Raw genomic sequence first — 72,089 nt, forward strand, 5'->3', positions numbered from 1 at the left:
ATAAACGTAATTATGTAGACTGTACGAAAATTTACAACAAATTCGCGAGAAACTTTTATACAATATACTGTAAATCTTATAAACATCTCTAACTAATCGATAACTTGTCTATTGGAGCAACTAATCTGTAAATGTATAAAAACTCTCAAAACAAAATTTATTTAGTAAAAGTCTAGATTGCAGATGCTAATTCGAATGTATAGTTGTAAGCATAAAATGTACATAGAAAAATTCAAATTGTACATCATTTTATTTTCTATACTAAGAGTTTTAATGTTTTAATAATAAATATTAAGTCAACTATACAGTTGTTAATAATTAATTTACTATTAATCTTTACCTCACTTTATTTTACATAAAAATCTGCAGTCTAATAATTACAGATTAATAATTTAGATTCTCACATTCTAAAATTGCTTATGAACAAAGCATTTTCTATCTTTTATTTAATAGGAGATTCCATAGAACTGTGTGTCATCATGGATGTATCGATATAGTGCATGCATCGATTATCTCGCAATTCTACGTATTACAAAAAGTTGCTTTCAATTTCCTCCATTAATCCATGAAGGACATTGGTTTTATTTTCGTTACACCTAATTATCTCGATAGTACAAATACCACAGTAAAATAATAAGTAAACTTTTTATTCAGACACTTACATAAAAATCATTTCAATTGAATTGAGTAATATATAAAACATTTAAAAAACATTGAGATAGTATTTAAGAACGATGCAGTTGTGAAATTATAAGCAGATGTATACATCATATATCACAATAATACGTAATGATTGCAATAAAATTGTATGTCGATTCAGTACACCTCCAGATAGAATGATAAAGGGTTAATATTAATACATGTATTGCAAATAAACAACAAATTCAAAGAAGCTATGTGTCAATACCAATACCTTCCTTATACATTTTTATAAGGACCAAAAAAAAAACAAAGTATATTGTATATTAGTGTAAGTAACCGAATTGAATGAAATACTCGGAATAAGTATCCTAAATCTATCTAACACTAGAACTACCAAAGCAGCTAAAATGATAGTTTGGTAATTTCTTAGAAAAGCTATTCTCAGCTGTAATAGTGCAATTTTCGATATTTTTAGGGATATTCTTCTCGAGACATTAATTTGTATCTTCAAAAACCGCATCACTTGTACAGCTCTAATGAAGACAGATACAGTTATTCGTTGGTAGTTCTACCGTTAATAGAAAAAAAAAGAAACAACTATAGTACCGGACAAAACTATAACAACTTGAGCGTAATAATTCTTTAAAGTTCAATTCTTCTTTACCATTTTCGATATTAATAATCTTAATAAAATCCATACCTTTCCTTTATTAATACAGAAAATGCTCATGAAATTAATCGTCAAAGAATCGGTAAGTAAGATTTCCCGGTAGCCTGTATTAAACAAGAATTACCGCGTTGAAAATTATTCCAAAGGGTATTGAACCATTACCGAATGTCGAAAGTCGATGCGTTGCGACAGAATTACCAAATCTACAATACAGAAAGTAACATTGTTGAATTCAGCAATCGAAGGAGAGCATTTGTAGTCGAGGCAACGCATCGAGTAGCTCGTACGACTGCGGATTCGAGACAATGATGTTACCTGGAGATCGTCGTTCGTTTTAACCGTGACATCCCTACTCTGGTACCGGCTACCAGAGTATCAGAACAGACGCAGTTAGTTACCTACGTGGGACCAGCTGTTTTCTATGCTCGGGAGCCTCGACAGTTGTCGCTCAGTGACTCTTACGGAGCGTTCGCCTCTCCTGGAGCTGCCATCGTCAAGCTCGTGAGCAGGATCACCGCCTGGAAAAATCGTGAAAAATCACTGAAACTTCTAGATTCCTCTAATTAATCATTAAGTCATCGTCAAGGTAAGTCGTTCTATTTTTCATCATTTACCAGATTCCCTTCTTTGAAACATTTTTTCGCCACGTTCCATTGTTACCTTCGCTTTTGTCTAATATTTATGAATGGTAAAGGTTCATAGTTGCCCTTAAATTACATCCACTATTACCAATAAACTCGTATACATCGATAATTGAAATTTTTGCAAAGTCGTGTGGGTGTTACTTTGATTTTAACGAACGAAAAGAGTGCGATTTTCGAGCTATTTGCGTGCCGAATTTCATATATTATCAGAGATAATTCGGAAGGTGTTTATGCAACGTACACAACGTGTTGTGCAGAGATCTTAGTAATCAGTTGAAGATTATTCATTCGAGGATACCGAAATTTTTACGTAACTAATTGTTTAATTGTTCTTTACTCGACGCTAGGATGAACGTAGGATTGTGATTAGAAATTGTTGGCTACTAAACGGAATCTTGTGTTCTCGGAATAGTTTAATGAAAGACAAATGGGTTAACTAAACAGTGGCGATCATTTCGCCGTGGTGTCATCCAAAAATTTCGAAATCACAGTTCGGTGACGGATTCGCGGTGTGACAGTAGAATGAGCCTCTATTAGCTCTCCTGAAAAGTAGAACGAGTGGATTACCGGTCGGACCGGGAGTGGCGTCTGGAACTGTTACTGTGTCGTGGTCAAGATTTACTTACTCTAAGTTCTGATAAAAGAAACGATCGAAGCTGTAGGAAACAATAGAAAATTGAAATAACAATTCATTGCTTGATTTAAAACTTGTTGGACGAGAGAAATGACAAACTATAAAGTATCTGACATTGTATAGTACAAATATTACAAATTGAAGAGTAGGGGATGATGGCAATACAAACGTTTTAATAAATGCTAAGAAAATGTAGATAAAGGTGTAGTTTAAAATACAGGAACAAGTTTTTTTTAAATATAATAACGAGTATTGAACAGCAATGGGCGAGACATAGGACAGTATTTAGAACTGAAAATGATAGTGCAATTCGGTAAAAGATTATTGCTTGTACAAAAAAATGAATGGAAAATCTGAAGTTTACTACACTATGCTCGATTATATGTAGATGATATCGAATTGGGATATTTGGTGGATATGCGTGTTACTGAATACTTTTTAGCTTACGTGTCTGTGTATTGCATACTGTTTCTACTTATATAAGCAATAACGACCGCCTAGATGTGTAATGTGTATGACATACGTTTTCAAAGTAGTTTCCTAACTATGGCCACGCCCTGTGGAAACATAAAGTTGTTAATTATTATTAGAATTTAATATGCTATTATTATTTTCGATACATTTTTTAAGATCACTAATTAAAAAACAGAGTCGCTTAGGTACATTTTGCTAAGTAGAATATACTTCAAAGAAAGAAATATCGATTCGCGTTATCTTCTATGAAGTTACTTACAAAACTGGAAGAAATTTTTTAATTAACATCCACAATCCCATTTGTAAGGACAAAACTCGTGCTGACTAAAATATTACCGAATAAGGTCCTTGAAAAGGCATTCTTTACGTAAAACTGAAGGTTATGAGCAAAAAAAATCGCCCCTTACAAAATACAAGTGTTTAAAAGTAGTTCAGTTAACCTCTTAGCTACGAATGACGAGTATACTCGTCATATGACGAAATGGACATTTGTTATATAATGACGAGTACACTCGTCATGTGAGAAAAGTAATTACCATTTGTAATTTAAATTAAAATTTCTGTGAAAACTAAAAGATATTTGTAAATTTTAGAGATTTTAGTATATTTTGAGACTTCTTGATTACACTAGTTCTCTTGACATCGTTTTTTAAATAATTTTTTTTAATAAATGAATGTTTAAGTTTGGTAAATAATATAAATAAATTTAAACAGTAAAGTTATTGATTTTTCCAAAAAACCAATGCTATTTCCTTATAATTTAATTGAAATTTTACAACAGCTGCGTATACTCTGTGTTTGACGAGTATACTCGTCAGCGCGTCGTTCCAGCGACACATGGTAGATACGCACTTTTTAATAACGGCACCACAGCTAAGAGGTTAAAATTATTGAACTTAGACGAAATAGCATCATCGACAACTTTTTAAAATTCAAATTCACAAAGAATTAAATTAACATTAGATAGAATGAATTCTGTTCGTTGAAACTTCGTCGCATAACTCAAAACAGTAAAGATTTTCCTGATTTCGACATTAGCTGTGTATCCCGTACCCTAATCCAGTACTTTCACAAATATCCACTATATTTCTTTCAGACTATCTAAACATAACGCAATTATGCAACAGGTTCTGAAATTCGATGATTGCGACACATACTATTTCGAATAGAAGAGAGGTCACTGAAATTTCTCACAGTTCATAAATTCACTGTCGCTGAAGATCAAATATTATAGGTACAATTCTTCAAAGTCCACAAATCAATTGCAAATACACAACATTTATTTAACTCTAAAGTTTTCTGCATCATCCCTAATGATCGGTATTACAAATCGTTAATTATTCCGAAGCAATTAAAACGAGTCTCATCTTGGTCTTTACGGCACAATAACGTGCAATGGTCAGGAGAGATTTAAATGACACTTTATACGCGATCGCAAAAACGAAGGTAAAACCGGGCAGAGATGATGAAAGATAAGGAGAGATATCGCGCACCTGTACTGCACCATATAGGGATAACAACCATCGTATCCAGAGGAGTGCGCGACGATAAATTGCAGAAGACGTAACGAGTGATTTATGTGAAATCGGGCCGGCTTTCGCCGCGAATTGATCGAAGTTCAGTAGAAACGTTATGCCTAGACGAGAGAAACGAAGGGGTTGCGTATCCTTTTTCCCGCCATTTTCACGTCCAGCTATCTGAATAATAAGCAGACAAAGAATAGAAATGCAGATATTAAAAGAAGATTGTGCAGGAATGTAGCAAAAGTCAAAGAAACATTCCAGGTAATTCAATGAGGTCATGTCGAATCTAAGGCAAGCGATCGTGTTTGCTAGGTAGAGTTCCAAGAATCGGACTGCACAGTGTTCAGCTATCGATACCTTTGGTAAGACGATGCAAGGACGAGCGTTCGTCTGATCATGAAACCATAGACAGAATTGAGTGTAAATGTGATTTCTTTGTTTCTAGTGACACACAGAAAGCAAAATTAAGGAAAAGTTTACTAGAACTTTGGTCATAGTACTCTTATCTATATTATTTGCTTTGAATTAAAGAAATATTCTTTACGTTCTTCTATAACAGTTCAATATATTCACTTCTGATAAGATACAGTTATAAAACTCAATAAGGACATTTTGTGCAAAAAATGTTTATAACTGTTGGTGGGATATTTCATAGATTTTCTTTGTTTCTAGTGACACACAGAAAGCAAAATTAAGGAAAAGTTTACTGGAACTTTGGTCATAGTACTCTTATCTATATTATTTGCTAAGAAATATTCTTTACGTTCTTCTATAACAGTTCAATATATTCACTTCTGATAAGATACAGTTATAAAACTCAATAAGGACATTTTGTGCAAAAAATATTTATAATTGTTGGTGGGATATTTCACAAATTGTTTTTGTTTCCAGTGGCACACGGAAAGCACAATTATGGAAAAATTTACTACAACGTCGCTCTAGTTTTTAAATGTTCTGTCTCCACTAGTTTCTGAACCGAGAAAACTGAGTTTAAAGTGAGTGAATAATTTCTGAGTTGAAAGTAGTGAAATAATCAAACATACTATAATATTATCTACTGAATAGCTATTTATTACTATATTTAACAAAATTTTATCTTACCATCAACATAAATTTTTAATTATTGTTAGTATTCGGAGATACAACAATTAAGAAAGTAATTTTCAAAGTTTTGCAGTTAGGACTTACAAACATACTTGTTGTTTTCTAATTTTCTTTATATTGTGGTGAATTTGTATTATTTGGGCCAATGAGACCCACGTAGATTGATTAACTAAATGTTTTTGAAAATGGAGTTAGAACAGCTAAGTCCTCGAGCGACGATACATGTACGAAACTTATTTAAAAATGTGAAAGTGATTAAAATTTGAATTTGGAAAATTAGAATTTATGATGATTTCTTCACTGGTAGAATTATATCATTCTTTCTCCTTCTACAAAATTATAAAGACTGCACCAAGAATTTTTGGGTTCTTCACGTGATTAATACATGCCGCGAAAATGTAATATTACTTGGTGGTAGTTATTATTATTTGCACGATGTTTAGTAAATTTTGCTTGACGCTACATTATTCCGTTTACTGGCAATATTTCTAAAAATAAGCATGAAGAAACCAACAATAATAGAAGGATTATTAAAACACAATTATCCAATTTATTCGTGAACGAAATAATTCCTATGATTTCTATTCTTTTTTTTTACTGCGTCTTGTGTTTTATAATTTTTGAAATTGTACTATCAATTTATATCACTACATATCGTTTCGATACAAAATGATATGTTAGCTTCAAATTATGTTTAATTATGGGTTAACAATATTAATATATTTGGTCGCTTGATGTGCAGTTCCAAAAAACCTTATCTCTTTCCAAAAAACCCATAAACTTCAACGGTGGCGCGAAATAGCTCAACCGTGATTTCCATGTCTTCGAAAACACCGAGGCTGTCACGGGAACAATGAATTTCGTGAATGTAAACTGTGATATATTACGCCGCACACGCAAAAAAAAGTACACTCGGGATATGATATCATCGGAAAAATCAAACACCCCCACACTGTGAAGACCAACCGTTAAACGACTTCTTTAATGATGCCCATTCGCGCGATCCACCTACCAGATGTCTCGTCGAAAACGAGTCAATTTAATCATTTTACGCTGATTTATTTGCAGCGGTCCTATTTTAACCAGACTAGATTTGAGAATGACACATAAATGAATAGAAATCATGTAGAGAAATGAATTTTCTAAAAGGGTTGGTATATTAAATATTTCTACAATTGTATTAGATATATGAATGAATAATTTAATAATTATTGTCAAATTCAATATGTATTTCGAAAAAATTGAAATGTTTACGTTGCTTCATTAATGACACCTTTTATTAAAACAATAGGATGAATATTGCAAGTTAAAGTATATTATATAACTGGATATTTACTGCAAATATAGAATTTTATGGATTAATTTCTCGACACTGGATGAAAAGAACAATTTTTTTTACCTTGTTAATACGCAGAATGCCACAGTTTTTATTCTCGGGACAGTATCATGATAAAATACATTTATTTAGGCCCTTGAACAATCATTACTTTCATCATTACTCTACTACTACTTATGCATATTTATAAAATGTTAGAATTTCCTATTTGGAAACTTAATGTTTCTTTGTGCAATCTAATGTCGCCGATCATCGGTGACCACCATGGCAGTCAACGTGCTAAGTGTTCAAATATGTTCCATATAAAAAGAAGAACCGAAGAAACGTTCTGAAAATTTTTACTGTACTGAATTCTAGACAATCTTATATTTTGTAAATGCGTAAAATCCACAGTCTATACAGGGTGTCTCATCTAACTTGATCACCTCGAATAATGCCTTGATATACTTTATGAAAATTTTGAGGCGTGGGACTTAAATGGCATCAAGGGGCACATCTTATAAGGTACGTGCTTTTTTTGTGGGTGGAGGCGTTTCAGAGATATCAAGGTCACCTTGTTTTTATTTAAGATAATTTTTTTATAAATTAACAGAGTATAAAATTCTGAGTAAAAATGTGTTGGCCTTTATTAGCTCTAAACCTAATAATTAACGAATAATTTCACTTCCTTTCACGCCTCAAAATTTTCATAAAGTGTACCGTTAAGTCATTATTCGAGGTGATCAAGTTAGCTGAAACGCCCTGTATATTATGAGTGTACTAAAAACTATGGCGAAATTAGTTATTGGTGTATTTAAAAATATTAGGTCAGGAAGCAATCGTCTTAAACAAGTTTCTAAGAGATACGACCGCAGATTGCGTGCAACAATGGTCCAGAAACATTTCGCTGATTTATCGGTGACGTTTTCACTTTACATGACGAAATAAGTCCGTAAACTAATCCGTGCAATTCGCGAACATCCTTCAAGCACGACTGCAGATAATGTAATTACGCATGCGGTGCGGTGTACCGTACCGTTGCGTTTATGATAGTGCAAAGACCCGTGTCTGTATCCATTATTATACCATTTACGTGTATGTGCCAACGAAATCCGCGTACCATAAACCGTTATCACCTATAATCATTTCGATGCTTTTTATAGCGTGTACACTTATTTCTCGCGTTATCGCAAAATGTCCATAGAAAGTAGTCGTTGTTTCGGGATGGTAAACAGTAAACACTACCGAGATGGGAAAATTCATTATCTAGATAAACAGTCTAGAATAATGAATAAATGATAAAAAAAAAAGTAATATTTCTAAGTAAAAGTAAATATTTCTTCTTGAACGAGTACACACTTCGCAAACAATTATTTGAACCCATTAACTGTTTAAAGATCAAGATGACGATCTTAGATATCTACTGATGATTTCGCTATATATTATTCGAATAAAATTGTGCCCAACTCTGATACACTACCGTCCATAAGTGTCAGGGCACAGTATATTATCGATATTAGATACTCTTTTTCAATAAATAAGACTAATAATTATTTTTCAAATACTATCATTTCTGCTAGTATTTACCGAATTGAATCTTTCGTTGGGTAATTTTACAACAGTACCAAGTTCTGCCTTTGTTAATTTTTGTTTAGAGCTCGAGTTCACAATCTCTTGAACTACTGAAACTTAAACTAATTTTAATCAAATGCCTGGATCGTCTACTGGTATGATTTCCTGTTTTACATGATCGATATTCGTCTAAACGCATGGAGGTACAACAGAAATTAGAAAAAGACAGGTAAAACTTGTTCTTTCTGTGTTTATATATTCTATGTATATGTACCTTTTCATTCAACTTTGGTTATAGTACTCTTATCGATACTATTTGCTACGAAATATCATTTACGTTCTTTTATAACAGTTTTATATATTCACTTTTGATAAGACAAAGTTATGAAACTAAAGATAAGGACATTTTGTACAAAAAATATTTATAACAGTTGGTGGAATATTTCTCAGATTTACATCGACATATAATAAGTTCTCGAATCTTCTTGACGGTCATATAGGTACGTATGATATGACTACTTCTTACATCAATATCAAAAAGCTGTTGATTTACAACTGTTCAAACTGCATTGACTCAAAGTTAAAATCGAACCATGAAAATAATCATGCTTTTTTCAAACGTTTCACTCTCCAACTAAAAATGTCAAAGTCGCTGACACTATTACGAAGAGTATATTCACTATTTGCTATTATTCATAGTGTAACTAAAGAGAAAAATATTCTTTGCTACCTCGAGATACAGATCTCTTTTAATATGTAACTGTCGTATTATGTAAAGTAATAAGAGACACTTTGGTTTTCACACCATTCAATCTCTTCAAGGTCAAACTAAGGCTATTGAACATAACAATTAGACTGTAGATATTTATGCATTTGTAGTAAATAACGACCTGTAAAACATACTAAAGTAACATCTTTAATAATATTCTATAGTGTTTATACGCTATTGTTAACACACTGAAACATCTAGTATAGGAAATAATTTTCTGTGAAATTTTCATTTGCATAAAGTAGTATTTTGAACTGTGAATTTGCTATATGTGAATTGTTGTTTTATTTAAGAATAATAATATTAATGTGGAAAATAATCTGAGACAGTAATTATGTAATTAACTGAAACGAACGCAGAAAGATTTTCAAACAACTGCGCAATTCGTGTATAAATATCTGTGTTTGAGTGGTCACAACCCATGGAGAAAAGGAAGAGATATCGACAAGGAAAAGTACAGTCGTAAATAACAGTGCGCGCGTGATGTGTGTCACATTGTAGAAATTGCGTGATACCAGAATGGCACATACATGTATAGTCTTTCGTTCTGCACACGGATGATCTCACCCGAATTAAATCCATTATTAAATCGGCTGAAGCGTCTTCTCCGCGTGAGAAACGTAGCTCGGATACGAGAACCTTCTAAGCCTATTAATCATTTTTTAGCGGTCTATCGGTTGATTAATTGTTGAACGTTTAACTCCACTAATCTTGAATTATTGTCTATGACAGACACTTAATCGTTGACCAGTGATTCTGGAAGTACACCAGTGAACAGTGTTAGATAGTTTTTAAAGATATCAACTTTAAAATTGCCCATATGAAAATTAATCGAATTAACTTCAATTAATTTTCACATCGCCAATTTTAAAGTCTCCATATTTTTGTAAATTTTTCCATAAAGAGGGCAAAGAGGACTATAACCCTATTTATTTCCGAATTTTTAGGTAGTGCCCTGCTATTATAAAATTGCGTTTCTTTAAAATAATTGCAAAATAAATTGTTGAAAAACCACCCATAAAGTTCATTTTGATCAGTTTGTTAGTTCAACAGTTTTGATTTGTTGAAAAAACGTTGAGATTATGTTTCAAACAGCTGTGAAATCAATAATTTGTAAAATTTTCATAACTCTTCAAGATACGTTTATATAAACTCTAAAAAGTGTCCGATTTCGCGTGGAATGACCCATGGCTATTATTTTTCAAATAACTATCTCTGTACCAAACAGCATAAAAATCGGCGTGTTACACTTGAGTGATGTCCCTTGTTAGATCGCCGTGAAGATAAACTGAACGCAAAGGAAAATTTATTTAGCTTCTTAAGGGGTCTAGTAGGTTCGAAATAAAAACAAAACCTAAACGGACTTTCTAAAACTGTTTAAGGTCAATGTCCCTATTTCTAATCACATTAGAGTTCTGCTATCGCAGAAATTGATTTTTATTATTTCTTTACGCAACAATCGACAAAAGAACTTATTAGATATGAAATTTAAAAACATTTTAACTTAACAATAGTTAATTGAATGTGAAATATAAAATGTCCCTGTTTCTGCTCAGCGAAAATAGAATTGCCAAAACCAAATTTCGGCGAATAATACCAAAGATTCCTAAGTTTTTTTTTAGTAAAAACACAGAGTCCACGTGTAACTCACGATCGCAGTGGAACCGCTCAAATCATTCAATTTATTTCTATTAAAATGCTGCTATCTATTGAACAGCAGGCTGTAAAATTTTGTAATTTAAATAATTTTTTATATAACCAATTTATTATTTAACTTTTTACATTAAATAAAAAATATACATACTGAGGCGAAATCAGGACGTGATTAGAAATAGAAACATTGACCTCACCATATTGAATTTTACACGGTTTTGTAAACGCATAAAATCCGCAGTCTAGTTGCCAGAGAAGGTACGTCTCGAAATTCGGGAAAGAACGGGTGATGGCTGGCCTAGATCCCCGCGAAGATGTTCGCGTCGGATACGAAAGACGTTAAATTCGACGGCGTGGGTGACGATTAGCTTCTCGCGCGTTCTGCCGGAGAACGATCAAGTAATTCGAGACGATCGGGACCGGCTGTCGTACTGCTCGTCGAGGATATGACGATCTACATGCGTAATGCCAACCTGGATGTGTCGCTCGTTAACGTAACGTTTCGTTTCTCCGACGTACGTAATGTGTAACGGTGCGTGAACGTATGTATGTACCCGCGTCCTCGATCTAAATCTATGGCGCGATCCGGCGGAACCGTTAAACGGTGCAATAGATGCATTATCAAAGCCTCAACCCTTTGGACCGTGTTCCACGTGTCTTTTATCAGAAATTGTATTCAGAGATATTCTGACAGCCAGAAATTAAACTCCACTTCAACATGCGCGAATACCACATTGTAGTATGAATTAGGTTTTTTAATTTTTTATGATCAAGATCTTAAAGAGAATAAAATGCAAATTGAAATGACAATATATTTTTTAGGGTAAAATTTCCTTAGAAATTGTATGATAGAGGAAAGTAGACAAATATGGAATGCCATTTTATTTTTCGAATGTCATTCGTACGAAATCAATCGCAACAAATAAACGACTTTTATGGGTATTCAGTCATATATATCTTTATGCTGAATTTAAGGACAGTCTCACATTTCTAATGTTACTAACATTTCTCAAACTATCTCTGTTCATGTCCCACCTATAGGGTTATTACTTCTCATTCATAGTTACTGACCCGATTCGTTGGATAAAGTCCCTAGTAGCAATTACTGTTGGCATTTTGATGGGCCTTTGATAAACTATTGGTTGGCCAACAGTTAGAAATGTCACCCGTTTTTGTAACTGAGCCAACAATCATACCCAACGTAGGGCCTACGTCACTGTACTACGAAGAACCAACTGGAAGTTTCTTTCTGTAGGGCCAATTGTTGAGTATCTACAATAAACCAACAATAGAAAGACAGTTGGCTATACTACACTTCCATAAAATCCTTTACAAATATTTGAAGGAGTATAACATTGGAAATAATATTTATAAATTATTAATTAAATTAAAATATACATTAACAACCAAAGCGTCAACAGAGTCAAAAGATCGTTTGACGAAATCAGGATAACAGAACTGAGAGATTCTATAATCAATGTGTTCATTGCAAATTAATTTATAAGAAATTGCCGGTGGTACATACCCAGCCTCGGTCTTCTATACATAGAACGACTCTGACATGTTTTCTGTGCTAACGGGATTATTAATTCTTCTTATTGACGCTGCACAAGAAGCTTGACCTGCCCTTCGGAATTCTTTCCTTTACCAAGCGTGACTCAAGGACTATTAACGAGCAAGCAGGGATTGTAAACGACGGGAGACCATGTGAAAAACTAGACACTGCTTTTTATGGTTTTAGACGTGCACCGTTGCGAACGGTCACCGTTCCTTTTATTATATCTAATGGTGGGATCAAGTTCAATATGTACCCGGTATATCGGCCAATCCTGAAGTTCGGCTTTGTTGAAACGGACAACGTCCAAAGATGGACAATGTTTTCTGTATAACAAAGCGTTTCTTGATTTTGTTGCCTCAAGGTTATCGGTATTTTTTAAATGGAATCCTATAATTTTTTTCGAAGTCCTTACAAAGCATAAAAAAAAATAAATTCAACGTTTTTAATAACCACACCGTTTCGATCATTTGATTTCGAGATATTGCGCATGTGTTTGGGTACGGATGTGCGAATCGATGTGCCACGTGAATCTTTAGGAAACTTTAGTTATCTTCAGATGCAAACATCTCGAGATTAAATAATTGAAACGGTGTGGTTATTAAGGTCATTGAATTTTTTTTTTATATTCTATAAGGATGTCGGAAAAAAGTACAGGATTTTATATTTAAAAAATACCGGTGACGTTGAAATATTGTAAAAAAATGGCCTCGACACAAAATTTTTTCCACTGTTACATGTACTCCTTAAAACAGTTCAACTTTGTCTTGAGAAGTTTTTTCATACAATAGTAAATAAGGCGGACATTTCAGTGATCCCGTTTAGTTGGACACTATATTAAATTTTGTTTCTCATAATCGGTTTCAATTCAGATAATCAGCATTCTGTTGTGTTTTCGAAAGTACATATGGAGTTTTAATAACCTTAACTTATACCTCTCGTGCCATGCTACATCGAGAAGTCCTTAGCACAATTGCCTTAGCGCTTCGCGTCACGTCGAATTAATTGTGCGTCACTAATTAGGATGATAGAAAAATATTCTTTGTTTTTCCAAATAACCCTTTGTTAGAATAAAGAAGTATTAACGGAGATAATTAACTAAGAAGTTGACTATACGACGATTAAACTTCAACTGACGATTCCTGGGCAATAGAAAAAAACTGTAAAGGAAAGATATTCTTCTCTATTGGCTAAATTCTAATAAAAATGTAGGTGTCTGCGTTATATCTAATTAATAGTCTCGTCGTTGCAGATGTGTCACATACAAGCGAAGTAGAAAAATGGAAAGCTTCTTTGTTTGTTCTTACGCATTGTTCATGAATTCCTAGAATCAGTCTTTGGTGAAAATTAGTAGAAGGCTCCTATATAAACCCAAGCGCATACGGTTGTAATCTGTCCAAAAATTCAGGTTCGCAGGGTTTGTCGGCAATGAAACAATTTAGACCCTCGAGGTTTTGTAAACGTTACTCCGCAACACTACGTACCATTTCCATTTAAAAAGAAATTTTATATTGCAACTGCACCGATACACATATGAACAGTATCGTGTCACAGTTCTTGAACACTTACTTGTAAACGGTCAGTCTTAATTTTTTCCTTAAATGAAAGTTCAAGAGTACACTTTAGTATTTACAAACCCCGCCCCCCTCCAAAAAAAAGTCAAATGAATTGAAATCAGCAAAATTTTTACGAAAAAGATCGTGTCATAATATGGTAGATCTCGTTAAACCTTGTAAAACTTTTCTCCACGATCTATACTTCCCACATAGCACATGACGTACAATGACGCCTTCAAGACGGCTTAAAGGCGCCTTAGACCTAAAATAGCCGCAAAATAGGCGTCTATAAGACGTCATGTGCTATCTTACTATTATAGAATCCCTTGCATAGGATTTGGTCATGCACCATTTCGATACTATTTGCAACATGTTGGATCCCACCATTAATTATGCGCTAGAGTCTGGCAGTTTTGCGTGACCCTTTGACGTTGATAAATCGAATATCTTATTTCGCAGATGGGCAACTTAAAAGCAACTCTGGGCACAAACGATTTTACCGATTCGAAGGCTGGTCTCTGTCGGGCGCTGGTAGCAGAATTTCTCGGAACGATGCTGTTAAACTTCTTCGGCTGCGGATCCGTCATCACCGGAAACGTGGTCGCCATAAGTCTTGCCTTTGGCTTAACTGTGGCTGCCGCTATTCAAGGAATAGGGCACGTTTCTGGAGGTCATGTCAATCCAGCAGTGACGTTCGGTTTGATGGTTATTGGCAAGGTAAAAATATTGTTATCCTTATTATAATGTGGGCCATCTGCTCTTCAGTAATTACATATTCAGAATTAATATTAATTAAAATTAATACGTGACAAAAGTCTTACGGAGGAGAAATATACATATTAATGAAGACTTACCTTAGAAATATAACAAGAATCGTCATGAAAATATTTCGATAGTCGCATATAAAAAAACAATGATTGTGTATATGTACATATAGGGTGAATCATTTAGAAGATGTCATCTAATATCTTCGTTATATGTCGTTCTATGAAAAAACTCCTCAGGAAAAAGTTACGCTATTTGAATGGGCACAAGTAATGGTAGACATTTTTGTTAAAGGTTATTTTTTAAAGAGATTTTAAGGTCACTGGTATTTTTTAAATGGAATTCTATACTTTTTTCCATATCATCGTAGAGCATAAAAATTAAATTCAACGTCCTTAATAACCATACTGTTTTGATGATTTAATCTGGAGGTACTTTCATCCGAAGGTGTAGTAAACAGCTATGTTTAAATCTATAAAAAATAAAAATAAAAATATCTCTATATTAAATGATCGGAATGGCACGGTTATTTTAATCGTTGAACTTGTTCTTTTGATATTCTGTGAGGATATAGAAAACAATATAGGATTCCATTTAAAAAATTACCAGTGATATCGAAATCTCTTCAAAAAATGATCTTGCAAACAATTTTTTTCTATCATTACATATGCCCATTCGAATAGTGTAACTTTGTTTTAAGGAGTTTTTCACACATCAAGTAATGGAGATATTCAACTGGTCTCATTTAGGTGGTCCACCCTGTATAATTATGTAAACTGGGCCACGGTAAACTATAGAGGTTCCCTCAAGTGTGGTTAGATTGATTTTTTTAGATTATAATGTGTCACGTTAAAAGCATGTTACTGTCGTTTGTATGCCAGCCTCATACTTACTGGTGATATGATTGAATGATAATTTATTAAAAAGACTTTTAAGGTTGTTCAGCCACAATACCCTTTGAAAAAACTTATCCTTAGTCATACAGCACGGTAGTGCACAACAGCAAAGTAATTACATACGTAGAAATCTATTTTACGATTCTTGGCGTATGAACAAGAATAAATTAAGAATTATTCTTACACAACTAGAATCATTTAAAATAGATTTAAAATAAAATAACGAAATATTTAATAATACAAACGAACTACTTGAACCTCTTTCGCAATGTAGAAAAGAGGACAGCACTGTGTTTTTATTACCAAAATCAACGAAGTGTAAAATTATATGCTTACCTTATAAATCAATCAGATCACTTGTTAGGATGTCGATTAAACTATATAATTTTTGTAAAAGAAAGATTATTAAAAAATTTGTTTTTCGTGTTATAGATACCAATAATTAGAGGATTATTGTACGTCTTGGCCCAAAGTATAGGTGCAATAGCAGGGTCTGGTGTGATAAGGGCGCTGTCCCCCGAAAGTATGGAGAGTGCTCTGGGTGTAGTAAGCTTATCCGAAGGTGTTACACCTGTCCAAGGTTTCGGTATAGAATTCTTCCTTGCGTTCATATTGGTTCTCGTCGTATGCGGTGCATGCGACGCAGCTAAACCACACAGCCAGGGCATGGCGCCTCTTGTAATTGGACTTGCAGTCACGGTCGGCCATATTGTTGGTGTAAGGTTTTCAGTTTCTTATGTTTTCTTAAATTATTGCCATTTAATTACGACACAGTAAACGAGTAAGAAATGCGTTCAGTACAAAGAATATTTCAAGGAATACAAACTTCAAGAAAGCTGAAAATTTTATACAGTATTTACAGTTACAAAAATACGATATACTTAATTTTAATTATTCTGTATACTTAAAGGTATACCTGTTCTACATCTGAAGTATTTCTTATCTGCTTTCAAATGCCTGTTAAAATAACTATTGACATTGAAGAACAAATAAGTACCCTCAATTAAGAGAAAACTATTGAAAATAGAAAATTTGTGAAAGCAATATTCGAAGAGATTATTTTACGTTTCTATTGTAAATATTGATTTGAGATAGTTAACAAATTTATGTTCCAATATTTCCCAAGATATATCTGCATCACGTGCATCTTACCTTTCCTGTTACAAAAGGTACCGAGAACTGGTGCAGGAATGAATCCAGCACGATCATTAGGCAGCGCCGTTGTAATGGGCGCGTTCGATGATCATTGGATTTATTGGATCGGTCCGATTCTCGGTGGAATGGCAGGTGGATTGGTTTACACACATGCAATTGGTCCTGCGAAAGAACCGGAAGGATACGCCACCGTAGCGAGAGGGGAAAAGGAGGTATGCCAAGCTAAAAAAGCAAGTCAACGTTCCTGATTTCAATTATTTCTTAATTATAACTATTAAAATAACGAGAAAATCATTTTGTTCGATTCCATCAGAAAAATAGGCATGTAATAATTGAGATCAGAAATGTCTACATATAGTATATATTCTCGTTGTAGAATCTTTCTATGTTCTCTATACATTCAAAAACATGAAATAACAGATTTTTTTTAAATTTCCAATCATCTCTCTCCCACAGCAGTTCGAGTACATAGACAGCGGACGGGGTGGACTTTAAGAAATGAAGATACAAAGAAAGATTCGAAGACGGGAATACATTTTTTTTTTAATCTGATTTGTTTTGACAAATGTCAGAACGATATAAAATATGCGAAGTGTTATTTTTACAGCTGGAGAGTCTTACCAGCAAGAAGGACGTCAACCCCGCTTGAACTTCCTGCTGTTGTGAATCATCGTATTTAAAGTACTGTCCTCATCCATAATTTTCATTAAAATGAAATTCTCAAGAGGCTTTGAAAATCTAAAAATTAATAACTGTTTTTTCGTAAGAAGAGAAATAAATGTACTAATTGTGCAATTTGATAAGATGAAAAAAATGGCTTATAAACGATTAGATATTTTAATATCAATTGAAAACTGAACTTTACATACATTGTATACATTTTTATACGTTTATTTCACTTACATTAATTAGAAACGTCTATTATTTATGAAGAATACGGAACTATGTTTTGTATAACAATTTATTTAATAATTGAAAAATTAAAAATGAAAGATTAGTTCCTTTAACATAACTGTTATGGTGTCGACATCTCGCGGTGATTCTGTCAAGTATGTTCATGGTAAATTTGTCGATAAATCTGCAGTTGTGAAACGCAATAAAAAATTGCTTACATATACTCTTTTTAACTTTTTTATAGAAATAGTTATATGTATTTACGTATTATTTATTACGAAATCAGTGGAATTTGTTCAATACATTGAATTCTGACTGTTTATTTGCCGGTACAGATCAACCCAGTCTATTTGAAGTTACAATTTTAAGAATTTTTTTATTCTTCTATCATGTCATCAAAATGCAACATGAGCTATTTAATTTTTTAATTCTACAATAGCATGCTTTTAGCATTTAATCTACTTTATACATCCTTGTTGGTGGATCGCTGAAAACTATTCAATACAGCTATTTTGTATCTCATATATTTATGAACTCATAAGATACATATTATTTTTATATATTGTACATCCAAGTACGACGGAAATAATATTATAACGTGTATAATCATGTTTATATAATATTATAATAATATTATATAAAATACAATAATAAAATTGTTATCGAATAAAATGTGTGTTACATCCTATTATACGGATAAAATAAAATGCAAATGTGTTACACGGATGTGTATTATTGGTGTACATTATTTGTACTAGATTTTGCGGAAGAGGTTATCCTGGAAAATAAGCAACACTTAATTTTACATTTACACACCATTGTCTGTATTTGATACATAGCTTTAAATGTTTATAGAATATCGAATAATCTATGTACCATTTTCACACTAATCTCGTACAATTATCATTAAGAGTTACAGTAAGTTTCGTTCCTTAAAGTACCTTTGTGTTCCCAATAATGGAGCCAGTTGTGAATAATAACGAGGCAAAATGTAATTTCATAGTTATATTAAACAAGTCAATGTTTGAAAATATTCAAAAATAAAAGAATGTTCGAAGTGATGTAAAATTCCGGTATATATACAAATGTCTTACGTCCGGTATTGATATATACGTATACCAAACAATAAGTTAGGTACCTAAAACAAGTGCCTAGATTTATAAATTTTTTTAGTTCAATTTTTAATAGTCTTACGTCATATACTGACGTAACATGAATAACAAATTTCTTGTTGTATCTGAAAATCGTTAATCAACTGCTTATTTGTGAAATAACAGTTTCTTATATGATAATGTTGATTGATAGGCACTACCCTCGTATTTTCATATCTGTTTGATGTTATTGGTAATTAATATGCAGACGCAATTCTACAACTGTCACACGGGAAAAACGAAAGATAAATACAGAAGTTTAGATACAATGTGATAATAAGACATGAACTGTCTTGAATTCATGCGACTGCTTAAAAGATCTAATGACAAAATAATCAAAGTGTTTATCTATGTATATCCATCTAAAATGCGTTGAGATCGCGTTCTGAATTTATGAAACTGTAATTAAAATGTCACACTGATCAAATCAGAGTTTGTATATTTTAAATCAACGATCTAATCAAAAGCAACATTCGCAAATGTTTAACAACATTCAACAAATTCAACCTTCCATTTGTTGAAGTTTATCTTCAAGGCTATCTTGACTGTCATTAGTATCATTTAAGCTTATTGTATGAGTCTCGTGACCAAGTTCTATCACAGAATCTCCCAATTGATTTTTTTGAACTTCTAACACATTGTCTGAGGGTTCAAAAATATCTGTGGATTCCGAAAGATCTTGTTCATCTAAAGTTAAATTCGTGTTTTGCTCGGGTTGTTCTGTTGTAACTGTTTCTTCAATAACAGGTTCCATTTTTACATCTGATTCTGGCGAATCCTCTATTACCTCCAATGAAGCAGAACTTTCTAGTTTAATAATTACATCTTGTTCTTGAGAATCAGTTCCAATTATATCTTTTTTCTCTACTGTGTCATTATTTTCGTTGGAAGAACCAGGCTTTGGTTTGTCATTGTAATTTTTTGCAGGAGTTTCTGGAACAGTGGATATTTGAGAGAGATTGCTTAAAACTGTTTCTTGCATCTTCACTACAGAATCGGACGAATCTAATATACTACATAATTCTCGACTCATCTCTTCCACTTCTGATTCTTCTTCTGTTTTCACAACAATAATTTTCTTATTTCCATAAACTTTAGAACTAGTTATCAACGGCTTTTTACCGCTCATTGTAGATGTTTTCGGAGTAACTATAGATATTTTCGGGGTAACTGTAAATTCTTTCTGTACATTTTCTACCTGCTTTAATTCAATTTCAATTTTTTCTTTTTCTGGTTCAACTTGTTGATCTTCTTTTTTTAATGTCACTGGAGTTGTAGCTGCGGGTGTTGTTATGAACGATGTCGTCATAGGCGTTGTTGTTACGGGCGTTGTGGTTGTCACATCATTGTCATTATATTCTTGTTCTTCATCATACATACTTTGCTTTTTCTTCACAAATACTCTTTTTAGTGGTAGTTGTTGTTCATCTTCAGATTCATCATGACGTTCTGGTGACATTTCTTCCATAGGTTCATATTCTTGTTGTTTACGTGCTTCTAATTCTTCAATTTTCAAGCGTTGTTGCTCTACTCTCTTTTCCAACTGTTCTAATTTCTCTTTAGTTTCCCGATCACCCCCTGTTAATGCAGGTTTCTTAACCGTTGCTGCAGTCGCTTTTGGGGTTGACGATGGTGTACTTGTGGGCTGAGATGTTTTTAACTCAAATTTTGGAGGTTCACTTACTACAGAATCAGTATTCTTTATTGCGTTTGGTAATGGTCGTTGATCAGTGGATGATTGCAAAACTGCTTGAACAATACCTGAATGTTTGTCAAGAGACTTTTTGACAACAACCCTCTTCACAACATTACCAGTTGGTAATTTTGCCAGTTCTGCTGGATCTATTAATGTACCATCAGGATTCATAATAACTTCTCTCGTAGTATCTCCTTGTCGAATAATTCTGCGAACAATTACTCGTTTTGTAACCTTGTGACCTGAACTAGTCAACTCCGAAGTAATCCCTGATACTTCTCCATCTTTTGTTGTAGATGCACTTATTGGAATTTCAGTAGCCCCGCTGGGTTTTCTCACAACGATTCTCTTTATCACCTTTATAGTACTAACAGCTTTTGGTGTACCACTGACTGCAGCAGGAGTTTCAGACTTCTCATCTTTTGGAACAATTTGATTTTGTGGATTACTCTGTCCTGGTGGTCTGGATTGATTTGTAGATGTAGGTGACTCTTTACCTTGTTCTTGAGCAACATTTTGATGTTTCAAAGGAATCTTATGTTCTTTAAATACAGACGCGACAATTTTTTGAACTTGTGCTTCTGTTTCATCTACACGAGAAGTCTTTGCAGGTTCCTCAGTCGGTTTAGATTGTGAACTCTTTACAACCTGTTGAGACTGACTGCTATTTGGACTCTGCTTGACTTTTGGATCTTGTACTTCTCTACGTTGAATAGGCATCAACGTTTTAATTGTCTTTTTAATCATATTTCCATCTTTACGTCGTAGATATACTACTTGTTCTTTTTGGTTTTCTTCTTTTATTGTCCTTTCTGTTTCTTCTTCGCTTTCTGATCGGTCAGGTTTTGGTTTTGGAAGTTTCTTTACGATATATGCTGGTGGTTCATAATCATCATCCCCGTCTGTATATTGTTCTTCCTCTTCCTCTTCATCAGACTCTATATCAAGTTTAGTTTTAGTGTCTGGTTGTAATCCATCCGGTCCCATTTTTTCACCTGCTTCAATATGTTGTTTTATATGAGTAACATAATCGGCCCTATTTCGGCAAGATTCCTGGCAAACATCACAAGTCAACCCCATACCTGTGCGTTTTGTATGCGTTAGCTGATGTACCTCCAAGCTCTCTTTACGTTTGAATGCTTTACCGCAATCTTCGCAAACGTGACGCTTTTCTACAGAATGGGTACGCATGTGTCTAGTTAGATGATGAGATAGTAAGAATGAACGAGGGCAAAGTTTGCACAAGTATGGTCTGTGTCCAGCATGAGTTGGTAAGTGACGAGCTAATTTTGTACTTGTATGGAATGCTTCCTTACAGTACTCACAAACAAAGGTCTTGTCTTCATTGTGAAGCACCTCATGCCGTTCTAACCCTTGTTTATAGGTAAAACGTTTGTTGCAAATGTTACACTGAAAAGGTTTCTCTTTTTTGTGCACGGCATCTTCATGTTTCTCTAATTCTTCGGTTGTAAAGAATTCACGGTCACAATGCTGACAGCCGTATCGTAATTCATCTCTATGAACTTTCTCATGACGTTGCAATAAGGTTGCTCTGGAAAATTGTTTGTTACAGATTGGGCAAGAGAAAGGTTTATCTTCCGAATGTGTTGTCATGTGTTTCCCTAGATCATATTTGGAGAAAAACATACGATCACAGTCTGTACATTTATAATTACGATCTCTATGAGCTCTTTGTATATGGAGAGCAAGTGCTTGACGCAAAGGAAAAGTACGATCACACTGATCGCATGCATGTACTCTTATCTCACCTGGTTCTAATTTCCGTTCTTCTTTAACATTGTTTGTGTCTTGATCACCTTCACTACCTGCATCTTGTCCTTCTTCATAAAAGTCACGTTCCTCGTCTTTTTCTCTTTGTTTTTCTGCCTGCCTCTCTCTTTCTCTTTCTCTATCCCTCTCCCTTTCCCTTTCCCTATCGCGATCTTTAACGCTGTTCTAATGGTCGTTTGTTATTTATTTCAGGGGGGTCGTTAGGAATTGGTGGAAATGGTCTTGGTAATACACCAGACAATGGGTACGCTCTGAGTGCTTCATCTGCTTTTTTGCACTGAAGTTTAAACTTGTAAGAACGATCTAGATTCCAGCGACACATACCACATATCATCTGCGGCATTCCATCTGCTGCATACACCTTGAACATAATAGATTAAATTACAAATTCAATTTTTGTTCCTGTTTAAATATCAATCAGGAAACATAATCCAATATAGAAATTAAGAAAAAGCTGTATAAAAATTCATTTTATTGTTTTCATCAAGTACATTTGACTTCACAAATTCATAAAAATAAATCAATTTTATTACAAATGATAATAATGAGTAAAACTCAATGAAGCAATAGATTTTACAAAGATTAAAAAAGTACCCATTTTGTTAATGATTCATAAGAAACAGATAAATAAGTGAATAAATAAATGTCGATAACAAAAATATATTTCCAAATATGTCTGTAAAAGACTTCATGTTTTACCATCACAGAGTTCAAACAAAGTTACCCATGATGCACGATTCAATCATATTCCACGTATCAAACTAAGAAATGCATATTTAAGTTATGTTATTCACAATCACGTACCATTAAGTGTGTATATTGTAATAATTTATTCATTTCATCGATGTGCGGAAATTTTGTAGTGTTCGAAATTCAACGGGAAGTCGTGTGTTAAAGCACATGACTCGACCGGTAAATATAATACCTGCATTGCCCAAAGTGTTTGCTGTCTATTGGCACAGTATGCATCTAATTCGATAAAATGTATCGATAATGAAAGGAACAGACGAAAGCGGATATCATCGACACAAAAAAGTAACAGGTGTATGGAAGTACGGTTGGCACAGAAAAACGTGATATTTTGAGAAATATGGTATGAAAGGTGGCCAGAGAATGGGTCGCTGGCGGTCGATGCCATCTTAAAAGAAAATAATTACCTCGATGGCGACGCACGACATGATCTGTAGAGTAAGCGGCACTTGAAACGGCTTACTGTGGTCCCTTTCATAAATGTAGCTAAGCGGTTCCGATTCTGTCAGACAAAACCGACAGACTCGTCTGGAACGAAGCGGCGCCGGCCTGTTCTCCATGTTTTCCTGCCTACCGTCCGTACAGCACCCACGAAGACACGCACTCACGCGTCTCACGTCGTTCTTCCCTTGGCTCCACTCGATCGGAGTATATTTGCACTTTTAACACACTGAGAGGACAATCGTGATAGGAATATATCGTCCATTAATCAGATTTTGATGAAACGACGCCGAGCGTCGGTAAGCGTCGCGTCACGGACGACGGAACAAGCGGGACGAAGTATACACCGCTATGGCGCTATTATGGCGCTACGAAAACCCGTTTCCTCTGCGTGGCGTCTTTCGGGTGTCGAGAACCGTGAAGCTTCGGCCTTTGTACATCAGCGCCACCGTTCACTTTGTTCTTCCTGGAGCGTGTTACTCCGTTGGTACAACAGTAGGTTCGGTTTGATTAAAGAATTACTGCGTCGGTATTATAGAGTTTTTAAAAATAACTGTTTCATCCGGGAATAAAATATTCTCTTGTCCTTATCATCTACATTAAATTTTATACTTTAATATCTGCATGTTTTTTTAATTTTTTGTACGAATAATTTTAATATTGCCATTTGAAAGTGATCAAACTGCACATGTGCAATCACAGACGTGATATAAGAATAGACCTACATGCAATGTAATTTCCTGTCCTATGCTTCAGGGGCGTCAGAAGCCCCCGTACCATTTCAGTATTCGATTCCTTGCTACCCAATCGGGGCAATAATGTATGTATGGATCATTATATACAGTCACGGGTGCATATGTGTGTGCTTTGCGGAAACTTTTATGTGGAATGCGCTCGAACCAGCATGATTTTCGTGGGACACTAAGTCCCATAAGGTTAGGTCTATTTTTATATCTCGCCTGTGGTACAATTATAAATAATTTGAGTCTCCTAAAACTCAAACTTACCTTTATGCTTAATTTACGTTTTTTAGGAAACGTTCGTTTAATATAATTCATCATGTAATATGTATTTGCTAGATCCAATTTTCTCTATTTATTATTTCGTGGTATTAATTAATTTGACTTCTCAGAGATTACATCTAATGAAAATACTAGTTTTTACATACTAAAATTTAACTACAATATTTGTTTACACATCTTAACGTGTTAATATAAAATTTTATATTGTTCAATATGTTGATGTTTGGTATGTTACTTTCTTTTTAAACATCTATGTACATAGGTATAACGAAAACTGTAATGCGAGTACGCTTGAAGGGCCCAATGCAATAAGGGGACAATGCTTGAAAATGCAAAAAATATTGTCCAAACGGTAAGGAAGATTGGAAAATTAAATGTTGTTAAACTGATTTTAAAAAATGTAGTGTTATAAAGCTCGCCACGATACACATTTTTTCTCTTTACAGTTCTTTCATGCAATCATTACTATTCGAGACAATAATTATAAACAAAAAATTATTCTTCGTTCAAAGCCAATATTTTTTTAAACATAAATTGTAATAACCTGACTAAATATCAACGGAACGTTATGAGACTTAAAATATAACTTCAGAAAACTCTAGCGAAGCCGTAAAGTGTATGCACAAGGCCCTTGTATTAAAAAATATAATAATATTTCATTGAATAAAAATGAATGAAAATTTGTGAAAATCTTTCATGTATTTTAAGGAAAAACTTTTTCGCTGCAAGTTATATGTACCTCACAATTACCTCCACACTTTTTATCGGAAAATCTTGAAAAACATGATCACTTTGCAATAAAATATTATTACATTTTTTTACATAAGAGTCTTGTGCGTATACTTTACGGCTTCATTAGTTTTCTGAAGTTATGTTTTAAGTCTCATAACGATTCGTTGATATTTCACTCAAGCGAACAATTCATTGTTTATAATTTTTATCTCGAATAGTAATGGTTGTATGGAAAAACTGTAAATAGAAAAAATGTGTATCGTGGTGAAGTTTACAACACCATATTTTTTAAAATCCAGTTTAATATTTAATTTTTCAATCCTTTTTAGTGTTTGGACAATATTTTTTGCATTTTCGAGCACCAGTCTTTTTATTGCATGCGGCCCTTCAATTGAAGTATGATACATGATCGCTCGAAAAGACGTGCAACGATATCTCGATGGTACTTTATCACTAATACACAAATCTTGGTTACTCAATATTTTTATACGAGGAATATTTTTCTTTTAATTTTCATACGTCGGAATTTGTAATGAGTTGCGTTCTTAACTGGAAAATATTGCGATATTTTGGTAAGCGGAGGCAACAGCGTGTTACCGGTAATCTAGAATCTCTTCGCCGGGATATCGAAACAGATGTTCACCTCCGTACAGCTCAAGATTTATTGCAAAGTCTACAAAGTGACGCGAAGCACGGTTTATCGACAACTGTTGCACGCGATCTTTTAAAAAAGAATGGATTGAACGCGCTCACACCTCCAAGAAGGACTTCTAACACATTAAAATTCTTACGTCGATGTTTCGGAGGCTTCTCTTTGTTAATCTGGGTATATAATGTGTCAATATGTAAATATAATATAAAGTATTGTATCGAACGTAGTGCAAAGTATAATATATATACAGAAAAAATATCGGTGTAGAATTAATTGAACGAAAATTTATTTGTTATTGTGTTAATATTTTCTTCCTTCCGAATATACACGGGGTAAGTCAAAGTTCATGATAGGAATAATTCTACTGATGCAAATAAACCAGAAGGATATAATATGTTTTCTTTAATGACGAAACATTATTCGAAAAATAACTACCTATTTTATAATTTCTTTTGTGATATACACTCACATCTTCCGCAGTTTTATCGTGAACTTTAGACCGTCTCATATATTAAAAGTAAAAACCTTTTAATGGGAGTATGTTTTCTTTTATTTCTTTCGAATATTTAGAAAAACCGTATTGGTTCTTTCAAACAGAGTTGCAGATTACTTTTATTTATATGGATAATTAATATTTTGTGTTACAGTTTTCGTATGCATGCAGAGATATAAATAATTTGCAATGAATTTAACATCGTGAAATTAGTTACTTTATTACTATCTTTTTAGTTGAATTGCCATCTAAATTACTGATACTGTAAAATGTAACTACTTAAAATAATAATTCAAACACTTTCAAATATTTTCAAAAGCTTTTATAAATACAGCGCTGAAAATATTTATTACATCAATCTCAAATTTACGCAGTACTCACAATTTTTGTAGCAATATGATTGATAAAATGATTCGCATCCAACTTATATATTTTTGAAATCAATATTTGTTTTAATTAATTTTCTTAGTACTAACAATAAGAGAGATATATGAGGTATGAAAGGTACATGTATGAAGTGATAGCGCGTTTAATATTCGAGTGATGCAATAAATATTTTCAATACTGTATGTATGTTGTCGATGCAATCGTTAATTAATGTTTCTTAATACTTGTCAATCTTTAGGTGGGAGTCGTGTTATGCTTTTGCAATTATATTCTGGAACATGAGATTTACGGTGAAGCTTCCAACGATCACTTGGGCCTTGGCATCGTGCTCGTAGCTCTGATTATAATTACAGGGATATTTAGTCACTATCAGGAATCGAAAAGTTCACGTATTATGGAGTCGTTTCAACAAATGATACCGCAAAGGGCGACAGTCCTCAGGGACGGCGAGAAGAAGGAACTGTCTGTAGCCGAATTGGTGGTCGGGGACATTGTCCTTTTGGAAACCGGCGACCGCGTACCCGCTGACATTAGGATCCTGGAATGTCAAGGTAAATTCGTATCGCAGTAGTTGCAGACTTAACTTTCTTATTTGTCCAGAAAAAAGTCCTCGCCTTTCTCTTCGTCGACGCTCGAGATATCGCATTGATTCTGTGTTTTACGTTATACCGTTTACGGAACCGTGAACTACACGCGTAATGAGTTATTTAAATCGATTGATTCCTGATCGATCATATTCTACGCTTTGTTCATAAAATCGATCGAAATTGACCAATAAAATGACTGCTACCTAATATTTTCATATACAGTAGAACTCCATTTACCTATCCGAACCCCATTTATTGGAACGAAATTTTAGTTAGTGATCGATTTATTAAACTCCTGCTGAGCTCCTATTATCTAAACTACCGCTGACCGTTGCTACTGTTATATGCACATCTGCAACAACTAAATAGTAGATCATGGTATTAAACAAATAACAATCATGATTTATTAGTTTACTATTACAATTAATTCACTAGGCATTACAAAATTATTGTTCCCGCAAATTTATTTCCAAATTTGCAAGGTTTAAAACATTACATTTGTGATCACAAATTATGATTGATTTCATTTATTTGAAATGTGAACTCTGATTATTTGAACGAATGGTAGTGAAGAAAATCAGTGAATTATTATTGTATGAAGTATTTTGTCGCCTCATGGGTTCAGATAAACGGAGTTCTACTATATTTATATATACTCATTTGGTAATTGATTTCGAGCGTTCTTGACAAGATTCGTATCCACCACAAAGGTCTCAAAGTCGACAATGCTTCGATCACCGGCGAGTCCACTCCGCTCCTGAGAACAGCGAACGTTAACACGACGAGCAGCATTATCGAGGCTAAGAACATGATTTTCTTCTCGACCAATATAGTGGAAGGTCTGACGAAACACACAAAGTTCCTGCTCGTTTCTTAAGCGTTTCTTACAGTTTCGAAAGCCTTTCCTGCAACGTTTCTCAAAGTCTTGTTTTAATGAACAACAGGCACCGGAAAAGGTATCGTAGTCGCTTGCGGTGACAACACGGTGATGGGCAGAGTTGCCAAACTAACGTCGAAATTGACATCGCGGCCGACGCCGCTCTCCCGGGAAATTCATCGGTTCATGAAATTGATCTCGTCTTGGGCAATCTTTCTTGGACTCCTATTCTTCACGCTGTCCGTGGCGATGGACTACAGCTGGGTGGACTCGATAGTGTTTCTGATCGGTATTATAGTCGCGAACGTGCCGGAAGGCTTGATAGCCACCATGACCGTCAGTCTTACCCTGACGGCGAAAAGAATGGCGAACAAACATTGTTTGGTGAAGCATCTCGAGGCTATCGAGACGCTAGGATGCTCCGCCGTTATTTGCAGCGACAAAACAGGAACGCTCACGCAAAATAAGATGACCGTAAGCTCGGTTTCGCCATTGGCGTACACTTTTTATTTAGGTATGTTATTTATGTAGACGCGTACACTTGCTGACAAAAGTTAAGAAACACAGCGATCGATCTGCTTTTAAGATGTCGAACTGTTCGATTTCGTGAAATGAGAAGTAAAGAAAATCGGTCATGTTGAACATTGTTTGTCAAGTTCCAGATCGAGATGTACGAACAAAATAGTTAATTAAATGGTAACTTATGTAAATGATAAAATGCATGAAAATGAGCTTATCAAAACTACTAAAATTGAGAAGTAAACAAAAGGTGTAGTTCACCTGTTTGGCTACAGGAGGGAGAGGGCTGTTCATAAATTTCCTGCAGGTATTTTAGGAACACTCTAGTTTCGGCTGCTATGAATATGCAAAGAAGCAATCTAAATCTCATATAAAAGCATGAAAAATAAATGTAAATGGGATATTTTGAAACAAATCTTGAGAAGTATTTTGCGAATTGTATACATTTTATTATGTAATAATGATAAGCAAATTACAGAAACACGGCTTTTCTATGGTTTTATTCGAATTTTGCGCACATACCTGATTCATTTAAAGTACATGTATAAAGAAAATCAATAATCATTTTATTTTGTTTGTAGAATGAACAAAAGGAACATTTGCTTTTTGTATTTTGTACTATGAATTCTACAAAATTTATGGTGTCGCGTGTTCTTGAATATAATCCACTAATTTTTCTGTTTACATATCACTTTCTGTTTCTACTGGTAATAAATATAGACGTGTTGAAATATTCAATTAATGCGGGAAACGAATACTACCATACACCAACACGAACGGATGTAGTCATTAACAAACAAATTTTTGGATTTGGTTTTTTCAAAAATGAAGTACTACAAATAATGTTATTGTACATACATTCCTTAACAGCGTTTGTACAGAGAATCATAATATTGTCAAATGTAGGTCAGACATCATGGGACAATGAATAAATAACATATATTAATAATTGTTGTGTTTCATAATATTTATCAGTAAATGTGAAGGAAAATCCATCACATTTCATGTTCGTATAACGTTCTTAATTAATTATATATTCACGTTATCGTATCTAAACATTTTTAACCCTTAACTACAGAAGACTCGTCTCAAAGATAAATAAACCGACAACAACTACTTCGTAACACATTCAATAACCAACTGAATGTTATTTATCTTTACCATTTTGAAATAGTGTGTCACTTACTGTCAATTGAAGGTACTCAAATCCTAAAGCTTTCAAAATGCTTTACTAGGTTCTAATAATGAAAGAAACATTCAAATTTATTTCCGAGACGAGTGGTCTGTAGTTGAGGGTTGTTATGTATAGTCATGAAGTGTAACTCGTCGTCTCAGGTTCGACATATGTGGTACGACGGTCAATTGCGAGAAGTAATGGCCTCAGACACCTGGAAGAAATATATTAGCAAGCCTGGATTTCATAATTTATCCAGGGTGGCTAGTCTCTGCAACCGAGCCGAATGGGCACCATTACCCGAAGACATACCCAAACCACCTTTGCACAAAAGGAAAATCTTGGGGGATGCTTCTGACGCAGCTCTGTTGAAGTCTATGGAAGTTCTAGTGAAAGGAGGTGTAGATACTTACAGAAAAATCTATATAAAGGTGTTAACATATGTTTGCCTGTCAAACAAAATCTCTGTGATAAGGATAACAAAAAATTTACCTCTTTCAAAATTAGGTGTTCGAAATACCATTCAATTCGACGGATAAATTTCAGGCGAATGTCCACATATACGGCAAGAAGCATTTTGTCTTTTTCAAGGGCGCGCCGGAAAGAGTTCTCGAACGATGCTCGACGGTCGCGTTCGGTAACGAGACTAGACCACTTGACGACGAAATCAAGAAAGCTTATACGGAATCTTGTTATGTTCTCGCGAACAATGGCGAACGTGTACTTGGATTTGCTGATCTCGATCTCTCGGCCTCTGCCTACCCGCCGCGTTTCATTTTCAAAGGGGATCCACCAAACTTTCCTCTTCAGAACTTGAGACTAGTAATTTCGTTTGTACGAGGTAAAAGCGTGGCGATGTAATTTTTTACAATTTCTTATCACTTGCAAGCATACAGTAAGAGTCAAAACTAAGTATATACCTTAGAAAGGTGAAGTTCGTGTAATACTTCTATAGCATCCTACTGACAATAAGATCGAGGTAGTGAAACAGCTGGATATGTTGTTGTTGGCATTTGTTAGATAAAAGGCAAAAAATTTGGAGAAAAAGAAATTTGGAGCTATAACCACATAATTTTGTAAATATTGTTAAACATGGTGAACGTGTTATAGTTGGTTTGGGAGAGCATAACAGTCTCTGATGAAGGACAATTGGCTTTTATTGATAATCTTATGTCAATATTTAGATATTTTAAAATCAAATTCAGCTGTAAGTGTAACATAAAAATACGATTGTCATATTCATGGGTCTTGCAGCAAAATCATGACCCAAAATATACAATGAAGGTGGTTAAAAATTGATTGCTGGAAAACACTTCCAATCAGTTAAATTCTCTTCCACAGTCAGCAGATTTCAATGTAATAGAGTATAGAGCATCTGTGGTATTAGATTCTAAATTGAGAAAAATAAATATTACGAAGAAATAGCTTAAATTGCAGTTAATAAAAGCATGGAATGATATTTTCGTTAACGCAACACGAAACTTGGTTGCATTTATGCGAAAACTATCAACTGTCTTAATTAAAGCTGAAAGCGGATTGACATTAAACGTATGTAGGTATCTCCATAAATTAAGAAAGAAATTATTCTTAATTACTCATTTATACTCACTTCTGCCTCATTTTTTAACAGGTGTGCAACTGTTTTATATCATATACTTATAATACATATTTGCTATATGACACATGTTTTCTACTGTTAGTTTATACGTATTTTTATGTATTTATATACTTTGTATTTTTCGTATCAGTTTCCAATTTTTGCAACATGTGTGTAAAAATTGTTGAATAATTTCCGTGCTTTCGAAGTGTCTACTCACTTTTGATTCTCACTCTATACATATGTATACAGTAATTGATATCCTTCGCTTTGGAAAATTGAAAGACGTCCCAGAGCGTGTTTTTCTATTCACGAATGCAAGATCTATAGATAAACGTTACTCGATATGATGATATTTTTATCGTTCTTTAATAATAATTTGAGATATATCAGGTATACCAATGAGCAATTCATGATTTCTTTTTAATACACTGATAACATAGTTTAAATACGTAACATATTCCCGTCCTTTCTTCTTTAGCACTAAAACTACACACGATAAACTTATCTATTTCTATCAGATCGATAAACATGACAAACTTTTGAAAATACACAAACTTATAAATTAACTAATTCCTTCACTTACATATTCCAATAAAAGTTGTAAAAGTACTGAGAAAATGCATCGTTCTAATATTTTAATCATCTTTATAAGAGTATACTAATCAGTCGTTTTAACTGCTTTGGTAGTTCCAGTGCTAAATATGACGACGAGCCTCAAAGTAGGAGAACAAATATCATTAAAACGACATAGTCTACTGATTTCTTCGGAAATAAATATTGAATCTGAATAAAAGTGCATTACTCGTTGGTACATCTAATATTATTGCGTAAGAGATAATTAAGAACAGTTATTATTCGATATTCTGTTTTGTTAGATCGGATTGATCTCGATGATGGATCCCCCGAGGCCAACAGTACCAGACGCAGTGTACAAGTGTCGCTGCGCCGGAATCAAGGTGATCATGGTTACTGGCGATCACCCTGACACGGCTAGAGCGATCGCGAAATACGTCGGCATTATCACCGATGACATTTCCCAAAATGATAACGATCGAATGGAACGATCGATCGTGGTGACGGGGCAAGAGCTGCGGGATCTTCAGCCGGAAGAACTCGACGGAATGATAAGAAGCTATACCGAGATCGTTTTTGCGAGAACGTCACCTGTGCAGAAGCTTCAGATCGTCGAGAGCTGTCAACGATTGCATCTGATCACGGCGGTAACTGGCGACGGAGTTAACGACTCGCCGGCATTGAAGAAGGCCGATATTGGAATCGCCATGGGCATTGCAGGTACTTTTTAAAACAAGATAGAATCAATGCCGAGGAAACTGTGAAGAATTTTAGAACGCTGTTCCTATTTAAAATTCCTTTAATAATTAATGGTGTTAGTAGAATGAAAGTTACCGTAGAGCATATCTTTATGATCCTTCTCTCCATCTGAATCTTAATTCGATTAAATCACGAATATCTTTTAATACCACATTTTCAAGCGAGTTTTCAATTTCCGTCGAAGATGGTTGATGATTAAGTTTTATTTATCCAATACTCTCCATCTTTAGTAAATTTAACAAGTAAACTTAAGAAATTTTATTATTACTATATTGTTTAGTTAGTATTGATTAAATCTTTCCTATCGGTGGTAGAACTCACTTTTTATTACTACGACGGACAAGTATGTCTAACGTTTTGGCTCACACTCAAAGCACTTTTTAGAAAGACATTGTGTAACGCTACACTTTTAGCAAAAGATCATTAGGTTCCCTTCCGTTAGGCCTCGTTATGTAAACACCTTTCTCTTGTTTAAAGTATAACATAATTCAAATATGCATTGTGTATTATCTAATTTATTATAACTGGAAAGGGTTTTTTGTAAATAATATACTTATCCTATCAGTCCTATGAACGGAGTTAAACATATTTCACTGAATTTCTGTACTTGAATTTTTATTAACGTTAGGATCAGACGTGAGCAGAGAAGTCGCAGATCTAATTTTGTTAAACGACGATTTTGCCTCGATAATCACGGGGATCGAAGAAGGACGAAGACTGTTCGACAATTTGAAATCAAGTATCGCGTACACATTGGCCAGTAACGTTCCAGAGATAACACCCTTCCTGGCGTTCATCGTTCTTGGGATTCCTTTGCCTGTAGGCGTAATTTGCGTGTTGTGCATAGATCTAGGTACAGACATGTGGCCGGCTGTCTCTCTGGCATACGAGAAGTCCGAATCAGGCATCATGTTCAGGTATCAATGAAGCAGTATAAAGAATCGTTGAAACATCATTAAAAAATTATGTAACAGTTTCATAAATTCATGTGTTAATTTCATAATTAGTCATTACGGAACCTTATCGAACTGAAATTAAAACGGCAGTGTTCCGTAAAATGATGACTCTCTTCATCATCATATATCCAAATAGTTTACTTTCAAAGAGATGTACTGTTCACAATAATTACATAAACTCTGGAAATGTCTGATAATTCTTCTTCAAGATGATGGAAAGAAAGACGGTCGAAAAATTGGGCTTCACGAGTAATAAGTTTACACACTTTGGTCTCAAAACATCTCACAGTTTAATTATCACCATATTCGTATAATTCAATTACCCGAAGCTAGTTCCTGTTACCCAAACAGGAAATGAAGACAAAAAAAAACGACAAGCTAAAATCATTTTGACATTCTCAGGGCTTCGACTACTTTTTTCCGCCATTTTGAAAAAGAATTATGTACTAGAACTATTTCTAGGGTTTGTATAATTACCACGAACAATATATCACCTCGAAAGGGAACTACTTTCAATAATTGTTGATAAAAATCTAGTAAATATCATAGGAAAAATTGTTGTTCTAACTTCGATTCGGAAACTTTTTGGACAAACCGTGTACGTTAGAATCGCATTTTAGGAAGCCCAGAGTGCCTCACGTAGATCGTCTCGTCAGTCGTCGATTACTTTTCATGGCTTACGGGCAGATCGGTATAATCGAAGCCTGCGCCGGCTTCTTCACGTATTTCGTCGTAATGGCGGAGCACGGGTTCCTACCTGGTAAACTGCTGGATCTGCGATCGTTGTGGGACAGCGTCGTCGTGAACGATCTGCAGGACAGTTTCGGCCAAGAATGGACGTACGAGCAACGGAAAATTCTCGAGTACACCTGCCACACCGCTTTCTTCGTCAGCATAGTGATCGTGCAAGCGGCGGACGTAATGATCTGCAAAACCCGCCGAAACTCACTTTTCTATCAGGGCATGCGTAACTGGGTCCTCAACTTCGGGATAGTTTTCGAGGTAATAGTGGCCTGCATTGTTTGTTACGCGCCGTACATGGACGAGATACTGAGGACTTATCCACTGAATTTGGTGTGGTGGTTACCGGGTGTACCGTACGCTATAATCATAGTGATCTACGACGAACTGAGGAAGTTGTGGATCAGGAGACATCCAGGAGGATGGTGGGACAGAGAAACTTGTTACTAAATTCTTCGACGAAACATCAATCTAGAGAAGTATTGTTACACACGAAATTGCTACTTGAAGAACAGTCTTCGAAGACGATTAGTGGAGGATCATCTGAGAACTTGATACTAAATGCGCAGTTTTATTCTTCGACGCGAATTGCTGTTATAACATCTACGATAGAGAATATTATGAATACCAAAGTATACGACAGAATGACATTATTCGTGAAATTTCTATCAGTTCTTGTAGTACATTTAAAAAGTGTATGGAATGTCGATCTTCATGCTCGGTGTAAATACAGTTAACTCGATGCATCTTTAACGGATCGTTCGTCCGACGCGAGTATGCAGAAGAGCAATGGTTCTCCTATACTCCTATGGTTCTACACGGTTCTCGAGTGTTGTAACCTCGCCGATGGAATAGTGGGGGATGCATATAAGACTCTGGGACCCTCTCGATGGGGCCCAGTAGTCTCTAGTCATCAATTCCTTCACGTTCGAAGAACCGTGGACTCAATCCCGAGATAAAGATCAGGCTTCATTTTCTTTCCAGTTACTCCCAACCTCCGTCAGGATGAAGACGGAGGTTTTTTGTCTGCTAATCTGTCTCGGTGAGTAATTTTCATGATTACTTAACACTTGCCCGGAGCAATTAACTTTTCGATACTTTTCACAAATGCACCTTACTTTCGACAATCGAGAAAAGTAAAATGTGTCGGCGTATTAGCTGCCGAGAATGTACAATGAATTCCGCGAGGTAAAAGTGGCACGATGAACAAGAATATGACCTTTAGCCGACGTATTGTTTTACCGTTCATTGTAACGATGAAGGCTTAACTACTATTTCAATTGTTACCGTCGTTCGTGCTATCATGGTTACTTCATCGTTAGCTTTATTTTTAGCTTTCTTTTTTATACGTGCGTAGATTTGGAAAATTTGTCCGTAGTAACAGGACGTGAGAATGTATATACAATATGGATATTATATAGTGCGAGTTTATGTATAAATTGTTCGAGCTGTTTTTAAATAGAATTTTAATGATTCATTTATCAACAATCTCCGATGCGTTCTACACAGATCCTGATCCAACCACGAAAGAACTTGCGCCATCGTTTGTTATTGAGAAATCAGTTCGCCTCACGCTCCCATAGAAAGTTTCATTTCCCCAATACACGTGCCGACACATAGCTAGAAAAGCAACTGAAAAATTCGTCAATATTCATTAACTAACCGTCATTTAATTCGAATTACTTTCCAGTAATGAGAGTGTATATGACTTCTGATTGTCGACGACGATTCGATGCACGCAAAAAATTTTCTAATTCCCTATTGTGTATATTTTTTTATTTATTTAACAGCACTTTAATCTGTTGAAAATTGCAGACTCAGTCGTTTTGTACCCGGTTGCGAATTGATTTACGTCGCGCGTAAACCCGTCCAGGGTGTTCAAAAAATGTTATCGAAATCTATATAGAGTCTGTTGGAAAGTTAACAGGTCTGGACGATTAAGCGACATTTAAGTTCTGCCCGACCAGATACACACAGGAGTCAGGGCACTTTCTCGCTTTCTTCCGTTCGCGAGGTCGACCGGCGCGGCGTTTACGTACGACCGGCGTTTTATTCAGGGACGCAAGACGCCGCGCCGCCTTGAAAATACACCGACCAGTTGACCCTCTCTCGCCGTTCACCGTTTTTATTCCATGCTCTTTCTTCTCTCGATTCGTTTGTCATTCGAATACATCCGCGTTGCATCACCACGCCTTCTTACTCGAGAAAAAGTGGATGGATGAGGTGTATTGTGACGCTGAGGCGAAACGAAATTCGTTCTTTAAACAACTGCACCGGAGACAGACTTTTGTTAAGGGGGCAGTCTGGTGTAAACATTTAAAAATGAACGAATTTTTGGGAATTTATCGTGAAGGAAGTATTAAAACAATGTCTTTGAATCTTTGTGAATACTTTATTGTACAGTTAAACTGAATACAAACACTTTTATTTTCGCGACAAATCCATAAATAGTATAGTTATAAGGATGTGCAGCCCGGAAGCAAAAAAGGTGTTCTACGCCTTTTTTTTTCAAATAAAACATGCTAAAAAATATGATTTATTGGAACAATAAAATTATAAATGTAGGTTCATGCTGTGAAGAAGATGTTAAAGAATATGTACATGGAATGCCGGGTTAGTTGGCTGAGTAGTTTTTGAGTTACATTCCCGGGCGCGAAACACCTTTTTTGCTCACGGGCTGCACATAAGTACTTATAACTTGTATAATATTTATGGATTTGTCGTGAAAATAAAATTTTTGTATTCAGTATAATTGTACAATAATATATTCTCAAAGTTTCAAAGAGATTTGTTTAATAATTTTTCACAAGAAATTCCCAAATATTCATTCATTTCTAACCTGTTTACACCAGGCGTCTCCCTTAATAGAGGAGAATTTCAGAGGTAGCATTATATACCGGGTAACACTAGACAATACGCTACACTTTTAAAGAAAATTCAATAAACAAAATATTTTCCGGTAATTCTTTATTTCACGTGTTAAATTATATCAATTTCCATTTCACTTAACAATTACTTACATTGGATTACAATTATGGATTAATCACACACAAATATGTGATTAATCCATAATTGTGATCCAAACGTAACTGAAATGTAGCAGGAAGTAACTATTTCTTTTAAACCTAAAATGAGGCCTTTTGTAACACAGTACTCGGGTAAAATGCCTCACATGTGACAAAACGCTTCTATATAAATAAGCCACTACGTTATGTTATTCTTAATGGAATATTATAAAATTTTAAATAAAATAAGCAAACAATAGAATTTGGAACATGAAATAAAATAGTAAGACGATTTGTCAACCGAGACGTATTCTTTAGTTTAAGTATTTTTAAGTGTTACTTAGTTTCTAGTTTTTAAATTAATGGAAGGACGATTTTTTGTTTCATCCCTTCGTTTGAAAGAAATGCAAAATGGAACGGAATTTGTTCAGAGTGTATTTAAAATTTTATGGATGGCATTCGTACTTTCAGTTTTTGAAAAGTATATATAATTTATTACAAATCGAAGTTATGAATTCTTTTATTTCTTTAGAAAGCTATTCAGTCAACAGTATTGCATTATACGTAGTAGATACCAAGGTGCACTGCTTTATTGTTTCTTATTGTAGGTAATATCCACTATTAACACAAATAAGTATGTTTTATACATATAAAAAATACACACCTCACTTCTTTCAATACATAAAATGCTCTGAGTAATTATAACGAAAACAAGTATTGTATACGTTACGTAAACTAAACCTGTTATTACTTAATATCGAGTACTTCAAACGCTATATTTTAAGTCGTATATGAGTTGTTTACAGGCCAAAGTGACTAACTCCATTTTTTGAGCCTTGCACATTTTAGTACCAATGCACTTGATTGGGGTTTACCCTTTCTTATTTCAAATAAAATTTAAATATAAATGTTGTGGGGTTAATCATTTCGGCACACGAACAGCTCAAATATTTCCATTAATTATAATTTGTGAATTAAGTGATTATTTGCAGTACTGTATATTTTTATCAAGGTTGTTTAAAGCAACAATACATCAGAAACAAAAGATTTACGAACTTCTTTTTTCTGACATAGCATTGATAGAATATTTCTGACAGTTTCAAAACGAAAGATTTTGTTCGTAAATTCACTTTGTACATGGTGGCGACGGTTCAAGTATCGTTGCACTAATTCAGTGACCTTTTTAGGCGCCGTTACCTCCTTATCGAGGAAACAAGAGGCAGCCGAGCAAAGCCGTAGGAAAGTAGCGTCGCCGGGGTTACAAAAGAAGCCGGCTGCACCGCAGGAGCAAGAAGAATACGATGAAGACGAATTTCAGGAACAATGTCCTGAAGCCAACGGTTACTTTCCAGATCTAGAACAGTGCGATAAGTATTATGACTGTAGGGACGGTAAACACACCGAGAAACTATGCCCGGACGGTCTGGTATTCAATGACTTTAGTCCTCAACACGAAAAATGCGATCTCCCCTTCGGAATTGACTGCTCGAAGAGACCAAAACTACGTAAGCATTAGAATATTTGAAATACATCCATTTTATCTCTCGATGACAATTCTGACTTAATCATTTTGAAAACGGAACTAGTTTCGAACAAAATTTTAGAAGCATCATGTTGATTTTATTTCTTCATCAAGGTTCAAAATTCAATTATGTATTACAGAAGCCAAGTGAGGTTCGACAGTATTTTTAACTTGTCTTTCCATACAAAATCATTATTTTCTCGTTTGTGCCAGCTTGTACGAGAATAGACTGTATATTATTGCAAAATGGTGACAAATGAGACATTGTATCAGGACATTTTTAATTCGATTTACGTTCTGTCTCGTATCACCCATTAAAATATTACAAAAGTATATATTTTCCATAAAGTTGCGCTGTGTTAGTCTGTATGTCAATGTCTTGCTATTTCTACTATCTTGAGTCGCCAACGAATGAAAGCGATCGCAAAATTATGCCAACTACTCAGTAAGATTTGTATTCGACAACCAAATGGTGTGCTGTTATTAAAAACTGTGTATACAGGGTGTCTCAAAATAGCTTCGACTTTCGGAAACAGGGGTTTCCTGGGATAAGTCGAAATAACTGTTTCCTTAGCAAAAATGTTATCCGAGGCTTTGTTAACGAGATATTAACGAAAAACCCCGACCAATCAGAGCAACGCACTGCGATCGGAGTTTTACGTTAATATCTTGTTAACAAAGCCTCGGATAATATTTTTGCTAAGGAAAAAGTTATTTCAAATCATCCCAGGAACCTTTCGTTTCCGGGAATCGAAGCTATTTTGGGACACCCTGTATATTCCTGTATTTAATTCTTAATCGGTCACGTGCCGTCTGTGAGAGTGCTTCGACGCTTACCTAACCCTCACACTGTTTTTTGAAAACGTGTGTCTGTTAATGTATGAATAGAAAAGAGTAAATGTTCAAGTTCAATTTATGTCGACTGTTGAAAAATTTTCACAGAATTTCGGTTTTCTACCGGTTCCTAAATATGGCCGGTACGTGGCCGTTTCTGTAAGAAAAATATAGATGTCCTGTTAAGGGTTAATACAGAGTGTCTCAAGGAAGTGTCTACAAACTTTCGGGACTTTTCTTTAACTTACAAAAATTGTATTAAAAAAATATTAATTATATTTAAGTGTGCATAACTTTCGCAAATCAGAGCTCCTTTGTCTGCATTTTTTTCAAAGATATGGATGTTACATTTTCCTCTCAAATGAAACTATAGCGTTTTCTCAATATTTTTGATTAGAACGAATTACGACAAATGCAATGAATATAAATATATTATCAAAAAACATATAACTGTCGTATGAAAAATCAACAGAATTGTGCAACGTCGTGGTATGTCAAGGCGATCGCTTCAGAGACAATTGAAAGCTGAAAGGTATAAATGTACCGCAACGTTGCACAACTTCTATCGACTTTTTACACATTTATGTTTTTCTGATAACATATTTCTACTCGTTTGATTTATCATGACTCGTTCGAATAAAAAAATATTTAGGAAATGCTATAGGTTCATTTAAAAAACGAAAGGCAACATCCATATCTTCGAAAAAAATGCATACATAGGAACTTTGATTTACGAAACTTATGCAAACTTAAATATAATAAAACTTTAGTCTAACACACTTTTTTATAATGTTAAAGGAAAGTCCTGAAAATTCATGGCGATACTTACATAGGATACCCTGTACAAATGAGTTGATTTACAGAGAAACCACGGCCATCGCCTCACTGTCCCCGAATGCACGGTTATTTCGCCCACGAGGATCCCCGGATATGCAGCACGTTCTATTACTGCGTCGAAGGGAAGTTTAACATGATCACTTGTCCAGACGGTCTGGTCTTCTCTGAGAAGACAGGCATTTGCAATTGGCCGGACGAGGCGCAAAAGAAGGGTTGCGGCTCCAGAGAACTATTCAATTTCACCTGTCCAAAAGTGGACGACTCGGTCGCCGCGACGCATCCTCGGTATCCAGACACCGAGGACTGTCAATACTTTTATGTCTGCGTGAACGGCGAGATACCTAGGAGAAGCGGTTGCAAATTGGGACAAGCTTTCGATGAACGCACTGGGAAGTGTGACTGGGCCAGAAAGATACCTGAATGGTAAGCGATTACGGTGTTACATGAATCGGTATTTGGTCGATCGGCATTAGAAAAACGAACAAACGTTGTATGAATATGTTTTCTAACGTTACAGCAAAGACTGGTACAAAGGTCAATTGACCGACGAGGAATTGGATGCATTGGAGAATCCACCACCGAGACGGAAACCGAGCGGTGGTCCGAGCAGAAGAAAAGGCGTGAAACCAACATAGATTTAAGGCTAAATCGATATGTAGATTTTAATACTCATTGACTTATTAAGCGTCGTCTGGAAAATAAAACATTTTTAATACAGTCGCCTTTATTTTCTAACGGATTACGTAATAATTCTGTATTAAGAAAATTTGATATTAAGAGAAAATAAATGATCGCTACTTAATGTAGCGAATACTTTACACACTGGCAGGGTATAGAATCGTACCGACTGTTGCTCAGATCGTTTTTATCGTTCTAATGTAAGTGAAAGTTTTCAGTTGTGCTGGTTGATATTCTTAAATAATATATACGTACTTATATGAAAGCTGGGGTAGGGAATATATGCAAATTTTGGAGAACATTTTGTTCACCTGATTGACAACAAAAACTATTCAGGAACAATTAATTACAATGTTTTATGTATTGGTTCGAATTGTTTTTTTTTTTTTTTATGTTATGCTTTATATTATAATTTTTATCGGTTTTGCAACAAATTAATTTAATTCGTATTTGTAACACCGACATAAGGACACCAATGTTTTCTTCGGTTCAATAATGAATTCAAATCGCGTGTCATTGCGAGAATTTTCCCGTGAGCAGTGAAAGTAATTCAAGTCTGAAAGTTCATCACATTTCACGGGAAACGCTTCCGAAATCTAGCTGATCGAACTATGTGTTAGCGACATGATATTTCGAAGGTAATAAATTCAATTTAGTATCGCTTTCATAATTATTGACTCGAAGCAATTTTATGTAACACAGTAGAAGTCACGGAAAAAAGTCACACATTTCGCAATCGTTTCAAATATTGTCTAATGCGAACATTTTCAAGCACAAAACCATAGAAAATACCGTTTAAATCAGCGAGTTTAATTGAATAATGCAATTGTGGTATAACTAGGTTTACCCACAATTTATGTGCATTTCATAATTTATTAGGAATGTTAATTATATGCCAAATAATATAATTATCGCCTCCAATTCCTGAAAGAGTAGCTATAAGCAATATTTTACACAAAGTCAGGGTTCAAATTGGAAAATTGTATCAAGAAATGTGTAAGAGGTTAGAAGAGTAAAGTTAACTAACACGGGTAATGAGAAGGTAATTCTATCAACATTACTTTCTTTTTAATACAGCAATCTCTTTAATTCCATAAAACAATCTACAATAATGAAGATTCCTTTAAACATCTGCAGCCCCAATTTTCATTAACGGAGGAACGAATAAACGTTGAGTATATGTTGTAGAAGTAAAAGTATTAGTAAAAAAATCCTTTTTAAATAATCGTACAATAATTTCCATTTCGATATATTCGCAGACCGTAACGATCGAACGATGGTTGCAGCGATCGTGGTAATTTGAATTTTTCCGCAAAGAATACCGAAGGACTCGCGAAGTGAGAGTGCGCCATGCAAAAGAGGAAGAAGCTGAATAACGCCTTGCCGTACTGAAAAGAGAGAAAGAAGGGTAAAAGCGTGTGGCCCCCCTGATCAATCCTGATCCCAGACAGTTATCCGTCGATGAGAACGCGGCGAAAGTGGGGAATATAGAATGGATGTAGTGGGGCCAATGGGGTATACCCCCGTGGCGAGATGTCGAAGAGCTGCAGTGTTTCGCGACGTAGACACCATTTCGAAAGGGAACCAAAAATACAAATTACTCACCGATTGTCTCTCAGTGACCAGTGACCACAGTAATCCATATAGGATTGCGTGATTTTCCCTTCGATCAGACAGAGACCAGAGGAGACTAATATGATCAAAGCGTCCATCGTAACGTTCCTGGCTGTGGTGGCAGTGACGCGTAAGTATATTTACAGATACGCCTTAGAAAGCTTGAAAAATTGAATATTCGAACCTTATACTTCAACTTATAGTAAGCTTCAGGCTTGCTTTCTATTTTCATCGTGATCTTTTTACCTTTATTCTAGAATTTATATCAATAGAAACGTGCTTATTGTATTCGACTTGCAAGTCTTGTAACTAAATACTTTAATTTCGGTTGAAATTGGAAATTTCAATACATCGAAACTGTAGTTTTTGTTACAAATTAGAATTATCGAATTTAACATTGAATTAGAGTCGGCCATGTTGGTACGCGATTACAAATGGATAAAATTAAAGCAATAGTTCTATATTCTCAATACTGTCTGTTTTTTTCCACTGAGTTATTTAATAACTGTCCAAGAAAAGTATTTGAATCTATAATTAATCTCCACAGAGATTGGCAATAATTAGTTTTACCAATATACAATACGTCCACCCGAAAAATTGTGCTGCATCGAAAATTCTCTCTTCGAAATGTTCAATATTTCTTCACGTCAGTGATTCCGTAAGAGCGTGAAATTTCTGTGCATCGAACGAAAGGAAGAACGTCGCATGATAATTGGCGAGAAGAAAGAGAACGGTTTCACTGGAACAGAACTCGAGACTTTCTCCCGGCTGGGTAGCCACGGTCTGGCCGCAGCTTCTAAAATGTAATAGAATTCCCGGTATCGTAATCGTCGCGCAGAACCGGTAAAATTTCATAACGATTTAAATATCCAAGAGGCCGCAGAGTCGTCCGTCCCGTAGCGAAAAATCGATCGCTCGATCTCCGTCCGAACGGTATTCATTTCACCGCGGTGAGTGCGTAAGAGACAGTGCTCAACTTTCTAAAGCGTAAATGTCAGATCTACGGCTACGGATGGTTGCGTAAGCATCCGCGGCGGTAGTTATGTCGTCTCTATACACATGTAGAGCCAATAAGTGGCATAAAAGAAACAAAAACAATGCCGAATCGGCTGTGGTGTTAGCGATTGTAGACAGAAGTCAGGCGAGTTCGACCACCTCGACGTTCGCTCGCTATCAGACTACTCGCTGGGCTACCTACTTTATATGCTTCTTGAAGCATGGCAATGATTTCCGGTATATCTTGCGGAGTAAACGTCGCGCGTAACGCGGAGAAATTTCAGAAATTTGTTCCACACTTTTTTCCCCCCTACTTTCTATGTACTCTCGAATTTTGTGATGTGAAACCGATCTGGGGGGTGAAAACCATCTTGCGATGAAATCCGAAATCCACCGTTATCGAGTGTTGCGTTTTATTATGTTGACACTTGTTACTTGTAGGAAAAGTAACGTTGATGCAGAATCGAACTACTGTACGAACAACGATTTTAAACGTAAAGCAAAGAAATTGGTTTTTCGTTTAAATATATGCGATACAAAATATACTACGCATCATTTTTCACGTAATTTATGTCCAGATTTATTTTCGTCTCTTTTTTATTAAAAGGAAGGAAGCAAGGTATATACGCTATTTCTTTGAATAAAAAGTAGTAGCATTAGATACAATATGGGCTTTCTGCATCAGTAAATGAACACGTACCAATGAAGGACCATTACATATAAAAACGAGTAAATTAAGTTATTAAAATAAGCAAATAACTAAATATTGATTTTTTTCAATTCCTCGTTTCATATTCAAACAATTTTCGCGTTATTGAAATGTTCATCTATTGGTCTTGGGTGTAGTCAAGGGGAGCAGGGGGGGGGGGGCGTTTGCCTATACGAAAAAAATTGGATTTTGAAATTCTCATCCCACAGTTACAAAATTTTTGCGTAATATTTAATATTGCAGTATAATTTGAAACATGACCAACAGTCTCTAGTAACAAAACGCATACATTTTCAACGATTTATGACTTAAATAAATTAAACCGTGTCTGACTACGTATAGCCTTTTTCATTGTGGCAGTCGATATGCTAATATTTTTATATGCTATATTGATGCTATATCGATATGCTATATTGATCATTCATCGGTGAAGTCTGTATTTTTTTGGAGAAGATAATTCTATGAGTAAAAACGTCTCAAAAGTGTAATAATAACATTCTTTTGCATGAGATTTCGTTTTTGACTGAAGCTATTTTGAAAATTCTTTCGATAACTAATTGAAATAGTTTATAAAAATAAAATAGAACTATTGATTCTGAATTTATACACGAAGATAAGCAAGTTCATTATCATAAAAAATTATAAAATTTTTGTTTATTGGAATATTATTCAATATTACAGACGGTGCGTTCAATTGCCCAAACAAAGATGGCCAGTACGAGGATCCGAAACAGTGCGACAAATTCTACCAGTGTGTCGACAGTCGCTCAACAGAGAAACTTTGTCCAGACGGTCTAGTTTTCGATCCTCTGAATCGCAAGATCAATAAATGCGATCACGTATTTAATGTGGACTGTGGAGATCGTCTTGAACTGCGTAAGATTTAAATTCTTACCCCATTTCCGTAACTAAACACTACGTTCATTTATTCTAAGGAGCTCACCTATAAATATTCATGCAAAAATACTAAGCAACATTAAATCTTTGAAAATTATATTATCCTTCACATTAACAATGCAGTGTTAAGAATCATGTTAGTAGTTTTCTACACAGAATTCCATTAACAGGCTCTTTGATGATGATACCTACTAACACAAGGCCTATTAATTTTCCTTTAAATACGAATTTAAAAAATTGTTATTACATTATTACACTCACGTGTTTTTATTGGTTTACAAGTGCCAATTGGCATTATAAATGAATGTTCTATTAACTGTTAAAGTGCTAAGACAAGTTGTTGATTATATTTAAAAGTATTAAATATCTATATCATTTTCGAAGAATTACATGATCGTATCTGTCATTATAACAAATAAGTCATTATAACATCAAGTGTTAAAAATCTACTCTCCAGTATAAAAGAGACACTTGTGTTACAGTGTCGGTCGCTTTTGCGGTTAATGTCCTTGATGTATACGATGCAATGACGATTGGTAGCGAAAGTGCTTTTAATTCCCGTTATATCTTCGACCTTCACAGAACCACCGCAACCGACAAAGAAATGTCCGCGAAGGAATGGTTTCTTTGCTCATCCGGATCCATCTGTCTGCAACATATTTTACAACTGTATCGACGGCGAGGCCATTGAAATCACTTGCACCACTGGTCTGCATTTCGACGAGTACAGTGGAACTTGCGTGTGGCCTGACAGCGCTGGTCGCGAAGTAAATATTCAATATTTAATCAAATCGAAACGTTTCAGTACCGTCGGAACTAATTTAAATAGTAGTACATTCGGAAATAAAGAAGTTTGTAAACAATAAGCTGCTTGTAAAGTAGTTTATACGTTTAGAAGGTTCAGCTTCATGACAATCATCTTCATTTTGCATTATTTAATTTTGTCAATAATGTAGTGATTCATTCTGCCGCCTTATTTGTGGTGAACTTTTATTATACACCGATTTTTGTCTCTTTTCTTGAGACATGTATTAATGTAAAGCGGTAATTTACATTCAGCGTCTGCAATTATTACAATAATGCAAATAAGTAAATATTTAGAAATTTACCAGATCTATATTTATCAATAGGTGTTCAGTCTTTTATAAATTATTTCAATTCTTGTATGTACGACAATTTCTTTCTTGGCCCTTAAAATTTTATACAAGCTTCCATCACATTTTAAACCATTTGTTTTCGGTGTTGCTTGATTCTGTTCATTCCTGTACTTGTAGTTTGCAATTATAACAATTATTCTCCCTCGAAATAAAAATGTTTACGCAGAGTAGGATATGCATGACGGCCATGACAGTATAGAATGTATCGTTTATTAAGAACGAAAAACGTAAGTATCTCGATATAGAATTTGAAATATAGTTATAATATTGTTTCGCGTAGGGTTGCGGAGTTGTAGATAAGAAGCTGAAAGATGGCTTCGAGTGTCCAAAGGAAACTCAAGTCGACACCAGAGGAATGGTTGTCGATCACCCGAAGTTCGCTCATCCGGACGACTGTCAAAAATTTTACGTCTGCCTAAATGGCGTAACGCCCCGCGAACAAGGCTGTAGTGACGGCACTGTCTACAACGAGGAGCAACAGAGATGCGACGCGCCCGAAAATGTTGCCGGATGGTACGTAAAAATGAACGAGATTGTCCAGCGAACCACAAATTTCTTCGATAAAATAAGTTATTAATAAAAATTGTATTTACCTGTTTCAGTGAGGATTGGTACAAGGACGATGACAAGAAGCCATGAGGAACGTTCGAAATTTATATGTCCCGCATCGGGATCCTGATATCATTGTAAAATCATGTCATCCTCGTTTAGTGTATAATCATGTGTGTGTTTAGATATTTGAATGTTCGTAATTAATAAATTCTATTTTACCTTATTCACGGCGAGGCTTGAGATTTTATTCTGGTCCCTTCTTTAATTTTGATGCAATATTTAATGAATTTCTTGTTACTGTTATACAAAGCTTTGCTGTAATTCACTGTATATACATGTATACAGAGCCTCATGTTGTTATATGAAGATATCTAAAGATACTAAACATTCTAAAGATATCTAAAGATGTCACAAGGTGATCGAAAGGATGATGTATCGCAGTTGTTATTTCACTTTCTCAGAGAGACACGTCGGCGATAGTATAGAAATTGCTTAAGTCTTCTTCATATCCAACCAAGGAAATCGGTAGAAACTTTCTCTTCGCCGTTTCAATATTTTTTGTTCAGCAGTTCACTGAGCAGACGACTTTCATTCACGATGTCCGGGAACGGTGTGTAGAGTATAATAGTTGGTTCTAGTTTATGCGATGCATCCGATTTTAATTAATTCAAATATACGTCGTAATTATTCGCAATGTCAACGAACATTACGTAGGAGTTGGACTAAAAATTTGGAAGGATAAATTATTCTAATGTATTGTTGCTTTGCCAGTAAGTGTCTACACTATGTTTCGTTTGTGCTAGTATTTCGTATTCTGATTCATTGTACCCTATCGGCCTTGATTATAGCTCAATTTTGTATCGGAAGTATTCTAGTATATCAGTATATGTAATACAATAGACGAGATTATCCGGATACACCTATACTCCGTTCCACGAGCTTGTCCCCATGACCTTCCTTACAGAGGCGGGATTTTCACGGACTCTGCTGGGGGTACGTTGTAGGGGATATGTACAGTGGTAACAGAGCCAATGAATTCATGACAGCAGGCGTCCACTACACAGAAACTACGAAAACTGATTGGTAATCAAGTACCTTCTCCCGTGGAACGGAGTATACCATTCAATGTATTTTCGTGGCCCGATTTTTTAGTGCTCTAGAAGTCTAGAACCACGCTACAGTAGACATTCGCTAAATGGAGTCCCTTTTATTGAATATGGCAACGCCCCTCGCTTACATGTATTTCTCACACACGTATGCATACCCCATTCTGTTGCCCATCAAGGAAAGAACGCAATACATACGGTGTGGCGTTTGACTCGCACATTTTTCATCACAGAAAGTGTGGTATATGTAATATTGTTTTAGTAAAATGTTTCAATACTCAATAACTTCCGCGAATAAACTTTTTTGATATCTCGAAAAATAACGGAGATAGTAAGGTGATCACAAAGTAGGTACATCCCACCCTATATGTAGCTGCGTCGCACACGTAAACTGACCATTGGTGGGGAAAGTGCGCAGTTATTGGCGGTAGTTAATTGTACAATTTCTGGAATTCTGGCTAGTAATCGGACTGATACCGATAGGTATCGATGATATTCGAAAAATTCGATTCTACAGCCACGAAATATGCAATAGACGAATGTCTACTGTACATACATATACATACCACTTTTAATGTTACGCCCAACGTTACCGATAAACCACGAATTCGGGATGTTATTATCATCAATAGAGAATTATATGCTTCATAGTGAAACATTATGACACGAAAAAATATATGTACAGTAGACGCTTGATAATTGTCGGTTCGTTAATTGATAACAGGGAATATCCCTCGCTATTCCACGTATTTCCCACCACATGCGCGCACCCCACTCCGTCACCCAGGACGTTCAGGACGCAATACATACGGGAAAGTGCGGGGTGTGGTATATGTATATATATTATTGTGTTAATAAAATGTTTCTATGGTTTTAGATATTTTTAGTTATTGTATATAAATGCAAATACAATAATCTCGTATCGAAAGACAGGAGAAATGATCTATAATCTATTTTAATACAATTTCACGACCGAGATACGTAAGTCACAAACATTTCCAATTTGAATGTCTCGAAGTATTGTAGTTTAAATTTGGTAACATTCAAGGAAGCCATTTTGAATGCTTCAACTAAATATATGAATTGAAAAAATTTCTCGAAAAAATTCTCATTTGACCTTGGCACAAACCATGAAATCGCGATCATTTCACTTACCGTCAAAAACAATATCAAAATATATAATGAAGTGTCACTTTTTTGTTATAATAAATGTTATAAATTACCAGAGTTCACCAATTTCCCGCCGAATTCCGTTTGGAGGCAGTCAGCGATGCTCAGGACTGTAGTGCGTATTTTCAAGCCGGAACTCTGAAGCAGAAAGTAAACACAAACTTTAAGTAATTACACTACGTTAAGAAAAGATTACAAATTGGATCAGAAATACGTAAATATTGTATTAATTGGTACACAGTGAAACCGAAGAGTAAACCGATATCTACGGTATCGAATTAATTTGAGATTATTTAGTCTAAATTGTATAAATATTAAAGGACAGTAACGATAGAGAGCTAATGAAGGTACTAGTAATTAATATATATGAATAAAGATGAAAGGTAAGTGTCAAAGACTTACTTTAGCACGAGCAAACTGCTTCTACGTCTTATCGCGTCAACTTTTCCGAAACGAATGGCGGGAATGACACTTCGGGTACATTCGGCTGGTCCCGTGCGATTCATTCGACTATCTTCGGGAAATCAGGAGTAGCTCATTGGTTAGAGCGGTATATCTCCGACTAATACGACTTGGCGGGAACAAGTACTTGCACCACTCCAGTTTAAACGACGAATGTAACACTTAAAAAACATAATACCAAAAATAAATATGTATTTCGTCACTTATATAAAAAATAACTTATTAAATGTTTGTTAACATGGTTATACAGAATACTAAATTTATTCAGACTTTACTTCGTGGGAAGCATGATCTGGGAAACTTACATATTTCTCGTTCTTGTATTGTAGACGAAGCCAATGTTAAGGTTAATAACAATCGAAGACCGATCGAAAAATTCTTCGTCGAAATGCGCGACAGCCTTTAAAGGCTTCCATATGAAATATGTACTTTTATCCGGAAATGGGGTTTTCTGTCATTATACCTCGTTTGTGGTGGTACGAACAAAGTATTGAATATTGAAAAGTGACTCTTACCGTTTACAATTAGCCAGTAAAGAAGCCAGAAACAAGAATTAGTGGAGCTGAATGAACAAGCTCGCAGTCAATTAGCTAAGATTACTTATCGTGGAATTAAAGATTGCATTGTAAGTATGCAATAACGATATCTCAGGTCTCATCACGTGAAGATTGTTTTGAATGGAGGTTTGAATCCATCACACCTACACAGCCTACAATTTTTTCCTAATGGAACGAGTTTAGTTTTTAAATCCTATCAGCCCCACGATGATTATTCCGCGAACAATAAATCTTCATACATGATCTTTTCACGAAAAGTAATTTTTATATGACGATTTCTGAGACGAAAACGGGAAGGATTAAAACAAGGCATTTTTATTGGTTGCAAATATTTCATTGCGATGAAGTTGTAATAATTGTACAATAATCGATGTAATTTAACATAATACCAAATTTTATGCAAAATAGTGAATGGTGGCGTCATCAATCGGCGTAAAAGGGGTATTAATTGTCTAGCAGCTTGAGCGTCTATCCGTAGATGGCGTATCAATTTAGGATTTCGGGCAGAAGTGTTTACAATCAAGGGACTTCTGTGAATTTAAACATTGCCCTTGTGCCTCTGTTTTCCGTTTTATGGTGGACATTGCCCAGTGAGCTAATCTCAAATACACATAATAGAAATGTCAATATTCTATTTCGTTGAAGTAGAAATTGGAGTGGGGAGGGGCCTTTCGCTCACTCATAGACTAATCGCAACCTGCTGAAGATAACCGAAGGATCCTTCGTCTTGTGGATATTAGGTTGATAAGACGTATTCAGAAGTAGTTCGCTCGTGTCGAAGTACGTGACCCTTGTCTTTAACTTCTAATCATTTATATTTATATTAACTATTACTACCTTCGATATTTTTCTATCATTACTTTCCTTTAATATTTATCCAATTTCGATGAAGTAACCTTAAATTAATTCGATACTGGGGAACAGGGTGAACAGGTTTTCGCGGCCTTAATTATTCATCCCGTATCAATTAGTATTTGCACGTTTCTGATTCAATTTACAATCTTTCGCGAAACACTTCAAGTTCAACAATTGCTTATCTGTGACGCAATCTTTGTTAATTTAATGTAATTGCTTAGAATGAACGTTTATTTTCTCTTTATATCTACATACAGTTACGAATGAAAATTTGATTACATAGAAACTGCGCAGTTTACCACGCGCATCGAAACATGAGTAAATAACGAAACTTTAGTACTTATAATGATTGTCTGATGGTTTTCAAATTTCGGGACGTAGTTTAGATAGGAAAAACGAACATGCATACAACGCTAGGAACAAATGTCTTTTGTATAATGTAGTATGTAGGGGAGACCAGGGACAACTAACAGGAAAAATGCCTTTAAATGATATTTTTATGTAGTCTACAGATAGACACAAACATAAATATAAAGATGAATATAAACATAAAAGTAACATAAACTTTTAAAATGTTTAAAAATGCCGACATGTATGTGGTATTAACATTCATGGTTTGCCAGGGATCAGGAATAGATTTTTCATACTTTATTGCCAACTCGTGGGCTCATGTTTATCATTGAAAGGTAGTATTTTTTCGACAAACAGTTGGTTAAATAAATACGTACACACAGTTCATAGTGTATAAAAATAGGAACAGACTTTTTTTTAGAGAATTTGGTGGTCGTGTGCAATGCGATCGATTGGAGTCGGTGTTGTTTACCCCGTATAAATTTTGTTGTTTATTCGAAGCGAATTGGTTTCGAGTAGGATCACCAGAGGGGCTAGGTCCTCGTCAAAATAGTTACTGTTTATTGTGTATTATAAATTACTTTCAGAGTGTCGGGACTCTCTTTGCTTTTGAAGTCGCAAAAGTAGTCACTTGTTCATCGTCTGAGATCTTTGTTCGCGATTAATATTGTCTTTTATTGTTTTTTTATCTGAAAGTGCTTGTTTGTGGTGTTTGAGTCAGTGCATCATTGAAAAAGATATCTTCAGGCGTAACACCGCTGCCGATCTCTGTAAGTATCTTTATAGTTTGCTGTGCACATGGTACAGTTAAAACAGTTATAATTTTGAGAAGGGATTGTAGCATATTTTGTTTCTATCTTTCAGATGCCTCACATATTGCATCAATGAGCACTCAAGAAAATGTTTTCGGGCGACGCGTCATCAGGGAAGCCTGTAAGTATCTTTATATTTTATTATACGTCTACAAAGAATACTGAATTACAAGATACAAACACATTCAGAGCATATGTTCGAAATGATTCACCTCTTTCATTTATGCACAATCATAATTCTCACAAATGTAATCACAACACACAAGAAAACAGGTGAATAACAAACTACAAGAACACAATAATAATTACAGAACACAGAAATTTAAGAACATTGAAGTCTAACAAAATTAATTAAATATATAATATAATTTAATTTATGTTTTAAAAGAATATAAGTATTATGTATGTATAACTGTACATCGATCCACAGCTACAAATACGTTTGACAACTCCGAAAAGCCGAAAGTTTAATTATCAGGAACATAAATTCGTTTATCGAATGTCAAATGAAGTTTCCGACCAGTATAAAACATTTTTTTGTCGATTGTTAAAATATTTTCTATCATAACGTAGAGTACTTTGTGTTTGATTTATGAAAATATTGTGGAAAATATTTGTTGTTTCATGAAATGCTATTCTAAAGCGATGGTCGAATTTAGGGCATGAGAATGCAAATTTACCGAGTTAATATTGTTTTTTACTTTCATAAAAAGACAGAAGATCCAGCGATATTACAAGTATGTAAACGGTGAAATATTTCGACGAACGATTATGACTATGAAAACATAACTCTAGTAAGGCGAGTAAAATATGGTTAGTAATCTTATCACAGCTCAATCTTATAAAAATTTGTACGGGAAAAGGGCTATTCTACGAAATTGACTACGAAATTGCTGACTGTTTGAAAAGTCAATTGACAGAAGGTGCAATCACTTTTCTTTGGAATTCTTCCACTGAACGACAACGTGGAAATGCATTTGGTATAACACTTTACGTAAAATTTCACCGTTTACCTGCTCCGAGCTGAATAAATCACAGATTTTCAAATTACGGTTAACTAGCAAAATTCGCGAAAACTCCGTTATTCGTGCAGAATTTGGTTTCCTAAATTGAATCGGAATTACGTCACCTAGTCCGATCGGAATTTCTGAAATATCGTCGTAAGGGACGTGCGGTAAATACACGCTTTACACAGCACTTGGAATCTATTAGCGGAGCTTGTTATTAAACCCTTGGGGCAAGCAATCTCGTCTAAACGGCAACCACATATGTTCCCTTTTGCGAGTTCACTGCTACGTAGCCCCAAGACTTACAATAAGATCTTGCGCGCAGAAACAAAACGATTGACATGACCGCAGCGTATTGTTAAATTGCATCTGAGACTACGAGCATTGGAAATTCAGTGAGCCGTGATATCTAGAATTCAATACAATTTGCTGTATGACAGTACCTATACGTATTATAAAATGTTAGTTTTCAGATTTCTTATTTTATGGTGACTGAAATCATAGGTATATATGGTTTTGTGTGAATTTATTCTAACTTTTGATTTACTAGGTGTGGGGGAAACCAGGGATAATCCCTATTGAAATGACATACGAAAGTAAGTTTTTTACTTTATCTGGTACTCGATGTAAGCTTCAATAGGGTAAAGGAATTAGTTTAATTCCGAGCCCTCCTGAATTAGTTTGTAAACATCTATATTTGCATAAACGTCCACATTCAACTAACTAAAAATTCTGTTTTTCTCAGCGTGAAAACAATTGCTTCCTATGATCCATTTAAGGTTGTTCGCAGCCAACTGTGTTATTTTAATTGGAGTTCATTAATAAATGATAAATATAAAGGTAGTGTGATACCATGAAAATAATAATAATAATTTCTAACATCATGTTCTTATATGTATTTTAAAAAGTTGAATGTTTATGTGGTGAATTGCAATATAAAAATAGAACACTAAATTGACTAGCGTAGCTAATTGAAGCAGCAGATCTTACAAAGTCGACGCTGTTTGTATAATAGCAATCTATTAAACTAACAAAATGTCGAAACGGATTCGTTATAAAGGTAAATTTATTAAAAGGAAAGTATTGGACAAGAAAAAAAAAATGTTGAGCTGGAATTGCTAAAAAGGGAACAGTACAACGTAAACTGTATTGACGTGAAACATATCTATTATGCAACATTGCCACGTTATAAAATGCATCGATTTTTATTAGCAATTTCTCCATAACTATGTGGTAAATCGATTCCATATAAATCAGCTTTGCTCGAAATTTAAAAGTAGTCTTGAATTTTGTGGTTTACCTAAGAACTACCTTAACTGTTTAAACATTCCGTTATGGGGTGCAGGTATTTTATTTCAGATAAACCTGTTATCAAGGATATAGTAATTTCATTCGAATTCGTTCGACTGTGAGTTACTGTGGCTTTTCCTTGGCCGTCACAAATCTCGGAGTTGTGCATGTAACGCAGAATAGTTCGTTCCCCCCTTTCCACCTCGTACACTTTTCGCATAGTTCCTGCAAATTACGCCAGCGTGTAGCGTAGCCGAGAGTGCGATTTAAATAGTTCGAAGGGATTTCGTCTAGAAAAATTCAACACGAGCCCCTTACGAAAACGTTTACATCTCGTTTCGTTTTTAAAATTTTTATGAATTGTACTTAACACCGATGGCTAGGACAGCGACAATTAAACTCTCATAATATTAAAACCTCTTTAACAAACAAAAAACTTTTTTTTACTGATGTTTAAGGACACATGTACCAAAACTTCGTAGGGTATTTTGAACACGTTATATTGTTTGAATTAATGAATTTGTATTGCAAGTAACATAGTTTTAACCTTTTGCACTCCGAGTCATTTTTACTATGAGCAACCAGCTACTCCAGGACTATTTAATTTTAACACATAATTATACATGCAATGTAACAGTAGAGGTCCTCGTGGAAAAGTGAAGAATATTTTAATTTTTAAATGTATAAAAATACAAAGTTGCTTCTACATAGATTAGGCGACATCGGAGTGCAAAGGGTCAATTATAGACTAGTATAGAGGGTATCTCTCTTATAATGAAAATCTAAATCATTTCCGCTGGTGTTGAAAGTAAGAAAAATTGACTAAGAAAGATTTATATGATGTCAAGTTTTCAAGCATCAATAGCTTCCTTGTATGTTTTCCTAATGGCGAAAAGAAACATAATCTATTCTGAAGGCCTTTATTGTCGAATACTTATAAATGGATGATTTTAATGAAACGAATACCTCACTCTGTATGACGCTATTACACAGAATTGAAGTGATATATCACGTGTAATCGTTCCAAAAAATTTATTTCATTGAATATTTTACAACATTTTTACCGTCAGACCATGAAGATGCCGTCCCCGCGTGGCTGACACGGCGGTCAAAGACTCCAAAACGTGTGTGTTTAAACATTGAACGTTGATCGATCGGTATAAAAATTATCGTTTGAAAATGCAGGCTCAAGGGACAGTCGTTGTAAAACGAAATTGTCGGTTGATCTTCAGATAGCGGTCGGTCTAATGGATAAATTTTACCCCCGAGTGATTTTAGCAACGCAACCAATGCGGACAGCACCCCCACCCCCCTGGACTTTCCGCGAGTGCGTCCTGGGTAGATAATTTTTTTCCGACACGTCGAGCGTTTGCAGACCGGCTCGAATTGAACTGGGAGTTACGCGGCCCCCAATTAAATTTCTCCATTGGTCCGCCAGTGTGATTCGAAATCGATACTACGTACCTCGAGTGACATCGTGTAATAATGTCGATGAGCTGACTCGTCGAGTACGAACATGTGGGGAAGAGAAGGTGAAAAAAAGGGAGTTCCTCTAGCGGTCTGGAAAATCTTCTACGTCGGATGTTAAATGGAAATTCTGCATTAACCTCTCGTCACCCACAGCTCGTTGGGTCTTAATATGGATACACGTATAACGAAGGATCCATCTCCAGTTTAATTTAACAGGTTAGCGCTCGTGGACGCGTATCTGTGTTACGGGGCAGGGGCTTAAGTCGTGGAGAAAAAATGTCGGGCGCCAACGTGTTTTAAAGATTCATTACTGTTCTGTTTGATTAATACTATCGATCTTCCGCGAACTTCGATTTGTTTCTGATTTAAAGATGGATATTTTTTGTTAATATATTGTTCGTTAAAGCAGTTATGTTTTTACTGACATTGCACGTATATTTTGTTATTAATACTTTTGTCGATTGAATATTCTATGTTCCTTAAGTGATTTGAGAATTATTTCACTTGTAATTATATGGTTGATAATTACTTCCAACATTTATGATTTCGATGGAAGCCTATTCGTGAAATTTGTCTTTTATCCCCTCTGCACTGTTCGGCCTACTTAATATAAAATCAAAGTCTTGTATTTAATTATATTGTTTGTTGTGGATATTTGTACATTAATACGACGTCAATATTTATCATGTATTACAACCTAGTGATAGTTAATTATGTTGTTTTGATTCGACGTCTACTTTGGCCTTTCTTCTGTTTAGGAAAAATTACTCATTTACGAAGGAAAAGTTTTTAAGAATAAATAATAATTAATAATTACTGATAGCTATTCGTTTCTAGGAAAATAACTTTGCAAAATACACTATCAAAAATAATGTTAATATAAACAAAATTGGAATCAATTTACAATAATAAAAAATTATTTACATTGTAGAGTGCTGAAATTAAAATTTCAAAATGTTTGAAAAACGTAAGAGGAAACTTGTTCGTTTAGTTCTTATGATTATGAAGTCACGACTATCTATAGAGGTATTTCAATATCGTTCGGTATTCGAAGTATTCGAAGTGCCGTTTGTCGAAGACGGGGTATCCCAACGTGAATTAATAACCTTTGGGAAATTGTAACATTTATGTTTTCCAAGATAATACCTTTATACGGCTACCCTTCTCCTCGTAGAATGAATGTCTCTCGTTGGAGCATGATGCAACTCTGTTGGACGGTCCTACTACTAATTTAACTTCCGACGGTACGCCAGCGGCAAAGTTAAATCGAACCTGAATGAAGGTCTTCAGCGTGTTTCTGCCGCAACGACGAGAATTCAGTCAGATCGTTAAAATGAAAACCGCAGGGCTTCGCTGCGGCTACAACAAAAAGTTCATACCGATTATAGACCCCCTTGTATTAGGTTCAGTCATAAATATCTTGCGCTTTTCTTTCTTGAATGTATTCACAATATATATTAATTTATAATGTCGTATGTTTTCATTACATCGGTCAGATATAATTTATTTATTACTTAATCGAGAATAGATGATATGGATTTTCTTGAAAAATATGTAAATTTTCTTTACCCATTGAGTAAATTACATACGACTCAATCAAATAACATCCGATCCATCCAATGACATAGGGTTCTTTCGAAATTTTAATATGTTTTCAATTAAGTTGACTTACATAGTTGAAAAAGAAAGATTTTTATGTTATATACATTATATTATATCAAGATGACTGGGACATGATTGATCTTAATTTTGTACGTTCTCCTGAATACGTGGTAGTTGATTGTTGCTGACATGAACTATCAATCATTAAGCTCTACATATAAAGGAATGTTAGGTATCTTAATAAAATTAGTACTTCTTTCGTGCTGTACAATAAGTCGAAATTTCGAAAAATTTTTCGATAACCGTAAGATTGCATATGTTAATATATTTTTTGGGTTTTCAAACTTTTAAATAATTTAAAGGAATTAAATTTGATTCGATATCAGCTTTATTAATTAAGATGGACCACCTAATTATTTTTCTTAGGAATATATAATTTGATGGGTACCATATGGCGAATACTCCGCAAAGAACATAATTTTGAATATTTCAAAGGTAAGAGAAAAAACAAGGACTTTCTTCATTCATGATTTTCATCTTATTGTTAGTTATGCTGGTAGAATCCACCTGGTAAAAGTGTTCAACATCTTTATTCACACTCTGTATATTTATATTATATTTAAAATATAATACAAATATTCGAAAATACAAATATGTTTTTAACTAATACAATAAGTTTTTAACAATATCCTCGTGGATATTTTTATTTTGTAATTGTGATCCTTTACTCCGAAAATTAAGGTAAACCGTGACATTTATTATCATAATGGCCACTGATAAAACTGTGATTCGTAATCGAAACTCCCTGTAATACGTCAGATGCAAAAAGAAAGAGAGAAAAATCGTTAGTCGTTGCACACCTATGGGCTGTATGCCCATCACAAAAAGCGCCTTCTACTATAGGTCGGCAGCTGAACAACTCTGAAAGCGATAATCTGCGCGACAAAGGCTCGTTTACCATATCTCTTTAAAATGAAAATTGAATTTTCATCAGGGATGCGGCTTTGTACGTGTATGCTTACAGCCAACGATTTTCTTTGACATAGCTTCGAATATCTATTTTTCGCTCGTGCAGTACACCTTTTCCCTCAACAATACATAGAATGAATTTTGTTACCCTCCTCCTACGTCGGCATTGTGTCGAGATATAACATGTCTGACGAAGCAAACAAGTGAATAATTTTAATTCGTTAGAATATCGACTCGAGGAATATGTTTCACGTAATCTTAATTATACGAGGCGTGAAAGAACCAATAAAAATGTGAAAGAATTGCTAAAGACAAAATTTAATTATTCGAGGGGGCAAACCGGATGGCAAAGAAAAACTATGGATACACTTCCAAATTTTATAATGCTATTTTAGATACCTACACTCTACATATTGTCGAACATTGTGCCCGTTATTTGTGGGAGGTATCGATAATACATCTATTATTTTTTGCCGAATTGAAGGAAGATCAAGAAACAATATATATCCTTGATTTCAAGGACCTATACTATTTTATTAATATTTATAATAATTTATCAACATTCTGTTTTTCATGCAATTTAACTCGTTGGTCACTGACGATTAGATCGTAGAAGTTTATGCAAATCCAAATATTTCTGAAATAATTTATAGAAAACAAAGTGAAATAGAGTCATATTAATCTTATTAAGAATTCTGCCAGGTTTCAAATAATGTGAAAACTTTACTACAATTTATTGAGTTTCTTAATGCACTAAGTTTTAAACAATCGTCTACGCGACAAATGCTTAAAATTCGCTGTCTATTGATGGCTATGTTAGTCAACGCGTTAACGCTATAATAAATATTTCTATCTCTACGTATTGATCGTTAACGGGATGAAAAAGTTTTGGCATTATTACTCCGTAAATCAATGACGGTAACGCCTGGATTACGGTGAACCCGACTTGTTGGGTGCTAATGCAACCGTTGTTGCAATATACCCGACACAGGCGCAGCGAACCGGTTACGGAAAATTTAGCCACTGTTTTAGATTTGCATGCATATACAGGGTGAGTCATTTAAATCGATTTTCTGGAATATTTTCGAAACTGTTGATGATACCGAAAAATGTTTCGTAGAATGGTTTCGAATTTAACTTTTATCTGAAACATTTTTTAATATCGACGGTTTCGAAAATATTCGAGGGGATCCATTTAAATGACTCACCCTGTATAATACAAGCACCCCCTTTCCGTATTCATTTTCACCTTGAATTCGTATGTCATTAGTTATGCGCATGCAGCTGGTAGATTCTGACGATACCTCGAAGCTGTGGACTATTTTTATTTGCTTTCGCGCGTTTTTACGATGCTCGACTTAAATTCGTTGCGATTGTGAAGCACAACTCTGTGCCCGGCTTCGCAAAAAGAAACAGGGACGAGTTAATTTATTCCAGCGGCATCGGTTTTTGTGAAATACCAGACACACACATATAGAATGTTCGTTTGGAGTATGAAATAAAGAAACAATAAATGCGTGTGATCGATCAGTTCTTTCGATATTTTCTTTCTTCACGTATTTGTATCTCGTTCATTTCTATTCCATCATACGTATTCCATATAAAATCGTTTCACTTTTATAATCATGAATTTTTTTAATGATGGTGATCTTTAATATCTATAAAGTAGGTTATCACTAACGGTTTTGTGGTTGTTCCTCAATTTTGAAAAATCTGATTAGAATATAGAAAACCATGAGAACTATTCGGGTTTCTCCATAGAATGCTCGTGGGATTAGCCCACTTTGAAGCTGAAAAATGAAAGCTATATTTTGGTAATTTTTTTGCGAAAATAATGAAATCAATGGGAAATCTATTAAAAGACATTTATTGTACATATGTTTTTAAGTGAACACTTAATCGGCGTGCAGGATAACTTGAAAATGGTTTGATCTAGACCAAAAAGCGAAACACTCTTGTTTTCTATATGACATTTACTAAAGAAATATGTAGGGATTTTGCGATATGGTAAAAACTTTCTTTGCTATAGCCATTTTTATACAAAATTTTTCGGTTTAAAACGATTCTTTTCTTTTAAATATTCACTATTTGCACAAAAAATTATATTTCTAAATATTTTTATGAATATCTTTAGTTAATGTCATGTAGAAAATAAAGATGTTTTGCTTTTTATTCTAGGTTAAACCGTTTTCATGTTATCCTGCACGTATGTACTTCGAGATACATACAATAAATATGTCTTTTAATAGATGTCCCATTTATTTCACTATTCCCGCAAAAAAATGTCAGAAAATAGCTTCTACTTTTAGGCTCCAATTTTATTAAAGTATTTTTATTTCAGGAAGAATATTAGAAACTGGGATTAAACCAAAAGTACACGGTACTACTTGTAAATGCAACGTGGTTATAAGCACGATAATAGATGATTTTATGCATTTATAGTATACATGATCGTCATAGGCGTAGCCAAGAGGGGGCAGGGGGAGCACTTGTCCCCTCCCTGGACGGAAAAAAGTAGCCTATGCCCCACCCTATAAGAAAAAAATTGGATTTTGAAATTCTCATCCCACAGTTACAAAATTTTTGCACAATATTTAATATTGCAGCATAATTTGAAACGCGACCAACAGCCTCTATTAACAAAACGCATACAATTTCAACAATTTATGACTTTAAAAACAAAATAAAGCGTGTTTGGCTACGTACAGCCGTTTTCACTGTGGCAGTCGATGTGTTAATATTTTTGCTTCGCCCCCCCCGACTAATAACTTGACTACGCCTATGTGATCGTTAAAAACTGATTGTGGGTAGTAAACAGACTAATACAGATTAATCAAACTCTTATTCTACATTGACTTCGACGGAACACTTGATAGATTGAAAAACTTCATATTTATAATAAAACTATACATATTTCATTAGATTGCATAGAAAATATATGTTTAGAATATTCAGAGTGAAGAATTAGAAAAAAGGCATGGTCGGTTTGGGGTATAACAAAAACACTTCATAGATCTAACAAAAATCTTATAGAGTAAAATTTTCTTACAATTTTACAAATTTTCAAAACATTTCCGAAATTATTTAAATTCCGAAACGATCAGCATCGAATAGAATTCGTATAGCCGAATAGGTTGATTCTTTCCATTAATACGTGGGCTTTCACTTTCGGTGTTCAAAATTTTTCCGAAATCGATCCGTCAACGAGCGGGGATCAATTTAGTCGGCACGGTTCGCCATTCTTCGATTCTCACCCAACGCCCGCTGATCCGTCGACAGCCGGGAAAGTCGTTCCTTTCGAAGGAAGAACTTAATCCAAATTGAAGAATAATATCCTCAGCTAATCGTAACCCCGAGGAACGGGATTCGTCGAAAGAAGACCGTGGAAATGCCGGCGGGAAATCAGAGCAGTCTGGGATTTAAATATTTCGAACGACGAGCAGACGATTCACGGTGGAAGACAAGCCTAGAGCAAAGATTATCTTTACTGTCACAAGTCCGGCACTCCTTACATGCTAGAAATGCATAAAATTATTTACATATGACATGTAGAACATGGCAGTGTTTTCCAAAGTCTTTACGAATCTTCAAAGGAGTCGTTTATAGGCCAAATCAGAGATGGGCAAACTCATCTAGATAAAAAGTTTCGAATAATGAATAAAAGATAAAAAAAGTATTTCGTCACTTTTCATTGTTTAAACGTGGAAATTTCAATTTTTATAATCAAATAATATTTCTTTATAAATGAATCAACATTCGTCGAACAATTATTTAATTTCATTAACTGTTTAAATCTCAGAACGACACCCTTAGATACTGCTGCTTTTCACTGTGTATTATTCAAATAAAATTCTGTCCAACTCTGGGCCAAAGTAACTAACTCCACTTGTGAACTCAACATTTTTAATGTTTTCAAATTTTAGTGCCAAAGATTAGTACTTAACATCTTATATTTTCAGGAAGTTAGTCACTTTGGCAAATGAGTACCGGAATGTGTCGCTCCAAGCTTTCGTTAAAATTGTAGCTGACCATAATTAATTAATATTATAACGAGAGTCTTATTTCCAGTTTATTGAATTTTACTGAATCGTTTAGCATAATTCTATAGAAAATATTACTAGAGACGTTTGGGTAACTATATTTGCGTGTTGGTGACGTTAGTTAATTGCTTTAAGTAATTTAAAATTTAAAGTCTCTTCTGTGTTTCGATATTTTCCTACGGACGATTTCTCGTAAGGTGAGAGTGTAGTTTAAATTTAGATACATGGGTAATAAAGCAGATCTCTTTGAATAGAGATAATTGAACGGCATACCAATGTCTCGTGACATAATTTAAGGTTGATATATTCGTATTCCATTTAGTACGTATCCTATCATCGATTGTGTTATGCATTATTGTAATAACATGTAAATGTAATCACAGGAATCTTCATTAATCATGCATAGAGAGTATTTCGAAATTGTGGGTACGAAACTTCACTTATGGAAATTATTCAGGAAAAAATATTAACATAACGTTATTCAATGTTTAGAAATGAATACAGCAGATGTGTTAGTGGGTAATTATCACTATTTCGGTAGTTTAAAGCACTTTAATTGAAACAATGTTGAAAATTCATTTCAAAATTTTCATTAGGTTATTATAAACATGGTGCTCAATCGTGTCAATAAAATATCCTATATGAAAACAAGGAACAAATTAATTCCAGACTGTGGAAGTTTATGCAAATGCAGGGTATCTCCTAACAGATGGTAGAACTCAAAAGAATGTGATTCTACATGTAAAAATACATCGAAAATGTAGAATAAAATTTTTCGGTATTATGTTTATTTGGGAGATAACCCACGTTCGGAAACACCCTGTTTTTGTAGACTAATATGTAAAATTTTGAATAAGTCATAATATTATTTACGCTTTTAACAATTCCGTCGGACTCTAAATAAAATAAAAATCTTGCTAGACTTTATTAAACATTTTACTATCCTGACTTTTGGACACTCATGCATATGCATTAATTCGTCGAAATATTTATTTATACATTCCTCAAGGTGTTCGCGATAAAGCGATATTCATATTTATTTCCATCCAACGAAATAAAATTGAATTGTCCGCAGCTCGAACGCCATATTTCGGCACGAAGTGAATCCGAGCTTCGAAAATATTTTGACAACGATTCTTTCAGTATCGGGGAACATGGCGATCGAAACTGCACCGGGGAAACGACACTTTGTGCAAATTTCACTGGAACAGGGAACAGCGATTTACTCGGAAAATTATTCCATGAGTGTACTTGCACCGATTGTCTCGATAAAGAAACAAATTACAGTGACGTGACGGTCGCGTGTGGGATCAAATGCGATGGGGTTTGTTTTTTGCGTGTCGCAGGCACACGCAAACGTTATTTGCATGGAATTGGTGGGGAATAGATGGCCATTTGAACACGTTGAAATTCAGTTCTTGTTATTTATTCTATAATTATTAGGATATTTATTAAATGTGATTTTATGCATAACTAAATAGAAGAGCAAGACAATGACGAAAGGATTAGATTAAATAAGAGGACTAAATAAAGGAGAGGAGTTAGTAGACGAGAAACAAGAACAAGACTCAGGATTAGAAAGAAGAATGCACTGGAGAAAGAATGAGATAGATGAAGAATTCATAGATACATGCGTAGAAAAAAATATCTTTAACGGCGTGTTGTTATATTAACGTGTTAATGTTTTTCCTATTTTTTGGCCAAAGATTGAAATGAACATACATACTATACTATATTCAATCGAACATGAGACAGTCTTAAAAATCTATTACAAAACTATTGATAATTAGCTCAATAATTAGTACTCATCCACTAATATAAAGTTCAAAAAGTGGTGCAAAATACTTATAGATTATGTAATATTTATTTGAATTTTAATTATAAAATTGATTGCTTAGAACAAGTCGGAGTTGGGCATACTTTAATTCGAATAATTCATAGTAAAAAGCAGCAGCATCTAAGATCGTTATTCTGAGCTTTAAACAGTTAATGAGATTAAATAGCTGTTTGCCAAGTGTCTACTTCTTCAAGAAGATTCGTTATTTTATTATAAAAATTGGAATTTCCACGTTTAAATCAATTAAAAATGACGAAATACTTTTTTGTCTTTTATTCGTTATTCGAAATTTTTTATCTAAATAATGAATTTGCCATCACAAATAGTATTTGTATTTGATAAAATAGGGAATTCAGATGATATGGCGTATCTCACTGGGGATTGTTCCCAGGTTAGATTACAGTATGTGATCGTATTATGCCGAAATTATTATTCTTCGCTGAGCTGTGCATCGAGTTCCCTGTTCAACTATAAGTACAGGTGACTACTAAACAAGTTAGGGACACAGTTCGAGAGTCGACCGCAAATTACCAACTCGATCCCAAATGTCAGGTTTGCAGAGTTACCTTCTACCTGTTGTTTTCACGATAACGACGTTTTCTTTGGGTGAAAATTTCAATTCTAATTAAATTCGTCGGGTTACGAAATCGATACTAACCGGTTAGATTTGTTTTGTTACTTTGACAGTGATCACAGTAATACTGTATAGATGGATCATTATGTTTATTCAATCTTCCCTTAATCGGCTTTTTAATAAGTAAAAAATTATTTCACATAATACATATTACATACGTATTTATGTATCATATATAAATGACAATGACGTTGAAAGCTTCAATTTTTAAAAAATGTTCTCATTATGATATTTCATTTAATTAATTAATATTTAATTAATATCACTTGAACTGTCCTACTGTTATCTTACATGTCCGAATACGCATGGACTTGTTCTACTTGTTCCTACCTGCTCTTCTCTTACAATTACAATGTTACGATTCCACTACGAAATGCTCAAGCATTGTTAATTGATTTATTCGGTCCCCAACTTCATGTAAATCAAATAAATGATTTAATGCAATGGCTATTTAGTTTTAATTTCGTATATTCAGAATCCACGAAAGTCCTTAGATGGAAATGGGAATCTAACGGGATTAAAATAAACGACGTGTAATGGGACGGAGGTCGGATATCAAAACGAAATTACTCATTATGCCTTTCATTAAGAATTCTCTCGATTTCTCTTTCCCATCGTTTCCTCCAGTTTCTAGGCACTCCTTCATTCTCTATTTCTTTGCCGCCACGCAGTCGTGAAGTTGGACGAAACTCGTTATCGGATAGAACGGCCGATTACCGCTTCGTCTCGAGTTCGTCCTCGACTTTTAACGCGATTATACGTCGCTGAAACGCTAAATTGCGCAGCGCAACGAGAGTTAACGCCCACGAAAGCTACAAGTTCGAACAATGCACCGACGAGCAAACACACGAGCCCCGCCGCGTCGCACCCAAAAATGGCCGGCGAGGCCGATTGAAATGGAAACAAATTCGAGGGAAAAGGTGTACCACCCGTGACAGATCATTCTGTGAAAAAGGAATTACCATAAATTAGCAACTAAATAGGCGTGTACTCTTTACCTCTCGACAGAATACTTTAATTACATTTTGTTCCTCATTTAACACTATGCTCAAAGATTTTTTGTAATAGAGACTAGTAATGGTTGAGTTCGGAATTGAATGGGAATTCAATTTCTGTGGCGACGAGTAAAGAGAAACAAGAAATTTATACCTTTCTGATTAAACGCAATCAAGGTCTCCTATTGATGATTCTATGTTAGTGTAAACGAGTTTAATTGGAGTCGAGGGCGAATGAGCCTCGAAAGAGCGTAGTTCTTTTAAAAATCAAAGGCCAATATTTCTAACCTTTATTTTTATGGATATCCTATAGTGAGAATTATATGTACTAGAGTGGTGTTGATGATCATAGAGTCTATCTAAATTTTTCTTGATTTCCTGGTTGAGGAAATTGATCGGGCAACTGTAGCAAGCAAAGTCTTTCTTACCTTCGAACCTATAATTACTTATATGAGCGTATTTATACAGGGTGTTCCCCAAATCGCGGTACAACCGGCTGAGTAATGATTTTATAAGAAAAAATAAGTTGAAAAAGAAAAAAATTAAATTTGAAAATTAATCTGAAATGTGTCTATTCATGAAGGTAGTAAGTAGAAACGGAATGCGAGGAACAGACGCTCTAGCCATGTCCTATTCAATTGTGTATCCCGCAGATTTTCACAGACGATCTTCTCAAAAACGATGCCTTAAATGAAAAAATATTATTTTTGCATGCAGAATCACTATCCGGCTTGTTCTAATACGTTTGGGAACACCTTGTATATCAATCCTTTTAAAAATATCTTATTGTCATGGAAGTTCAAGAATTTTTCTTTTCCTTTTTTCACATTTTCATTGATATTTTTCCGCTGTTCCTTGTGTTTTACTTTCTCTTTTTGTGATTTCCTTTTTCCTTCCGTTTTGCTACAATTATCGCTACAATTAATAATTAATTGTGTAATGATGTTAAATTATTGTTATTGTTATCACTAGACTTCGGATGTTTATGCATGTATAATGTTGTTTCACTTGCAAAACATATCAAAATAAAAATTCTAGGAAAACTTAATACTATGTATTAAGTACTCTAGTACAGAAAATAAAATTTTGTCCAAATGTGTTTCTTAGATATCAGTGCCAATAATTGTTCGCATAAACATCTGAAGTTTGCTTATCACGAGTGATTCTACATATAATCGTGATGTTGAACTTTAAGGAGACCTGATTGCGTAACATCTTATCGGGTCTGTCGGTTGATAAATTCCTGAAGAAGCAGACTTTCTTGAATTGCAAACGCAATTTAAAGTTTACGGTATCGGCGTTGCAGTGAATATACCCATCCAATGGCATGTATTTTTACGATGTTAGATGTTTAGGGAGTGAGGTGCTATTTGAACGGATTGAGGGAGTATACTTTATTCGAACACCTAGCGCAATTTTCGGTTATTTACAGATTCTGAATGGTTTAAAGATTCAGACAAGATTGATTCTCTGAGCTTTTGCTATTCTCGTTTCGAGCAAGCAGCAGCAGCTTTCATCGATGCACAGTTCCACGTACATACAGTCAATGTGTTTTGCGTAAGGGAGACCAGGGACAAACGTAACAGTTCTTCCTTTTGAGTCTGTAATTTTTGAATACATTAGAAGTTATAAAAAATTCTTGTACGACGAGAAACCTTGATTATTGGACAACATAATCAAACTTTAAAACTTAGAATTTATTATACCAGTTTTTGGAAATAAGACTTTCTTTAAAATCACCCATTTGTTACTTTTGTCTCTACAGACAGAGAGATGGTTTTAAATGATATTTTTATTTAGTCTATAGACAGATATATACATAAATATAAAGATGAATATAAACATAAAAGTAACACAAACATTTAAAATTTTTTAAAAATCTTCCTTTTACGAATAGGTTTGGTATTCTGGAAGGAACCTTAATCTTTTAATTGTTAAAATAGCGTACCCGGAAAACCAAAGATAATTTTTCTGATTATCTAATAATAATTTTGATTGAAAGGGATTTGGGAGTAAACTAATAAAAACTATTATTCGTAAGATTTTTTATTTTCTCATTTATATTCTGACCATCATTGTCTTACGTATTCTTTGAAAAATGTTAACATTCTTCTTACATTACTTATATTTTAAAAGCAAGCATCATTGTTTACCTTAATCCTATAAAAGAATGAACAGTTACGAAATTTTGAAACTATGTTCAGTAAAACCGAAAATTAAAACTTCAAATTCCTTGTGGCACTTGAAACATTTTTTTCAACAGAAATTAACTCTTGTAGGCTTAATCTAGTAGGCCAGAGGCAAGTTTTTTTCACCGATAGAAAACAGCCATACAGTTTTTATTTTTTCCTTCCACCCTACTGTATACATCTTCGAAATACATTTTAATATGCATTTCTTGTAGCTGTTGATATCTGTATCTAAACATGCAAATATTTTCTTTTATATTTCGTTAACTATCCGATTGGAAAACAATTGAAAGGGGCACATACCTTACGTTCGTAGATTAACGTTCACAACTACATTTTGTACTCTAAATGAGGGAAAAGGAAACTGACGAAGGTGTATAGTAGGTGTAGCTAGAACCTGAAGGATCGAAGAAGTCGCTCACCTGTTCCGCCAATCGCACACCTGTAAGCGCACCCGGTGCCGCTGGACCAATCGTCTCATACGTATCGTTGTTTGGCCAGTTTACGAGCTCTTGCACTCCATGGGTATCGATTACCGATCGGTTCAGCTACCGCTTCCTTCTAATACTAAAAAATGGAGCGAAGACTTTCCGCAAGCCCCGGCAAAGCCCCGACGAGCTAGCGTGGGAGAATCCTTGATACCGAGGCGCACGGCACAGAGTCAGAGATAGATAGATAGATAGATAGATAGATAGATAGAGGGAGAGAGAGAGAGAGAGAGAGAGAGAGAGAGAGAGAGAGAGACAGGCAACTTCGGAAAGAATGCTCGACAACTTTTCGCGTAGTTTTAGCTAAGATCCTCGAAAAGACGGGATAGAATATCGTACGGCTACTTATTCATTGACTGTTCCACTTAACGTGCAATTACCCTGTCCTTTGTTCTTTCGTGAACAGAAAAAAATGAAGAACAATGAATCAAGCGTTCGATTTTTTGCTTACGTGACCGCCATTTTGTTTGGAGACCGTTGGTCCCAGACCACCGTAAATTTTTTACAGTCTACTCAGTAAGTGTTTACCTTCTTAACTGGACGTAAAATATAGTGAGGGAGTGATAGAGCGGGGTTGTTGTCATAAAGTCGGAATCGAGAGTTGTGTCGCAGAGAGAGAGAGAGAGTTGAGAATCAGAGTTGTTAGAGTAGTACTTTATTGTTAGTTATAGTCATAGTTGTATCTAGTTTAATTACCATTCTTTTAGTATGATCATAGTTCTATATCATGTAATTTTAGTCACTTGTTTTAATAAATATAGCATTGAAATCTAATCCCACATACAGTGAACTCTAATTATATTGCCATGGTCGGGACTGTAGGGGAGTAAAATGGCAATGAGTTCAGAGCAGAGATGGGTAAACTCATTATCTTGATAAAAAGTTTCGAATAACGAATAAAAGATAAAAAAAGTATTTCGTCATTTTTAATTGTTTAAACGTGGAAATTAAAATTTTTATAATAAAATAATACTTCCTTATGAATGAATCGACATTTGTCGAAGAATTATTTAATTTCATTAATTGTTTAAAGTTCAGAATGACAATATTAGATACTGCTGCTTTTCACTGTGTATTATTCGAATAAAATTCTGCCCAACTCTGATTCAGAGCCCCCTCCATGCTAAGTTCTGTCAGCGCCTGCGAAAAAGCTGGGTCGTGCTGGTGCGCCGGCGTACGTAACGTGGTGGGAGAGCGAATTTGTGTGCTCGAAAGTACGTGTGAAGGATAAGTGCCTCGCGTGGCAATATGGTCAGTGGCAATATAGTTGGAGTCCACTGTATTTTGTTCATTTTGCTTTGTACAAGTTCTATTGAGAGAACTGTTAACAAAAAAGATACCAAAAATAATAATAATAATAAAGATAAGTTGCTTAAACAGTCTAGGAATACAACATTCGTTACTTCATTCGTCAGTAATCTGAATTTCTATTGTTTATCAGGGCCTAGTTTCATTTGAAAATTTGTAAAAACGTTTCCTCCGGTTTATTCAGCATTGTTTCAAGCCAGTCTACAGTCGCGGAAGTGAAAGAAAACATGACAAAGAGAATCTGCACGGAGAGTGTAATCAAAACCGCAAGATGCCTTTACCAGGCCATTCGAAAACCAATTTGCATATTCTATTGACCTTACGGAGCTTTGCTGGTTCTGTTATTAGTGTAACTTTACCCATCAAAGCGTTCCTAATATTATACCTCAGCTATTCACCGAACTTCTCTGTAGTCTCTTGAATATTATCCTAATAGGTGGTGAGAGTGTCCCTCCGCAAGCCAACGTACGTTTACGTGCACAAGGTCCACCCAATGCTCTTTGTGCAATGGAACTGCGATTATCCGACCACCTTTTAATCGAACAGCCTATGATCTGGATATTGTTTAATCGGAGCGGTAATAGCTTATGGAGAAAATCATAATTGGAATGAGGGTTGCAAAGAAAATTTCAAAGACTCGTTAAGTTTCTACTTTAATTATATTATGTCTTAATATAATTTATTTACCTTAATGTACTTAACGTCTATTTTAATCTATCTATCTTTATTTACATTTATTATTTATCGTAACTTACATCTATCCTAGCTACAGAACATCTTAATATAATTTTTCTCTCTGAATACTGGCTTGGAAAGTAGAATATGAAAATGGGCATTCATATAAACATCTATGAATATAGTATACAGAAACTATCATTTTCACTACAATATTAAATGTTTATATTGTTACTGTAGATTATTGACGTGAGAAATTCACAAAAACGGAATCGAGTGTTATTACTAGCATTTATAGTCAATTAATTTTTCGTTTATTGTAATACAAGTTATTAGGTTGTGTAATATGGAATGTTCGATTTTCAGAACGAAATGAAAATACCTTTCTAAATCAAATAAACGTCGATTTTCGATGGTTTTGTAGCACCGAGAGGAATATCAAAATTTGAGAGGGATCCACTTTTATCAATTTCCGGGAGCAGTTATCTTTACCAAGGGCAGTTGATTTTTCGGGGGCCTAATTCGTTAAATTGTCCTGTCCAAAATGAAATTGGTTTAAACTATATTTTTGCGATCTGTTCATTCCCCGAATCATCATCAAACGCACTACATATTGATATTGCGAGTGACATGGGACGCACTGTGACTCAATGTAAACCCATACAAAACAATAACTCTTATTTACTTTACCGACAACATTGCATAAAATTCCTACAAAAATTACAGTTACCTAAAAATAAAAAAACAAA

At 34.8% G+C, this 72,089-nt stretch overlaps 5 protein-coding genes across 6 annotated transcripts; 4 read left to right on the forward strand and 1 right to left on the reverse strand.

Moving 5' to 3' along the window:
- Positions 1-1,754: 1,754 nt before the first annotated feature.
- LOC107188759 (aquaporin AQPAn.G-like) lies at positions 1,755-17,576 on the forward strand. Of its 2 annotated transcripts, none has more exons than XM_015577110.1 (5): positions 1,755-1,898; positions 14,571-14,828; positions 16,205-16,489; positions 16,942-17,139; positions 17,535-17,576. In XM_015577110.1, exons 2-5 carry the CDS (start codon positions 14,571-14,573, stop codon positions 17,574-17,576), a joined length of 783 nt encoding a protein of 260 aa, XP_015432596.1. In that variant the 5' UTR covers positions 1,755-1,898. The 2 variants fall into 2 exon arrangements, with proteins under 2 accessions (XP_015432596.1, XP_015432597.1); XM_015577111.1 differs by lacking the exon at positions 17,535-17,576 and adding an exon at positions 17,384-17,463.
- A 1,781-nt stretch (positions 17,577-19,357) lies between these two features.
- LOC107188790 lies at positions 19,358-24,026 on the reverse strand. Its single transcript, XM_015577148.1, is given in 3 exon segments — positions 19,358-22,616; positions 22,618-22,820; positions 23,617-24,026. Coding segments are annotated over 3 exon segments (3,498 nt in total). The 5' UTR covers positions 23,770-24,026; the 3' UTR covers positions 19,358-19,474.
- Positions 24,027-25,936: 1,910 nt separating this feature from the next.
- LOC107188731 (sodium/potassium-transporting ATPase subunit alpha-like) lies at positions 25,937-35,172 on the forward strand. The gene is made up of 9 exons (XM_015577075.1): positions 25,937-26,230; positions 27,175-27,487; positions 28,234-28,362; positions 28,468-28,874; positions 30,255-30,524; positions 30,601-30,915; positions 32,569-32,986; positions 33,654-33,942; positions 34,602-35,172. Exons 1-9 carry the CDS (start codon positions 25,937-25,939, stop codon positions 35,170-35,172), a joined length of 3,006 nt encoding a protein of 1,001 aa, XP_015432561.1.
- A 555-nt stretch (positions 35,173-35,727) lies between these two features.
- LOC107188792 (probable chitinase 3) lies at positions 35,728-41,555 on the forward strand. The gene is made up of 4 exons (XM_015577151.1): positions 35,728-35,764; positions 38,915-39,232; positions 40,947-41,343; positions 41,438-41,555. The coding sequence occupies exons 1-4, from the start codon at positions 35,728-35,730 to the stop codon at positions 41,553-41,555; spliced, it is 870 nt and encodes a 289-aa protein (XP_015432637.1).
- Positions 41,556-45,588: 4,033 nt separating this feature from the next.
- Positions 45,589-47,610, forward strand: LOC107188791 (probable chitinase 3; the record flags this gene model as incomplete). Its single annotated transcript, XM_015577149.1, has 4 exons — positions 45,589-45,793; positions 46,397-46,581; positions 47,252-47,484; positions 47,574-47,610. Coding segments are annotated over 4 exons (660 nt in total), but the record flags the coding sequence as incomplete, so codon positions are not given.
- Positions 47,611-72,089: the final 24,479 nt, after the last annotated feature.

The sequence above is a fragment of the Dufourea novaeangliae genome, unplaced genomic scaffold, assembly GCF_001272555.1.
Source record: "Dufourea novaeangliae isolate 0120121106 unplaced genomic scaffold, ASM127255v1 scaffold108, whole genome shotgun sequence".
In the NCBI taxonomy this organism is placed as follows: Eukaryota; Metazoa; Arthropoda; class Insecta; order Hymenoptera; family Halictidae; genus Dufourea; species Dufourea novaeangliae.

Coding starts and splice junctions, on each gene's coding strand:
- LOC107188759 (XM_015577110.1), top strand. CDS start 14,571: ATGGGCAACTTAAAAGCAACTCTGGGCACAAACGATTTTACCGATTCG. Junction 16,490..16,941: donor CGGTCGGCCATATTGTTGGT/GTAAGGTTTTCA, acceptor CTGTTACAAAAG/GTACCGAGAACTGGTGCAGG. Junction 17,140..17,534: donor TAGCGAGAGGGGAAAAGGAG/GTATGCCAAGCT, acceptor TTATTTTTACAG/CTGGAGAGTCTTACCAGCAA.
- LOC107188731 (XM_015577075.1), top strand. CDS start 25,937: ATGAGTTGCGTTCTTAACTGGAAAATATTGCGATATTTTGGTAAGCGG. Junction 30,916..32,568: donor CTCTTCAGAACTTGAGACTA/GTAATTTCGTTT, acceptor CTGTTTTGTTAG/ATCGGATTGATCTCGATGAT. Junction 33,943..34,601: donor GAATCAGGCATCATGTTCAG/GTATCAATGAAG, acceptor ATCGCATTTTAG/GAAGCCCAGAGTGCCTCACG.
- LOC107188792 (XM_015577151.1), top strand. CDS start 35,728: ATGAAGACGGAGGTTTTTTGTCTGCTAATCTGTCTCG. Junction 35,765..38,914: donor TTGTCTGCTAATCTGTCTCG/GTGAGTAATTTT, acceptor TGACCTTTTTAG/GCGCCGTTACCTCCTTATCG. Junction 41,344..41,437: donor GCCAGAAAGATACCTGAATG/GTAAGCGATTAC, acceptor CTAACGTTACAG/CAAAGACTGGTACAAAGGTC.